Source organism: Lactuca serriola, chromosome 3 (genome assembly GCF_051521515.1).
Source record: "Lactuca serriola cultivar US96UC23 chromosome 3, Lser_US96UC23_V15, whole genome shotgun sequence".
In the NCBI taxonomy this organism is placed as follows: domain Eukaryota; kingdom Viridiplantae; phylum Streptophyta; class Magnoliopsida; order Asterales; family Asteraceae; genus Lactuca; species Lactuca serriola.
The window spans coordinates 6,004,568-6,076,656 of record NC_136410.1 but is presented as its reverse complement, the minus strand read 5'-3'; the positions used below and the strand labels follow the sequence as shown (position 1 = coordinate 6,076,656).

At 38.2% G+C, this 72,089-nt stretch overlaps 1 protein-coding gene across 1 annotated transcript; it reads left to right on the top strand.

Moving 5' to 3' along the window:
- Positions 1-32,759: 32,759 nt before the first annotated feature.
- Positions 32,760-35,854, top strand: LOC145091369 (uncharacterized). The gene has a single exon (XM_079029067.1). The coding sequence runs from the start codon at positions 33,072-33,074 to the stop codon at positions 35,565-35,567; it is 2,496 nt and encodes an 831-aa protein (XP_078885193.1). The 5' UTR covers positions 32,760-33,071; the 3' UTR covers positions 35,568-35,854.
- Positions 35,855-72,089: the final 36,235 nt, after the last annotated feature.

The window sequence follows — 72,089 nt, the reverse complement described above, 5'->3', positions numbered from 1 at the left end:
ACCTAATTACATGTGAATTCTGATTTCCATATGCTAGAATTAGGGTTCATAGTCTTGGATTCAAAGCATGTACAATAGAGAAACCTAGATCCAAGCATTAGGGTTTGTATGAGCACATAGGATGTCTTATGACCAAAACCCATCAGTGGTATCAGAGCCTTGATTGGTTTCTATTGTATTGATGCATATTTGATCGAAATAAGCACTGAAAATCGATTTTTTTTTGAGTTTTGAAGGTTTGACTCGCCGAGTCACTTGGTGAACTCGCCGAGTCAGCTGGACTCGACGAGTCCAAGCCCAGACTCGACGAGTCAAAGTGTCTGACAGCTCGTTTTCGCGATTTTCTTCCTGTTTTGGTTTTGGATAATTACCATAAACTCGTTTTTGTGATAAAATCCGAATTTTTTCATTATTATGTGATTATCCTTACCTAAATAGAAGATAATTGTCAAAATTTAGATAATCACTTGTTTTATTAGATAAAGTTTGATTATTTGTAATTTAGATTTGAATTATCTTGTGAAATAGTTTCAATTTATCCCTTTAAGTTTTATAGTTTAAATTTGAACCCAAAAGTTTTGTTGTTTTGAAATTTAAATAGTTGAAACCCCAATGGTTGAAATGTTTCAAAATTTGCCCTCAAGTTTTGGAATTTAAATTTTGATTAAATAGTTTAATTTTGATGCATATTTAAACTAAACCCTAATAGTTTGAAATGTTTCAAAACTTGCCCTCAAGTTTTGAAATTTAAAAGTTGATTAAAAGTTTAATTAGGAATGTTAAATTCTAAAACCCTAGTATAGTTTTGAAAAAGTTCAAATGACACCCTTATGGTTTTATTAATTAATTAAGGTGTATAATTAAAAGAGATTTAATAAATCCATAAAAGTTTAGGTTAACCATTTAATTAAAAGTATAATTGTTATAGTTAACCACATAGTATTTTAAAAGTTATAAAATACACCCTATACTATATATAACATTAAAAGTCTAACATTATATATATGTATAACTAAAAGTCAGTCTTACCGTTAGTAGGCCTCATTCACGAAGCTGGTCTATAAGGGGTGTTTAAGGAAATTGCCTATAAAATGGCGATTGAATGGGTATCCACTCTTACCCACCGCACTCTTGACTAGTGGAGGGTCGTTAGCCGAACGGGTAGGATAGGACGAAACCTTCCATTATAAGTATAATGAATTATTAAAGTAACTAAATGTTTCATAAAATTCCCAATCTTAGTTACTTAGGCAAAACTGAATTGATGCAATTCCATGAAATTACACTTTGTGCCCTTGCAAAGACGTTAGTGGAGCGTGTGTGGTTTACCGGCACACTAAATGATTCTAAGCAATGGTAGCAAAGGGTGACTCAATGTTTGTCATAGTTCGGTGGAGCGTGTGTCGTTTACCGGCACATCGAATAGGTGACTGTAACATGTGAGGGCACCATGTAAGTTTGCATGGTTATTCACACCCGCTTTATGATCCTCGGCATCCCAGTCACAAACAAGAGGGGCATATCGAGATATAAACATGCCATTGAAAGTTCAATGAATCTCAAAGGATCTAGGAGTTTTCATAGATTTAAAACTTAAAATTCTTTTTCGTTTTTCATGGTGAAAATTAGTGAATCGTCATTCACTTACCTTCAAATATTCTGCAACTAGATTACGGCATCCCTTTTCTAGGTTGTAGCATATTGTGTTGGGTCCTAGCCTTGGAATTTCATTTGGGTGATCTACCAAGGACTCAATCTATCAACTAACTTGAATTCGTTTTTCTCCCGTTTTGTAGATGTCAAAGTTCGACAACTATGGTCTTCCCAAATCCCGTGGAACAAGCATTCCACATGAAGATGATATTCCACGATTCGATCGAGGAACAAGAAATCATGCTTCACTTCCTCCTCCTCCTCCAATTATTCTCCCTAACCCACAAGATTGTAAAATTGAAAGGTTCAATATCACTCAAGCCCTTTTGGCAAGTAAACATAAAGAAGGTAAGTCGGTGTGTGCACACGTCCTCGGGATGAAGTCGCACATTGATAGACTAAGAATGATGGGATCCGTTATTAGTGAAGAGATGGCTGTTGATTGGGTTCTTCAGTCACTTCCTAACTCGTATAGTGAGTTCGTAAGAGAGTACTATATGATGAACCATGACGTGACCCTTATAGATCTCACCTCTATGCTTATTGCTGCCGAATCAGCAATGGTTTGGCGCAATAGAAAAGCAAAGTTAATTGGTGAATCTGCCTTCAAGACCTCTATGGATATAGACAATGGCAATGAAAGACATGCAATGATCGAAAAGTTTGATCATAAGAGAAAGGCGATGTCTGAAGTAGTTCCATGTGTTGTTCCGAAAGAGTCAATTTGCTTTTATTGCCAAGAGAAGGGGCATTGGAGACAAAGTTGCCCTAATTACCTAAGAGATCTAAGAGATGGGAGAGTCAAAAGTATGACTGCGCTTTAGGTAAATATCCACTATCTAACTCAATTAAGTTCCTATTCATTGATTCTTAATACATGATGTAATAAGATTGCATTTGAATGTTTTGTAGGACGGTGAAAAGAAAGGAAGCTTGATAAGAGAAAGCAAGATGAATCTAATCACAAGAGATGGATCTCGATCGCATGGACTTGAAGATTAGATTTTGAGCTTAGAAAGTTATGATAGGGTTGTTAGAAATTTTCTTTTGTACATTTAGAGGAGTGACACTTGTGATTCTCAGCTTTCCAAGGTCAATTCCAGGAGGAATTGGATTGTTATTGCTATATAACAATCAAGGTATGTTCTTAAACCTAATTACATGTGAATTCTGATTTCCATATGCTAGAATTAGGGTTCATAGTCTTGGATTCAAAGCATGTACAATAGAGAAACCTAGATCCAAGCATTAGGGTTTGTATGAGCACATAGGATGTCTTATGACCAAAACCCATCAAATACTTGTATATAAATGATAGTATATGATCTCAGAATAAATTATACATATTGTTAATATACTGTAAAAAGCAATAAAAAGTTCTATTAAAATGAAAATCATTACTAAAATGAATGAAAAAAGTTGTATGATTAACATAAGTTACTATGTTGTAGTCATTGAGTTTTTTTGTTTAAGTTAATGTGGATGGGGTGAATGTATTAAATGATTTATTGTATAACCTGCTATAAGTAATGAAAAGAATCAATGTATAGTTTTGATGGAATTAATATTTGTATTTAGTTATATAATTATTCTTAAAGAAAAAAATCAGAAAAATTGTGAGATTAATTGACAATGGCATCATAAGTAACAAAAATTGTGATTGTTAACGAACAATCAAGGTAAATACTTTATTAAAGGACATAAGAGATAACATTGAATGTGAACAGAACAAATTAAATTGAAATGTAATTTTAGTAAAACCATTAAATTAACATACAAAAAACTAATTATGGGCATTCTTTAAAGGACAATTTCTTTTGTCATGATGAACCATGTGTTCACATGGAGCACACTTTCTCTTAGGTTTCGAGTTTTCTTTCTCAAGCATCTATTTTCTAGATTTTAATCTTTTCCCACGATTGACGGATCCTTTGTTACGGATATCTGAAGGATTCTGAATGTCGCTATCATCAAGTACTACATCAGGAACTACCACGCCTAGAAGCTTGTTGGAATGTTCTACTCTGTTCGGTCTTTCATGATTTGGACAATCGTCTATGGATTTTTTTCAACTTATTATGCTCGTCAAGGTATAACTTTAACTTAGCAGCATCATGACTCAAAAAAGACACACAACGGTCAACAGTTGAAAAAATATCAATGGCAGTCCTGTCAGAATTCGAATCATCAAAAGAATCAGTGAAGCATCTTTTTAGTAATTCGGTTGGAATAACATCCTTACACCAACGTTTTAAAATGTACTTTTCAGGAGTGTTAGAATGCTCAAAATCCAAGGTTTCTACGGTTGCATGTACACCATAGGAGTGTTAGAATGCTCAAAATCCTTCACTAACACCTTAGACAATCTTACAAGCCAACTCATGACAGTCTTTCTTCATACCTACTTCTAAAGTATGATCGACTGTGGATAGTTTGAATAATCTTATTATTCAGGAAGTCAAAACATGCAAAGTGAAACACAAGGATAATACTAATCCTAAATGGCCCCAAAACTTTTGAGTGTAAATAAAACACCTTTTATTTAATCACCATATTGATTACACATTATTCATTGTATATTGTTTCGATTTATCAACTAATACTTGAATTAAAACAATAGTTATCCCATGCTCCAAGCATGCACACTATGTTTACCTACGGTCCTTACTTTTTGAAATAGATCAATTGTAAACATTTCCAACGATACTCATTTCAAAATTCCAAATCCTTATCGTAAGTGTAAGAATACCAAGTTCTTGCCACTTACTGTAATTTGTTAGATTCTAAACTTATATGCAGCGATCCTTTTTGTAATGACTATGTACACGAGTCACAGAGACTTTGTCAATTACAAAACTTTCCATTGAAGATTGTTACAAGACAATTCCATAGATCCGAAGTCTCATATTCAAAGCACAATCCTTTGAACATCCTTCTTGCAAAAAATTTCTAACTTTCTCATAGATTCTTGATATCCAAATCCCATTATGGAAACATTTCCATATTTTCCATATGACAACTCATTGTTAATAGAACCCTATCTATTCATAATAATGTCAATATGGTCCATCCATTATTATACTTCCAACTATCCATAAGCAACCAATCTTTGGCGAACCTTGGATTGTTCTTAGCAGTTGTTTAATAACTTTAGTCATATTCACTTCTAGTCCTTTTTCCCTTTTAAAGCCCTAGGCATTTGGAAAATTAGAACACATGAATATTATATCTGAATATCATATGCAATCGATCCTATACCCGAAGCATATGGGATATGATTCATAATGACTTACATAAAGACATGATACTTGACCAGTCTTTTGTTATAATATTTCCATATATAGAATTTCCAATGTTGAAGCATTTCAACATGGTATTCATATAAATCCTTGACTAGATTTGATTAAAATCTAAATCTAAACTTTTAGAATTGAAATGAAGTATAAGTTCCTCTCCCTTAATTATAGCAAAACAACGTTTCAACCCTACAACTTTGCGAATTAAAAACTTTGTTTTCTATAATTAACATTGCTAACTTGCAACACTTACCATAATAATTATGCTCCCACTATCATAACAATTATTTTTGTTACTTGCATAACATTTATGCTCCCACTAGTTGTGACATAGATCCAGAAATCAGCTGGACTTCTAGAAATCAATACTTTATTGACTTTCTTACCAAAGTTCAGATTTCTGACACGAGATACTTCGATAAGCCTTTATCTAAGCTCACACACTTTTTATTAGAAAGCTCATATGTGTGTTTAAACAATTTTAAAAATTACAACAATAAGTCTCAAATGTTTAGACCTTTTGCCATTTCTCACAATTCGATCTATGAAGTGGGATGCGATAGTCATAATCAAATTTGAGAATGAAAATATCACAATTGCTAACTCTTTAAAATCTACTTATTGAAAGCGTTTCCTCACAGTCATTTTCATGAATTGGAGAGAAACCTTATGAAACTTAGATTTTTATGGTGTATGTGTTCCTATCCATGTGAATTTGTCATAACCATAATCTTAAGACAAGGTTAGTGACAAATCCAAACTCACATGGAACGAACTTATCTAATCTTAATTCCTTGCCACCTGGCAGCACAAGGGCTTACCATTGCTTCCAGGTTGTAATGCAAAAAATTGATAACTCATAGAACTCACATGCATAGTCAACCGAATAGGCACAAAAATAAGAATATGTCAAACACGATAGGTTACAAACCTCAATTCGTGTGCTAGTGATTAACAATAGGTTTGACTCTTGATTAGTTCTTAAAACTTTTCAAGATCTTTAAGACTCCCACTGACCTCTTGACGTATAAGTTTCTCTCTGTCAAGAAACATTGCTTGACAAACAAATATTACAGAGTTAGTGCGATTTCTTATCAACACAAACACTTTTAACAATCGGTCTTAGTTGATCTTTGTTTTATCTAAAACATTACAACTTACCGATTTCAAATGTACAAGAGTAGAAAACATTTTACTTTACATTTGTTGATATGTCACTCAATATACAATCTTGGAGGATGACTCTAAGATTTGATTTTTTGGAACGAAGTATGATTCATCTTAATTGGTTTAACCATTTCAATAATTCTTGATTCCTCTTCTTAGCTAAACAAATGCACTAAGGTGTCCTTAGAAGATCAAATTGTGATATGGTTTTCATAATCATTAAAATGATCATAAAACACGACATTCAAGTACTCTCCCATCTTTTCAGATTGGAGAAACTTTTATCTTTCTTCCGACTTTGATTCTTCTTATTCGTTCTGCTATACATTGAGACTTTTCAATGACTCATAATTATACGTAATCTTGTAAGCATAACCATATTTACTAACTTTAGTAAATCATGACAAATAGTCGCATCGTTCTTTGTGATGGACTTGACCAACGCACAACCAAGTGTACCCGATCCCCTAGCCCTTCACTTGACTCAAATATACATGTGAACAAGGAATTAGTCTTAATTTCCCAAAGACGAAGGTTCTCATTCATCATACAATACAAGTTGAATGATCCAAGTTTCTTTCCAAATGAAACTTGGGTGATGAGAATTTTTCCTTATTTGGTAAATTTGACACTGTCACAGACGAAAGAATCAAGTCCATATTGCAAAAAATACAAACATCATTTTTCACATATGCAATTACAAGGAAATATAAAATAAGATAAAATCAAAATTTTTCTTTATTTATAAAAAATGTGCACAAAAACTTTTCCTTACAATGCAATTACAAATGAAAACTATGTTATTACAAATTTTTAAGCAATCTATCATAACTCTTAAGCAACAGCTCAAAAATCCGATCATCGAACCATGCGATCGAAATCCATCTCTTCGCGATTAGACTCAGCATGCCTTTCCTTTAAGCTTCCTTTGATCCTACAAAACATCAAAATGTAATCTTATCACATCATGCATTAAGAATCTACCAATAGGAACTTAATAGAGTTACATAGAGGACTTACCTGAAGCAGAGTCAAACCTTTTTGATTCCACCTTCTCTTAGATCTTTCAGGTAGTCTTGGCAGCTTCGCTTCTAATGTTCCTTCAAATGGCAGTAGAAACAATTGGCTTCTTTTGCATTGCACATGAGAAAATCCCAGAATCGGCCTTTCTCTTGTGATCAAAGCTTTTGACCATGGCCAATTCCTTTCCTTTAGGAGAAGGAATCATTTCTGGACTATCGATGTCATTGCCTATATTCATGGCAGCTTAGGAAGTAGATCTTCCAATCATGTTTGCTTGATCATTGCGCCAAATCATTGTTGATTCAACAACAATTAGCAAATAGGAAGTAGTCTTTAACGAGCTCACTATATGATTTGGGAAGTGACTGAAGAACCAAGTCAATAGCCAACTTCCTCGGGAGCACGACACCCAACATTCCCAATCTGTCAATATGCAGCTTCATGTCCAAGACATGAGCACATATAGACTTTCCATCTTGATGTTTCATTGCTAGTAGGGCTCGAGTGACCTTGAACTTTTCAAGTCTTTGAGCTTATGGGTTAGGGAGAATAATCGAAGGAAGTGGAGGAAGTGAAGTATGATATTGTGGAATATCATCTTCATGTGGAAATCCTTTTCCAACAGATTCGAGAAGACCATAGCTATCTAACCTATCCATCTATAAAGGGAGGAATTAAAGTTTGTTGATTTAAGTCCATAATATAACACCCAAAATGAAGTATTAAGGCTAGGACCCAACACAATATTTTACAATTGCGAAGAGGGATGTCGTAATCCAATTGTAAAATATTTGAAGGTAGGTAAATGACGATTTACCAATTTCCACCATGAAAAACAAAATAGATTATTAAGTTTTAATTGGATTGAAATTCCTAGATCCTTTGAGATTCATTGAACTTTTTAATGGCATATTTAAATATCAATTGTGCCCTTCAAGTTTGTGACTGGGATGTCGAGGATCACAAACAAAGTGAGAATAACCATGCAAACTAGCTTGGTACACCCAATGTTACAGATCACCTAATCAATGTGTCGGTTAACCACACACGCTCCATTGATCTATGATTACCATCAAGTTACCCTTTGCCACACATTGTCAATCCTAAATTAGTGTGTCGGTTAACCACACACGCTCCACTATCAACTTACAAGGTGCAAAGAGTAATTTCATGGATTAGCACCTTTTTCACATTTTACCTAAAGTAACTAAGATTGTGAATTTAATAAAAGTTAAGTTACTTTATTTTTATCGTTATACTTTTAATGAGGGAGAATTAATTTCCTATCCTACCTGTTTGGATAACGACCCTCCACCAGTCAAGGAAGCAGTGGGTAAGAGTGGACACCCATTAAACCACTATTTTATAGGCAGCAACCTTATACCCCCCTTATAGACCAGCTTCATCAATGAGGCCTACTAACGGTAAGACTGACTTGTCTTATACATATATATATATATATATATATATATATATATATATATATATATATATATATATTAAACTTATAATATTATAAAGTATAAGGGTTGAATTTTAACTTTTAAAACTCTAGGGTTTGGAATTAAAGTTTCAATAATGAGACTTTACAAATTCCAAATTTGATGGCAAGTTTTGAAACTTGTCAAAACTCTTCAATTTCATAACTTATGAGTTAATGTTGGGTTTTATGAAAAGACTCTATATTTTCCATAACTTGAGGACAAGTTATGGAGTTCATAAAAAACATTTATGATAAGACTTTTCATGTTCCATAACTTGAGGACAAGTTATGGAACTCATTAAAACATCTAGATCAATTCTAACAAGGAAAAAATTACCATATAATATTCTATTGATCTAATATAACTCATATAGCAAGGTAATTCATATCAAATAATACAAGTAATTAACCTATTATCTTAATATTTGACAATTGTCCTTTCATTTCCATAACTTATGAGTTTAATTAACACAATAATCAAATAATTCATCCATAATATAGTTAAACTCATAAGAACAAGATAATTCATATCAACAATCTTCAAGAAATAAGCCTAATCATATAAACTAATACAAATCTTGAAATTGTGACAATTATATTTTAATTGGATAAGTATGATCATTACCATATCAAAAAACAGATTTCATGGTTCAAAAACCAATTTTGGGTAATGATCCTAATCCAATTCTAGCCAAAAACTCGAAATTCTGCACACAGGAGCACCAACTCGGCGAGTACATGAACTGGGCTCGTCGAGTTGGTCCCTTACTGGGTGGAATCGTTGAGTCAGGCAGTGGACTCGGCGAGTTCATCAGTAAGAAGGCATAAAATCGACTTTTTCAGCTTTGAAAAATTAGCAAGCATCAAATATAATAGAAAAAAATCCTAGTCTCTATACCACTGTTGGGTTTTGAGCACTATAACACTCCTATGGTGCACATGCAACCTTAAATGCTTTGGATCTATGTTTTTTTTTTCTAATTATACATGCATATTTACAATGTTCCAAAGCATTGTCCTAACTAGCATACATTTGAACAATTAAATGATACAACTAGTTACGTGACATACCTTTATGAAGGACTTGTAGTTCTTGGCCTTTGAAGCTTGAGCACCCCAAGTGTGATGCCTCTTTTGGTTCACAAACATCAATATGCAAGAGAAAGCTTGAGAAAATAGGTTACTAGCACAAAATCAACTTCACCCTATTGGAAAGTAAGCGGAAACCGATTTTGGTTCTAGGAGGGGCTTATTTATAGTGTTGCTCATGCTAGGGTTACACTTTGTAAACCCTAATGGCCCATGACTTTCCACATTCTCATGCTCCATGGATTTAACCTCCATGGACTAGCCATGGATTAGTTTATACCATCTACATAATCATGGAACAATGGCCCACACTACAATAATCATTGATTTACATAATCAATCCCCATATATTTAATTAGTCTCTTTTAACCACAAAATTAATTCCAAATTAATTCTTGATCAATACTAATTAAATAATATGATTTCATATTAATATATTATACTTGTAATATAATAATAAACCATAAATAACCTTATTCTCAAAATCCATCCTATCAAATTGCAATGGTGAAAGCAACCCAAAAAGGACCATTCTACAATCGGGTCAAGTACGTCCTAGTTATAGTTATGGGCTTAGACACTAAATCCAACAGTTTCCACCTAGTTTTACACCACCTGAAGTTAGAACTCATAAAACAGATGTTGTTTTGATGGGACTACTATCCTGGAACATGCTTCCAGTGAAGGTGATGTCGCTGTGACAGGTGAGGCTGTCAGAGCTTCTCTTTTGGTTAAAATTTAAGTTTCTAATGGTAGTGTTGATATGTTGATGATTCAAATTTGGAGGAAGACGAAAATAATTCTGATGACATTGGTAAATATCAATCTAGTTTTTCTATGATCGAGCGGTTAGAAGCTAGTATTGCTGCTGGAAATGCTCTTGGTTGGGACATGTTGGGTTGTGAAAAAAAATATTGAGAACATTATTGTTGTAAATGGCCAGCAATTTTTTTTATCAATGAATGGTTTGTCTACAAATGTTCAATGTTGTGGAGATTTACATAAGAGGAGTTGGATTATGTATTTGTGTAATGTACATTGGGTTAATTTTATTGCTATTCAGGAGACTAAAGCTATGTATATTCACGTATGGTCGATTCATCAATTATGGGGTACTTTTTTTTATTTCGCGTGTAGTTCCACTAGAAGTTTTTCAGAGGCATTCTCTGTATATGAAGCACTATAGTTTTCCAAAAATTCAAATTTCTTTGTGAAGATAATTTTGTTGCTATTGAACGAGTTTGGTTACCTACTAATACTCACGTGCTGTTCATTTCCGTTTATGCTCCTCAATATTTGTTGGATAAAAGCATTTTGTGGTCTAAATTGTTGGTGATAATCACTAGGTGGAAGTCGATGGTGGTGGTTACAGGAGAATTTAATGAGGTTCGCGAGGTCAGTGAAAGTTTTGGTTTGGTTTTTCATCAACGATAGGTAGACGTTTTTAATGGTTTCATTATTGATGCAGATTTGACTGAGATTGATTTAGGTAGTTATTCATTTATGTGGACAAATCGGTGGGCTTTAGAAATTAGTAAGTTAGATAGATTCTTGGTCTTTGAAAGTGTTCTTGATCACTTTATTGGGGTTTCTGTTGTTATTCTTGATAAATAAACCTATCCTGCTTAAAGAAAAAAGTTATAGATTTTGGTCTTACTCCCTTTCGGTTGTTTAATTATTGGTTAGATAGGGAAGATTTTCAACAACTTGTGATTCATACATGGAAAAATAACAGTGTTGATGATGTTAATGGTTTGGTTTCTTTTAAAAAAGAAACTCCAACATTTGAAGTCGGTTACTCGGAATTGGAATTCATCGATGTGAGCAACATGTAATTCGGAAAAAGAGAATCATATTGCTATTATTACTTCTATTGATGTTTTAGTTGATCAAGGTGTTGCTTCTACTGATGACTTGTTGAAAAGGAATGAATCATCATTAATAATTTTGAGGTCAAAGATTTAACTCAACAAGCTAAAGTCAAATGAGCTATAGAAGGGGATGGAAATACCAACTTTTTCCATTGTATTTTAAAGAAGAAAAGAAGGAAAATGGTGATTAAAGGTATCATGAAAGATGGTATCTAGATAGAAGAACATGATTTGATAAAAGCTTAAATTTATGAGCATTTTAGGCAATGTTTTTCTCCTCTGGTGGGTTCTTGGGTTTGGTGTGGGGCTAAGATGCCTAATCCTTTGTCTAATTTGCAACTTGCTAGTATGGAGGTTTAGTTTTCTCGTGATGAAATTGAATGCGCGATTGAGGATTGTTGTAGTGACTGTGCATCGGGTCCTGATGGCTTTTCCTTTTCCTTTTTTAAAGCGGTATGCTCGACTATTGAGGTGGATGTTGTGGTTTTGTTGAAGATTTCTTTGATTATGATCATTTCCCCAAAGGTTGTAACCCTTCTTTCATCATGTTGGTTCAAAAGGTTTCTTCACTGAAGTTGGCCTTAGATTTTAAACTGATTAGTCTTATAGTGTGCCAATATAAAGATTTAGGTAAACTGTTAGCTAATCATCCAAGTTTCGTTATTAAAGGATGTGTTAGTTTTAAGCAATCTACTTTTTTAAAAGGCATGAATATTTTTGGTGGTCCGTTGGTTCTGAATGTAGTGATGGAGTGGTATCGTAAACGGAACCAAAGCTTGTTAGTTTTTAAAGTCGACTTTGAGAAAGCTTTGATTCTTTATGGTGGGAATTTTTAGATCTTGTTATGTATGAAATGGGGTTTGGTTGTAAATGGAAGAAATAGACTCAGGGTTGTCTTTTGATTGCCCACGCTTATGTCTTTGTTAATGTTGCTCCCACCAACGAGTTTGAGATTTGTCATTATCTCTATCAAGGAGATCCTATGTCGTCGTTCCTTTTTATCCTCGCCATGGAAGGTTTGTATATTGTTATTCATAAGGCTTTATTAATTATCTTGTTTAACGGTGCTTTTGTTGGGAATATGTAACATCCAGTCCTGAGGTAATTCATTTTTCAAAACTTTTTAAGCATGTCAAGGTTGCCACGACATGGGATAGGTGCCACGACATGGCGCTTTGAGAAAATGCGGGTTCATTAAAGGCCGCCACAGCGTGGCAGTATATGGCCATGGCATAGTAGCTGGAAGATGGAAAACCCTATTTTTGGGTTTGCTCCTTATTTAAAGGAATGGGGAGGCTAGGGTTTGCTAACCCTCAACCTCCATCAGCCCCTTTGAGATTTTGTCTAACGTCCCAAAATTCAAGACTAAAAATTTCTTTTAATAAAACATTACGTTAAGCAAATTCATCATTTCAAAACATAAACAAAGTATTAGTTTCCAAAATACATATTCGTTATCAGAGTAAACATTCCCAGGCTGTCTAAACTATGGTGTGTGCCATGCGATCACCCCGAGCTCTTCCCTCCGCTACCGGAAGTACCTGAAAACAAAACTGAAAACCGTAAGCATGAAGCTTAGTGAGTTCCCCACCCCACCACATACTGCACATACCGGGCCACGCCCGCTATCCTAGGCCTCGCCCCCTACCTCAGGCCTCGCCCGCTACAACGGCCCCGCCGCCCCAGGCCCCGCCTGGCTTCGAGCCCCGCTCGGATACAGATCTGTTTCACTTAGGCCTCGCCTGTCACAGGGCCCCGCCCACTAACATATAATAGCACATACACATATCACATAACATCACGTGAGTTAAACATATACTAACGGCTCTTGTTCTAAGGCCTCGCCTATCTTTGGGCCCCGCCCTTGTCCTGCTACTGATGAGTCATGGAACCCCGTCCATACTCCTGATGATAGTGAGGTACGGGCCCAACCCACCCTCACTCCTTCCCTAACTTGGGCCTCGCCCCTAGGCTGCTGCTACTGAGATGTGGAACACCATCCACACTCTGCTATTGGTGAGATACGGGACCTCGCCCACACTCACCTCCCTACCAGGCACATACAAGTATCACACAGACAACAAGTATAAACTACCACATAAACCATTCCTTGGGCACCCGCCCTTTATCATTGGACCTCGTCCCGAATATCATACTAGCATATTGTGCCTAGGGCTAACCCCCGGGTCTTCTATTCATAACTACATGGGCCGGTGTTGTGGCCGTAGACCCATTCATACAAAGGGAAACTCACCTGCACTGGCTGAACTGGCTGATGAACCCACTAGCTGCTGCCCGACCACTCACTGAACTCCTGCTCTACTAGCTTCCCGAGCTATCAATATCAATGCAACACTTAGTATAACCGAACCTCGACAGTTAACCAAGAAAATTCTGGTCTAAGACAAAGTCTTGGTCAAAGTCAACCTTTCCAGGTCAACCCTACTCGCCGAGTCCACTTACTGACTCGCCGAGTTCACATACTCAGGGTCCTTCTATTCGCGACATGACTCGCCGAGTCAGTCCATAACTCGCCGAGTCCAATGATCACCGAGTCCTGACCTGACCAAATCGCTGAGTCTCCACCCGACTCACTGATTCGAGTCTCAACTCGAAGGGTTTGGGGCTTCGCGACCTGACTCGCCGAGTCCAAGAACAGACTCGCCGAGTGCTAGGCAATCTTCATCCAACTCGCCGAGTTGTTCCTCCAACTCGCCGAGTTCATGCCCATCATCAACCAACTCGACGAGCCGTTCATCCCACTCGTCGAGTTCCTCCTCATCTTCATGCTACTCGCCGAGTCCACTCGAAGGACTCGCCGAGTTCATTCAGATCTACATACATGCAGAGGACTTTTGAGTCATGCATGGACTCCAAACTATAGATCTACCCTTCCCAAGCATATTCCCCACGTAAAGTTGCAAACTTTACGTGTAGAGATGGAGATCTAGGCAAAAAGCACCATAAACTAGGGTTTAAGGCCAAGGGGCTTCAAAATCGACTCAAGGGCTGATACTTTATGCTTCTCCAGTCCATAACACACTTGGATCTGAAGTAGCAACTCCAGATCCGGCTTCTAACTCAAAATAATATCATTATGGCTAAAGAGCCCCAACAACCACACATAGATCTAGGTGCAAAAAGGGTCCAGGAACTAGTTTATTACCTCCAAGTGCTTAGAATGAACTCACAATCCCAGATCTATAGCCCCTTCTTGCTCCTCCAAGTTCCTTCTTCCTTTTCCAAGCTTTAATGCACCTTCCAAGGCTCAAATAGGGGATATGGCGGCTAGGGTTTGGTGTCCAGGGCTAAAGAGGCAGTAAGGAACCCTAGGAAGGAGATTAAGATGCTTATATAGGCTCCAAGTCCCGAATTCAGGGTTTTCCACGCACAGACCAGACTCGCCGAGTCACCTTGGCCGACTCGCCGAGTCGGTCACTTACTCCTCGACCCGGATCCCGCTCTGACTCGCCGAGTTCCTCCTTGGACTCGCCGAGTCGCCCCTTAACATTAAGGTTTTCTTTCCTTTCTTGCCCTTCAAAACTTTGGGTGTTACATTTTGAAAACCCTAATCTTTTCCTCCTTTGTTTGAACCATGTTTTGGGTGTTCGTTTGAATCCATTGAAGAAGAAGAAGAAGAAGAAGAGGAAGAAGGAGGGAACTAAGTTCCAGCAAGTAGTTCTTCCTAATGACCTTGAGCACGTTCCTAGACTCTTATAACTCCTCAAAATCAAATCATTATGCTTTATATGACTAGATCTTGCTATTTTGTCCCTTAATATTCATGTTCTTGATTATTGGGTCGTGAGATCTCATAAAGTTTGTAACTTTATGAATCTGCATGCCATTTAGGCCATATGGTGCTGTGGATCTGAAGTATTAGTGAGTTTTGATTCCATGCATGGATCTTTGGGTCAAAAATCCTCATTTTGACCTAGTAAGGGCCCAAGACATGCATTGGACATACATGTCCAAAAAGTAAGGATTTTTATGTTGTTATAGGATGCTAGAAATGTTTCTGGAAATGGGGATCTAGTAGTCTTCAAGAGAAAGTGCTTAATGGGTTAAGCTAAGTTATGTTTTCTTGCCCTATTTAGACCTAAAAGTGAGATCTCCATCTCTTGAAGGGGCTAAATGGATAAAGCTGGAAACTTTATCCACTTGGACCTTAGAAAGGACCATATATGAGCTTTGGAGCCTTTAAATCAAACAAAAATGACTTAATCTATTAAGTTGTTGGGAGCCTAGTGCCCACGGTGTAGCCTAGGCTGCCACGACACGGCGACTGGGCTAAGCCTCGTCTACTTTGTCATTTAGTGGCCACAACATGGCGACCAACTAAAGTTGACTTTAACTTTAACCATTAACCGCTGAGTTTGACCAAGTTTGACTTAAGGTCAGGTATTTGGAGTAGTATATTGAATTTTAAGTCCCTGTTATTGTATAGGTGATCAGTACAGGAAGTATCCGGAGCAGTGATTTGTTCAGCTATCAGTTCAGATTGTGAGGTGAGTTTTCCTTATTGTATTTATGGTTTGAACGCACCAAAGCCAACCCACTAGATTATGTATCCTGGTATATAGGATGTTGTTATGATGTAGTGATCTGTTAGATCTGCATGATTATCTATTTGTTGGTGATATGTTTATCTGTGTTCATATGTCGACATAGTGTGGTAGGGCTGAGGCAATACTGCTTTGTGCGGAATCAACAAACCTGAGAGTAAGACGAACATAAGTTATGGGCCAGAAAGGCAAGTCAGACTTATGTTGTAGGATCAGGAGCGATCCAGACATGAGTTGTGGGTCAGAAAGGGCAAGCCAGACTCATGCTGAGGGCTCAGGAGTAATCCAGTCCGATGACCGTGGACCCAGTATGCATGTTGTTATATGTTGTGTGATGGTATTTTGGGGGATCTCACTAAGGTTTAACTTATAGTTTATGTGTCATGTTTCAGGTACTTCTAGTGATTAGGGGAAAGCAAAGTATAACATCCCCCTCTGGAACGTATCACAATATTTTCCGCTTTGGGCCACTCGGCATGAGGACTTCCCAGGGGGTCACCCATCCTGGTACTACTCCCGCCCGAGCACGCTTAACTACAGAGTTCTTATGGAATCTGCTGCCCTCACGGCTTTAAAACGCGTTGTGATAGGGAAGGTATCCACACCCCTTATAAGGAATGCTTAGTTCTCCTTCCCAGCCGATGTGGGATCAGATCTAACCCACTTTCACCCCCCATTATAGGGTTCGACGTCCCCGTCGAACACATCGACCCGTGCCCTAGCTCTGATACCATTTTGTAATGACCCAAAATTCAAGACCAAAAATTTCTTTTAATAAAACATTACTTTAAACAAAGTCATCGTTCCAAAACATAATTTGAGTATAAGTTTTCAAAACACATGTTCATTATTAGAGTAAACATTCCCAGGCTGACTACTCCATGGTGTGTGCCATGCGATCACCCCGAGCTCCTCCCTCCGCTACCGGAAGTACCTGAAAACAAAACTGAAAACCGTAAGCACGAAGCTTAGTGAGTTCCCCACCTTACCACATACCATGCATAACCACATACCGTACATACTGGGCCACACTCGCTATCCGAGGCCTCGCCCCCTACTACGGGCCTCGCCCGCTACAACGGCCCCGCCGCTCCAGGCCCCGCCTGGCTTCGAGCCCCGCTCGGATACATATCTGTTTCACTTAGGCCTCGCCTGTCACAGGGCCCCGCCCACTAACATATAATAGAACATACACATATCACATAACATCACATAAGCTAAACGTATACTAACAACTCTTGCTCTAAGGCCTCGCCTATCTCTGGGCCCCGCCCGTGTCATGCTACTGATGAGTCATGGAACCTCGTCCATACTCCTGCTGATAGTGAGATACGGGCCCAGCTCACTCTCACTTCTTTCCTAACTTGGGCCTCGCCCCTAGGCTGCTGCTACTGAGATGTGGAACACCATCCACACTCTGCTAATGGTGAGATACGGGACCTCGCCCACACTCACCTCCCTACCAGGCACATACAAGTGTCACACAGACAACAAGTATAAACTATCACATAAACCATCTCTTGGGCACCCGCCCTCTATCATTGGACCTCGTACGGATATCATACTAGCATACTGTGCCTAGGGCTAACCCCCAGGTCTTCTACTCATAACTACATGGGCCGGGATTGTGGCCGTAGACCCATTCAAACAAAGGGAAACTCACCTGCACTGGCTGAACTTGCTGATGATCGCACTAGCTGCTGCCTGACCACTCACTAAACTCCGGCTATACTAGCTTCCCGAGCTATCAATATCAATGCAACACTTAGTCTAACTGACCCCCGGCAGTCAACCAAGTCAACTCTAGTCCAAGTCAAAGTCCTGGTCAAAGTCAACCTTCCAGGTCAACCCTACTCGCCGATTCCACCTACTGACTCGCCGAGTTCTTATGCTCAAAGTCCTTCTAATCGCGACTTGACTCGCCGAGTCAGCCCCTGACTCGCCGAGTCTACTGATTCCCGAATCCTGACCTGATCAACTCACTGAGTCCTGGCTCGACTCGCTGACTCGAGTCTTAACTCGAAGGGTTTGGGACCACGCGATCTGACTCGTCGAGTCCAATAACAGACTCGTCGAGCATAAGGCAATCTCCAACCAACTCGCCGAGTTGTTCATCCAACTTGCTGAGTTCATGCCCATCTTCATCCGACTCGATGAGCTGTTCATCCCACTCGTCGAGTTCATCCTCATCTTCAAGCTACTCGCCGAGTCCACTCGAAGGACTCGTCGAGTCCATTCGGTTCCACAACATGCAGAGGACTTTCGAGTCATGCAGGGACTCCAAACCGTAGATCTACACTTCCCAAGCCTACTCCTCACGTAAAGTTGCAAACTTTACGTGTAGAGAAGGAGATCTAGGCAAAATGCACCATAAACTAAGGTTTAAGACCAAGAGGCTCCATAATCCACTCAATGACTGATACTTTACGGGATTCTAAACCAAAACAAGCATGGATCTGAGGTAGCAACCTCAGATCTGGACCTCAAGCTCGAGATTGATCATAAACATGGCTTAAAAGCCCCAAAACTCATAACCAAGGAAAATCTGGAGGAGAGAAACAACTTAATACCTTCAAATGCTCTGAAATGATCCCCAAACTTCGGATCCAAAGCCACTCCTTGATGCTTCAAAGGTTCCCACTTCTTCTTCTTCTTCTAAATCACTCAAAAATGGCCAAAAGCATGAATGATCACAATGGGGGCTTAGGGTGCGGCGTTCTGGGTGTGGGAGATAGTAAAGGAGCACTAGGAAGGAGAATGAGGCGATTAAATTGGCTCTAAGCCCCGGATTTAGGGTTTTCCTCGCACAGACCCTACTCGTCGAGTCGCCTTGGCCGACTCGCCGAGTTGGTCACTTATTCCTCGACTCGGATCCCGCTCGGACTTTTCAAGTTCCTCCTTGGACTCGCCGAGTCCCTTCTAAATTTAGGGGTTCCTTTACTTTCTTGGCTTTCAAAATCTTGGGTGTTACAATTTGTAACATCCCCCTCTGGCACGTATCACAATATTGTCCGCTTTGGGCCACTCGGCGCGAGGACTTCCCAGGGGGTCACCCATCCTGGTACTACTCCCTCCCGAGCACGCTTAACTGAAGAGTTCTTATGGGATCCGCTGCCCTCACGGCTTTAAAACGCGTTGTGATAGGGAAGGTATCCACACCCCTTATAAGGAATGCTTAGTTCTCCTTCCCAGCCGATGTGGGATCAGATCTAACCCACTTTCACCCCCTATTATAGGGTTCGACGTCCCCGTCGAACACATCGACCCGTGCCCTAGCTCTGATACCATTTGTAACATCCCCCTCTGGCACGTATCACAATATTGTCCGCTTTGGGCCACTCGGCGCGAGGACTTCCCAGGGGGTCACCCATCCTGGTACTACTCCCGCCCGAGCACGCTTAACTGCAGAGTTCTTATGGGATCTGCTGCCCTCACGGCTTTAAAACGCGTTGTGATAGGGAAGGTATCCACACCCCTTATAAGGAATGCTTAGTTCTCCTTCCCAGCCGATGTGGGATCAGATCTAACCCAAGTGGGTTAGATCTGATCCCACATCGGCTAGGAAGGAGAACTAAGCATTCCTTATAAGGGGTGTGGATACCTTCCCTATCACAACGCGTTTTAAAGCCGTGAGGGCAGCAGATCCCATAAGAACTCTGCAGTTAAGCGTGCTCGGGCGGGAGTAGTACCAGGATGGGTGACCCCCTGGGAAGTCCTCGCGCTGAGTGGCCCAAAGCGGACAATATTGTGATACGTGCCAGAGGGGGACGTTACAATTTGGTATCAGAGCCTTGGTTCGAGGGATTCGGGCATACTCTCGGGTGTGCCTGAACTCAAACTAAGGGATCAGATAAAAAGTTTTCAAAAGCGAAAAGACAGTTTTGTAAAAAGAATTTTGAGAACGAAAAACAGTTTTAGAAAAACAAAAAGAATCCAGAAAGAGAAGAACTTTGAAAAGAGAAAAGGGGTGTGGTGCATGCAATCAACTGAGCTCAAGTAAGTACCCCAAAATACCCATACAAGTTTATGTTATGATTATTAGTTGGTAGAACAGCATGCTAGAATAGGACTAAGGATCTAGGGATGATGCCTTATGTGCCTGTTATTTGTGCTTTTGAGCTGCATAGTAGTGCTGATGAGACAGTAGTAGGATAGCCTGTTTAGGTTATGCCTGAGTTATGAGTTTGTGTTGCATGCTAGTTCAGATTCTTGCTATGTGGATATGATTGCTTGAGTATGTTATGGTTAGATTTTCCCTTGTTCGAATGCTGCTTGTTTTGTGCATTGTGGGATTCTGAGTGATGGGAGTTAGCCATTAGGTGGATACGACACGTCACATGCGATCAGGTTTGAATAATCTCAGAGTGCTGGATTTGGTTCTATTGCGCAGCTCTTGTTTGAGTCCAACCGTTGTAGGGACGAGCCTTTCACTTGAAGGATTATCTGAGCCTCGTCGCATGTGATGGTATCCAGGTGATGGCTAATTGGCATCACAAGGAGACCTTCAGTAGCTGAGGACTGGTTTGAGTTGAGTCAAAAGGTTTCCCTAGGGTAAGCCTAGGATGAGATAGTGCTGGGAGCAGTAGTAGTGGTTAAGGGATCTGGTGGAGTCAAAGCAATTCCTGAGGAAAGTACGGATAGATGTGGAAGGTAGTATGGGCCCGTACTACTGAAAGCAGAGGATCCGTACTCGATTCGGGAAAGGCCGAGACAAGACCGGGAACCTGGTAGGGTATGTTTGATCTTGCATCAGTGATGAGTATTCTGATAGTGGGTGTGGTATATTTTCAGCATGGTGACATTGCGAGAGAGACCAACGGGCGGGTCAGGCGCCGGAGAGGGATCAGGCTCGGGTTCAGGGGCCGAGCAGCTCGAGGAGCGGATGAGAGAGTTGATATCAGCTGAGGTTACGTGCAGTATTCTAGCTCAGACTCCTGTGATCTTTGGTACGGTCAAGGAGGGTATACTGGAGATCTTGGATGAGAGGCTGGGAGCCTTCCGTACTGAGATGATGGCATTGATGGGAGCGCGTACTCTGACATTTCGAGAGTTCAGAGCCTGCGGGGCACCAGATTATCATGGGGATAGGGACCCCATTGCTAGCAGCAGATGGTTGGCCGATGTTGCCAACGCTTTTCATATAAGCAAGTGTCCCGAGGGGGACAAGGTCAGTCTCGCTTCCTGTCTTCTGAAGGACAGAGCGAGGGATTGGTGGGAGGAGATTGGTCATGCTTTGGGGGATGATGTCGCGTTGGACGCGATGACTTGGAGCGATTTCTCGGCCAGGTTCAGGGCGGAGTTTTCGCCAATGATTGAGGTGCAACAGTTGGCACGAGAGTTTCAGGATTTGACGCAGACTACTGAGACTGTGGCGGAGATCACCGCCAAGTTCAGGGAGAGGGCTCTTCTTGTACCGCAGTATGTCGCGGATGAGGAGATGAAGAAGGCCCGTTATCATGAGATGTTGAGGGATGACATCAGGGAGTTCGTGAGCAGGTCCGGCTGTAAGACGCTGGAAGATATGATTTCTTGGGCTAGAGAGAGGGAAATTGATTTGGAGCAGATCCGAAAGAGGAAGCCGGACGAGGTTCAGGTAGCTACAGGTTCGGGCAAAAGGCCCAAGGGATCGGATTCGAGATCGAGGGACTATCAGGACCGCATTCGATGCGGGAAGTGTGGCAGGACGCATGGGGGCGCGTGCAGGAGTGGTAGCGGTGGTGAATCTGGTTGTTTCAAGTGCGGTCGGACTGGTCATTTCAGTAGGGATTGTACTGCTACCACCGCACAGGGATCCGATTTGATATGTTTTCATTGCCATCAGCGGGGCCACAAGAAGGCCCAGTGTCCCAGTTTGTTTTCGGCAGGACGGGTGATGGCACCCGCCCCTGCAACCTTGAGGATCACGGATGGCCGTCAGGGCCGGGTAGAGGCACCTGCAGCAGGGAGCAGGGCTTTTCAGATGACGACCTTGGAGGCGCGAGCATCGCCGGACGTTGCAGGTATGCAACTTCCATTTGCAGTTCTTTTATTTTGTGCATGATTATATTGTTATGGTTCTGCATCATCATCGGTTTGAGTATTTTATTTATGTGCGGTTGATTATGGTCGAGTTATATGCCATCTGCATACCTTGGATATTTGTGTGGTAGTTAAGGGATGTGCTCTATTGGAGAAGGTTCGTAGGATGCAGTAGCTATAGCATGTTTGGGAAGGATTTGGTATGTCTCGCTAGATCAGGGTCGTGTAGTGTCAGAGATGGATTGGTTAGATCCCTAGCTATGGTAAGCTTGGGTTCCTCAGCAGATTGATTATGGAATGGTAGCAAGGATTGGGTTTTCTCTTTTGAGTGTTGAGCAGCAAGGGGTAAGCAGGATCGAAGTCGGGGAGAATTCTCCGAGTGTGCCCAGGGAGGAGCACGCAGACCCAAATTGAGTACATGACCTCCGAGGAGGAAAAGAAGTAGTTCAGCATTTGATGGATTGAGGATTCAGGATTGGGAGTTTGGGAAACTCCTCGGCAGCTAGCGCGTGCGATGGTGATGGTTAGTTCGTGGATGGGAATTTAGGTCGAGGATCGCCCGAAGGACTCGCGGGAGTCAGAATAAGGATCTTGAGAATCTAGTGGCACATGGGTGCCTTCGTATTAGTAGTCAGTAGTGGAAGTATTGTAAGACTACAGAGCAGCTGTAACATTCGCTAGCGGTCAGCAATGGATGGTGATGTAAGCCTATGGGTAAGCCGTAGCATTCCTTAGTAGTTTCGTTAGTGGAGTTGGGGCGAGGCCCTTATCTCCTAGTGATCGGGTAGGGATCAGGATTGCGTAGTGGATGAGAATGATAGGGGGTTGCCTGTATAGCCCTAGAGGGGTGAGACCTTTGGAGAGGCCGCTCCAGGATATAGTTGGGTGAGGCCCGTGGGCGAGGCCCGTATGAGATTAGCAGTGTAGGTGAGACCTGAGGGCAAAGTTGCTCAGTAGTATGGTTGGGTGAGAACCGAGCGGGAGAGTGGTTAGACCAGCGGGACTGGGAAGTTAGAGGCGGGTGGGACTCATGGGCGAGGCCCGAGGAGTTTTGGCAGCACAGGTGGGACCTGGTAGGACCTTAGTGTCAAGGTAGGGGATCGAGGATCCCGGGATTGTGGCGCGATAGATTGAGCAGTGCTAGGTGGTGGAAGTTCTTTCAGGAGTCGCTGAGAGCGACTAAGAGTTGTGCTGGGTCAGCAATCGGTGGGAGCCGGTAAACCAGATATTGATAGGCTTGGTAGGGACCGGGGTGGTATCAGTTCATCCGGAAGTCGGAAGAAGATCAGCAGAATTGCCAGTCAGTGTCAGTGCGAGTATGCAGCATATGGTGGGATTTCAGCTGGTTGATCGCGAGGTGCTCGGCACCAAGTTTTGGCAGAGAGGAGTGTCAGTGGTTATTGGCAGTGATGACCCGTTTGGGCAGTAGCGGGAGGGATGAAGTTGGCGAAGGTTAGGACCTTCTCAGCGGCAGAGGAAATAGTTAGTTTGGAGCGTTGCCTTGGGAAGGCAAGGAGCCACGCAAGGAAAGAGGGGGGTGAATCTCTATGGGTTCAGTGCAGTATTCATAGTGTGTCAGAATGTTTGTCGTTTGTGTAAGCAGAGCTTCCAGGATGTTCAGGGTCGGGGTTGACCCAAGATTATTATCCGTAGGGGGGGTGGTGTTAGTCGTAATGACCAAGCTGGTGGCCAGCGAAAGTAGACAGCGGGTGTTGGATTAATTGGTGGGATATTGGAGGCAGATCGCAGGCGGTGGGCCATGGTAAACTTCGAGGACGAAGTTTAGTTTAAGTGGGGGAGAGTTGTAACACCAAGATTTTGAAATCCAAGAAAGTAAAGGAAACCCTAAATTTAGGAGGGACTCGGCGAGTCCAAGGAGGAACTCGACGAGTCCGAGCGGGATCCGAGTCGAGGAATAAGTGACCAACTCGGCGAGTCGGCCAAGGCGACTCGGCGAGTAGGGTCTGTGCGAGGAAAACCCTAAATCCAGGGCTTGGAGCCTATTTAATCGCCTCATTCTCCTTCCTAGTGCTCCTTTACTATCTACCACACCCAGAACGCCGCACCCTAAGCCCCCATTGTGATCATTCATGCTTTTGGCCATTTTTGAGTGATTTAGAAGAAGAAGAAGAAGTGGGAACCTTTGAAGCATCAAGGAGTGGCTTTGGATCCGAAGTTTGGGGATCATTTCAGAGCATTTGAAGGTATTAAGTTGTTTCTCTCCTCCAGATTTTCCTTGGTTATGAGTTTTGGGGCTTTTAAGCCATGTTTATGATCAATCTCGAGCTTGAGGTCCAGATCTGAGGTTGCTACCTCAGATCCATGCTTGTTTTGGTTTAGAATCCCATAAAGTATCAGTCATTGAGTGGATTATGGAGCCTCTTGGTCTTAAACCTTAGTTTATGGTGCATTTTGCCTAGATCTCCTTCTCTACACGTAAAGTTTGCAACTTTATGTGAGGAGTAGGCTTGGGAAGTGTAGATCTACGGTTTGGAGTCCCTGCATGACTCGAAAGTCCTCTGCATGTTGTGGAACCGAATGGACTCGACGAGTCCTTCGAGTGGACTCGGCGAGTAGCTTGAAGATGAGGATGAACTCGACGAGTGGGATGAACAGCTCGTCGATTCGGATGAAGATGGGCATGAACTCGGCGAGTTGGATGAACAACTCGGCGAGTTGGTTGGAGATTGCCTTGTGCTCGGCGAGTCTGTTATTGGACTCGATGAGTCAGATTGCATGGTCCCAAACCCTTCGAGTTAAGACTTGAGTCAGCGAGTCGAGCCAGGACTCAGTGAGTTGATCAGGTCAGGATTCGGGAATTAGTAGACTCGGCGAGTCAGGGGCTGACTCGGCGAGTCAAGTCGCGATTAGAAGGACTTTGAGCATAAGAACTCGGCGAGTCAGTAGGTGGACTCGGCGAGTAGGGTTGACCTGGAAGGTTGACTTGGACTAGAGTTGACTTGGTTGACTGCCGGGGGTCAGTTAGACTAAGTGTTGCATTGATATTGATAGCTCGGGAAGCTAGTAGAGCCGGAGTTTAGTGAGTGGTCAGGCAGCAGCTAGTGGGATCATCAGCAAGTTCAGCTAGTGCAGGTGAGTTTCCCTTTGTTTGAATGGGTCTGCGGCCACAATGTCGGCCCATGTAGTTATGAGTAGAAGACCTGGGGGTTAGCCCTAGGCACAGTATCCTAGTATGATATCCGGACGAGGTCCAATGATAGAGGGCGGGTGCCCAAGAGATGGTTTATGTGATAGTTTATACTTGTTGTCTGTGTGACACTTGTATGTGCCTGGTAGGGAGGTGAGTGTGGGCGAGGTCCCGTATCTCACCATTAGCAGAGTGTGGATGGTGTTCCACATCTCAGTAGCAGCAGCCTAGGGGCGAGGCCCAAGTTAGGAAAGAAGTGAGAGTGGGCTGGGCCCGTATCTCACTATCAGCAGGAGTATGGACGAGGTTCCATGACTCATCAGTAGCATGACACAGGCGGGGCCCAGAGATAGGCGAGGCCTTAGAGCAAGAGTTGTTAGTATACGTTTAGCTTATGTGATGTTATGTGATATGTGTATGTTCTATTATATGTTAGTGGGCGGGGCCCCGTGACAGGCGAGGCCTAAGTGAAACAGATCTGTATCCGAGCGGGGCCTGGAGCGGCGGGGCCGTTGTAGCGGGCGAGGCCCGTAGTAGGGGGCGAGGCCTCGGATAGCGGGCGTGTCCCAGTATGTGCAGTATGTGGTTATGCATGGTATATGGTAAGGTGGGGAACTCACTAAGCTTCGTGCTTACGGTTTTCAGTTTTGTTTTCAGGTACTTTCGGTAGCGGAGGGAGGAGCTCGGGGTAATCGCATGGCACACTCCATGGAGTAGTCAGCCTGGGAATGTTTACTCTAATAATGAACATGTGTTTTGAAAACATATACTCAAATTATGTTTTGGAACGATGACTTTGTGTAAAGTAATGTTTTATTAAAAGAAATTTTTGATCTTGAATTTTGGGTCGTTACACAAAGGCATTATCGTACACATCCTTTGGTGATATGTTTTGGAGATTTATTGATACATTGATTTTGGGATATTTGTATTCGATACTTGGTTTCTTATGACTTGGGTTTTAATGGAAACAATGAGCTTATTTTAAATTGAAAATGAAATATTTTATTGTGATTTTTTGGGCGTTACATGTTGGTATCAGAACCATGGTTTGAGAGAATTGGATGAGCATTCCTGTGAACCCATACTTAATAAGGATCTGTAAAAGTTTTCAAAATAATTTATAAAATTGTTTTTTTAATTGTTTTCAAAATTGTTTTCAAGGATGACCAAGAAGGATGAGATGTGTACGATCAACCGAAGCAAGAAAGTATACCCTAAGATACCTACACTATTATTTGCTTATGAGGATTTTGATAGAACTGCATGCTAGTTTATAGGCTAAGGATCTTCAGGAGTTTCATGCTAGGATTGCCTGAGTTATAATGTATGATAACCTAGGAGAATATTTTGTATGCTATATGAAGTTAACATAATTACTGTACTTTCTTAGTGTGTATCATAATTGTACATAACTAAGATTTTATAGCATGAGAATGTTTGATTTAGCCTTATTTCCCTTTCCTTGTTTGGATTTGGGCATAGGGTAGAATCAAGTATTCGACTGTCTATGGAATCTAATGTTATGTCGAATGAGTATACACGAGCCGCTACAAGATTGGTGGAAGTTTCATGAGCAATTGTATGTGTAGCAGGCTAGCTGAAGGATGATTAGCCACTCGAGAGAAAGTGAGTATAGGATGTATGTGTATCCTTATTGTTGAGTTTGTTTCCAGGTAGTTTGAGATGATCCTATGAGGCAAATACAGGTAGGTGTGGAAGGTAGTATAGGCCCATACTACTTAAAGCATAGGACCCGTACGCGTAGCAAGGAAGTCTCAAACCCAGAGGGTTTAGTCTTTATGTGATGGTGGTAATAATATGAATTATGACATTTTGATGTATTTTTATTCATTTTCAGTATGGTGTTCACGAGAGGATCGAGATCTAGAGTTGGTGGCCAAGATAGGACAGGATTTACAGATGATGAAATACATGAGTTGATTGCTACTAAGGTGGTTTCTGATGTCCAGGGTGCCATCTCCAAGGTTATTGGGTGTATCAAGACCGTTATGATTGATCAGTTTGATGAGCGGTAGGCCGATGTGGGCTGTGGTTGAGGCTGTTGCTGTTGCAGCTACCGCGAGTGTTGCTGCTACGAGGATTCAAGGGGGAAGATCATTCCAGTATCAGGACATCAGCAACACGAAGCCCTTGGAGTTTGATGGGATCAAGGACCCGATTATGGAAATGAGGTGGTTGTCTGATGTGGAGGGCTGCTTCTTCACATGTTCGTGTCCGGATGACTAGAAGGTCAAGTGCGCCTTGAACCTTCTTCGGTTAGGGGTGAAGGATTGGTGGCAGATCACGACTGGTACCTATTCCCCTGTGGAGAAAGATGCAATGACTTGGGAGCAGTTCTATGAGATGTTCTGCACTATATATGTTCCCTAGGTGGAGAGAGAGGGAAAGAGAAAAAGAGAGAAATAGAAAGAGAAAGGGAGAGAAAGAGAAAGAGGGAGAGAGAGAGAGAGAGGTTAGCTCAGGAGTATCTTTCTTTGAGACAAACGATACAGACGGTGACGAAGATCACCAAGATGTTTACTAAGAGGGCTCTTTTCTGTCTTAAGTATGCTTCATTGGAGCAGGCTTAGATGTCTCAATACTTGAGCATGCCGAAGACCCAAATTCGGGAGTTTGTGTCTATCCAGAGATACAATACCCTTGTCGAGCTTCATAATGCCATGAGGGGGCGAGTGATTGAGATTGAGACTCAGACGAGGGAGCAGACGCAGGCTCCCATTCAGTCACAGCCTACAGCGAAGCGGTTCAAGCCTGCTGAGTAACAATCTAGGGGACAAAGGGGTCGTACTTATGGCAAGTGCAACAACGCTCATGAGGGTGGCTGTCGATTTTCTTCAGGATGCCACAAATGTGGCAAGGAGGGTCATTATGCGAAGGATTGTCGTCAGCAGGCACTAGTAGCGAGCACTAAGATATGTTACCATTATGAGTAGGTTGGCCATGTGAAGGCCAAGTGTCCCTTGCTAGCCGCCATACCAGTGCAAAAGAGTAGAAACTGAATTGGTGAAAATTCATGGATAAAACCAAAATAATAGAATCTAGACCGAGGAAAAACCCATGGTTGCAAAGATAAAGTTGATGCCTTCTGCTTGCACATGAACATGGTTGACGATGGACTTTCAGGTGGGTGACGGAGGTGTTTTGGTGGTGGAGCTCCAACATTGATAAAAGGAATATGGTGAAGGTATTTTTGAGGTGGAGCCCCAGTAAATCAACTCTCCTCCGTATCATCTTCCCGTTCCTTCACTTGTGCCTTCTACTTCAGCTTCTTCAACTTTCGCTAGAGCTTTTTGCCGAAGAAACTAGATTGTGAACTGCAATATCACCGTCCTGATGGTCCGATGTTGGTCGTCGTCCTGATGCACTGAAGGAAGTTGTTCGGTAATCTCACATGGTGGTGGCCATCGTCCCAGTGGGAGCTAATTTCACATTCAATAGAAGGCAACGGTGGGTTGTGGAGGTTCTCTTAGGGTGGAAATTTGGTTCCATCAGAAGTGGGACTAGGGTTTAAAGAAAACATTCACTTTGAGAGATTTAGGCTTAAAGGGTGGGGGTGGATTTAACCTATGATTTTTTTTTTATTATAATGAAATAACTATTTAACATAACTAAAAATATAAAAAATATATATATGAGGGCAATAACGTCTTTTCAAATCTATCATGGGTGAAAATCGTAACAAAATAATAAGTTTGGGACGATCCGAGTGCAAAAAAAAAAAAGTTAGGGACCAAACATACAATTTTGACCAAATAATGGACGCTTTTAGTAATTTACTCTTCTAAATAATAACACTAATAGATGCATCTTTTCAAAACCTTTCAAGCGATTAAGTTTGATACACATAACATTTAACTTATTAGTGTAATTAATTAATTAATTATTTTCAATAAATAAACAATTTTATAAACAAAATTTTTCTTTATTATTTTTTAGCTTTTTTAATAAATAGTAACTAATCATATAGTTAATTATTTATTATGATTGTTAAATAATAGATTTATTACTTATAAATATATATTAATTATTCAATCTTTTTAAATTATTTTTTATGTGTGGATCAATATTCATATATAATTATATATTTAATTATTTATTATGATTATTAAATAATAGATTTATTACACACACACATATATATATATATATATATATATATATATATATATATATATATATATATGTATATATATATATATATATATATATATATATATATATATATATATATATATATATATATATATATATATATATATATATATGTCAGTTTAAATACAAACGCAAGCTATTATGTTTTGATTAATAATGTTGGCAAAATTTAGGACAGTTATATGATGAAGTTGAAGGAACATATTCCAACTTTTGTAGCCAAACCCTAATTAGTTGCAACAAATCCTTCCTGAAATGACTAATCCTCTCACTCATTTTCATAACAACAATCTATATGAACCTTTTTTGGTTTGAACCTACAAATTAAATAAGATCAAACTTGTACTATTGTTATACCATTTTAACTAGTAATTTTTTGTTTCTTTGGTTTTTTCTTTTATATATATTAATCTAAAATAGGGCACGTTGCTCAATTTTCATTTATTTACCAAACATTTTTTTTATATAAAGAATAAATATGGAATACGAAACATGTTGGTAATGACTCAAAAAGAATAACTCTTTTATGTGTTAAAACATAAAAGGACCGGATTAAGTAAGATTAAACAATATTCTTGTCCTTTGTTTATTTATAAAAATAAATGTTAAATATAGCAAAAAAAACTTTATATAATACTAATAATATAATTTTTTTATTCATCTGTTTATATAGTTTTATCTTAACTATATTATAAAACATATTTTCTTTTTGAAATTTAAAAAGTACAATCCTTGATAACTTAATATACAAATTTATTATGCACAAACAACTCATTTTTTTATGAATAAAAACTAATTACGGTAAAAACCATTCATAGCAATTGAAACATTCAAATAATATTTTTTAACATAGGTCTGCGAGAAAATTTATAGTTACTGAAACAGTTAAATAATATTTTAATAACAACCATTAATCGAAACACTAATAGTCGTCGTTGCCGCTTTGCGTGAATGTAAATATATCATGTTTATTTGTTGTACCATATTGATTGTTAGGTAAAATAGAATTTAAATTAATAAATTTACCTATAAACAAAAGAAAATCAGCATATAATACACGGAATGATTTAGAAGATCAATATAAATTTACCTTTTTCTATAAAATACCGAATGTAAATATCGCTACTTTTAAGTTACTGTACCTCCCTTACAAAAAGTTGTTTTAGCGTACAATGAATTCGTCATACTCATCTTCCACGTTTTTATCGGAGACAAGTGAAAAGTAATTATTAGATAAAAAAATCAATACTACGAGAACTCTTTTTATAGGTTAATATTATACTGAAATTATTTTATTATGAAAAAAACAAAATTACATTCTTTATTTTTTTAAAATATCTAAAGAATAATAATACCCATTAAAGCAAGAATTTAATAGATGGTCCTTAAATTATCTCTCATTATTCATTTTTAATTCTTCTAGATTTTACTTTCTTAGATGAATAATTTCATTACTACTTTTATTGGTGCTTGATTATTAAATTAGTCAAATGCATAATAGTAACTCGTTTGTCATGTTTTGATTTAATTTATAAATTAACAAAATAAAAAAAAAATAACTTTTTATCTTTTTATTTTCCTTCTCTTTTTTCTCATGATCTAATCCATTTTTGTTTAGATTTTTAAGAACATGGATTTGAATAGGTACAATTTGATTCCCATATTTCGTATGTTTACTTTTTTTTTTTTGTATTAATAAACATTCAATACATATCGATTGAAGGCAAATGAGCAACAAGCTGCGCCGCTAGCCCTTTCTGGATGACAAAACCAATTCTTTTGAAAACAACATTTGTGGATCTAGGAGATATGACATTAGAATGCATGACCCGTTGGACTCTATTAAGGAGCTCCACCGCCTCTGGTGCGAGAAAATCAAATATATCGAATGCAAAAGGAACAAACACATGTTGATTTTCTCTACATGCATTCTCGTGTTTTACCACTTAGCATGCAACGGCTTTCAAAGCGGCATGCCCAACTGTGAAACCCCCGCTCCCCAAACCAACGAGAGGAGAGACCCCAGTAAGATCCACGCACGCATGCTTCCTTACTATCCATCCAAAGACCAAAATGTCAGCCGGTCTAAGTGTGGACATGCCATCCTGCGGGTCCGTCAAAAAGTTCACTGACGCTTCTTTCTTCACAGAAATACCAACACACTGACAAGCATCAAAGAGAACATCCTGAACCGCATCATTTCTATACTTGAAACCAGGGAGCTCTCTACAATGAACCGCGTGTTTCCCAAAGGTATCCAAACATGCCTTACGACAAACTGTGCATATATCGTCAATTGAGAATATGGGAATCATGAGGCGGTAACGAAGGATAGTTCGGTACTCCACATGAGACATATGCTGGCCAAGACCATCAATAGAGATAGTTAGCAGAAAATCCTGAGCATGAGGCGCCTGCAGACACTCAAAGACTGCTTTCTGTCTGACAGTCATGTCGAAGTCGACTTCCATATCTTGGACGATTTTGCTAAAAAGGGCCCACGCCAAAGCTTTTTGGGATCTAGGGGGGGTGGGGGGGGTGTCCTTATTAGTGAAACTGCTACAGTCAAATCCCGAAATCGTATCGCGAAGACGAGTCATAGCACATAGGTAATCCGAGTCCATACCACATATGCCACTGTCACGTAAGATATGGTATTGTAATGCCCAAGAATGGGCATTACAAACTAACTTCAGATATATTCACATCAAATTTTGAAATGATTAACGAGCCGATTAAACTAGATTATGGCCGAGTTAGATTTTATTTGTGTTTTTTCCTGACACATTCAATTTTTCCAAGCCAATTGACAAAGGAAATGATATCAGAGATTCATGTCATGTTATTAAAAAAACAATAGTAATCAAAAGAAATTGTAAAACATTATGTACGTACAATTAGAGATATGATACAGAACAATTTCAATAACAACATCAAATCCGATCCATCATCGATTGTCAATAAGAATCCAACGAAAGATATCATCCATAAAATAATTTGACTATGTTTCTAAAAGTGAAGTCTTTCATGAATTTCATCGGTAAAGTATTGAAAAAATGCAAAAAAAATTAAATAATTTTTGTAATTTAGTTGCAACATGGAGGGAAGGTAAGAAAAATAGTGGAAGGAAGCGTTTTGATTTTACAAATGTGTAGAAAGTAGAAATGAGCGCGTGTACACCTGACACAAAAAAGTTATGGTGTGGAGGATTACCCCACAACTAATAGTAACTATTCTTTTCTTTATTTTCTTTCATTATAATTTTATATAATTTATACACACAAAAACACCCCCTGTTGACTACACACGAACTCTCTGTCAGTCTCTACCCAAAATTCCATTTCCAAATAACTTAATTTAACCCAATTTTAGATCGCCGGAAACCACCACTCGCCGCCACCCACCTCCTTCCTTTCCTTCTTCTCAGCGTAACAAAACCATGCTTGGTAAAAATAATAAACGCAAGATTCGATTTTTCAAGCATACCCCTCCGTAGAAGTTATTATTATTATTATTATTTTTACCTTTCCCATTTAAATTTGTGTATTTTTTTTCAAAAAGTTGAGGTTTTTGGCTGCAATAATGGCGGCCGTGACCAATACTGCTGCTGCCACCACCACCACCACCCAACAACCACAGTCACCACCGGCTAACACAGCCATTGCCGCCGCCACCCAACTAGTGCCGGTACCATCAACAGAGCTAACCACTGATGAGATGGCGGTGAAGGCTGTTCATAAACGGTATGAAGGGCTGATGATGGTACGGACGAAGGCGATTAAGGGTAAAGGCGCCTGGTATTGGGCTCATCTGGAGCCTGTTTTAGTTCGTAATCAAGATACTGGTTTGCCGAAAGCCGTCAAGCTCCGGTGTTCTTTATGTGAAGCTCTTTTCTCCGCTTCCAATCCGTCCAGAACGGCGTCGGAGCATCTCAAAAGAGGAACTTGTCCCAATTTCAACTCTGAATCCAGTCCAAATCCGATTTCCTCCATATCGCCGGCTGGAATGGTGAATTTGTCTTCTCCGACTTCATCGTCTTCGCCTCAACCGCTGCAAAACCACCGGAAACGTAACTCATCTGGCAACCGTCGCGCTACCGGGTTTAAAATCAACAACAACTCTGCAAACCCTTCTGAAACTACTTACTCCGTTGCTCCAATTACGATGATTGAACCGGCGAGATTCTCGGTTGATGTTTCGTACCCGACCCGACCCAATTCCATGCCTGCATTTTCTTCTGCTGCGACGGTTGTGACGGTAAGCAGCGGAGGGATGTACTCTTCACACAACCACCACCATAACCACCACCAACAACAGCCGCAACATGTGATGTTATCAGGTGGTAAAGAAGATTTAGGTGCTTTAGCGATGTTCGAAGATAGTGTAAAGAAACTTAAAAGTCCGAAATCGTCGCCGGGCCAAACATTAACAAAAGCTCAAATCGAATCATCACTCGAATTATTAGCAAATTGGGTGTATGAGAGTTGTGGGTCAGTTTCTTTTTCAAGTCTGGAGCATCCAAAATTCAAAAATTTCTTGAACCAAATCGGTTTACCGGCGATAACCCGCCGCGACCTCGCCGGAGAAAGACTCGATTCCAAGTACGAAGAGGCCAAAACGGAATCCGAAGCCCGAATTCGCGACGCAATGTTCTTCCAAATCTCATCGGACGGATGGAAATCAAAGAGTAATCATCATTCAGGTGAATTCGAAAACCTGGTGAATTTATCGGTGAATTTACCTAATGGGACTAGCGTTTTCAGAAGAGGTGTTTTCACAGGTGGGTATGTTTTCTCAAAATACGCCGAGGATATTTTATGGGAAACAATCAGCGACATTTGTGGGAACAATTTCCAACAATGTGTAGGTATCGTTTCCGATAAATTCAGGAGTAAAGCTTTAAGAAATCTCGAAAACCAACATCATTGGATGATCAACCTTAGTTGTCAATTTCAAGGGGTTAATAAGTTGATTAAAGATTTCAGCAAAGAACTACCATTGTTTCATAAAGTGACTGATAACTGTTTAAAAGTCGCAAACTTTGTGAATACCAACTCTCAAATCAGACATTCTTTCCTCAAGTACCAGTTACAAGAATACGGCCGAGCAGCATTGTTGCGGGTACCGTTTTGTGGGAGCGGGCGGGTCGACTTCGAACCCGTGTTCAATATGGTTGAAGACATATTAAGTTCAGCGAGAGCGTTACAACTGGTGGTTCTTGATGAATCTTACAAGATGTTGTCAATGGAGGATCAAACCGGGAAGGAGATTGAAGAAATGATGAGGTCTCATTTCTGGAACGAATTAGAAGCGGTTCTTTCGTTGGTCCGGTTAATCAAAGGCATGGCTCAAGAGATTGAGAAAGAAAAACCAAGAATCGGTCAATGTTTGCCACTCTGGGAGGAGCTCCGACTGAAAATCAAGGACTGGTGTGGTAAGTTTCATGTCAACGAGAATCATGCAGACAAGGTGTTCGATAAAAGGTTTAAGAGAAACTACCACCCTGCTTGGGCGACTGCTTTTATCCTTGACCCATTCTATTTGATCCGTGACACAACCGGGAAATACTTGCCACCTTTCAAATGTTTAACATCTGAACAAGAGAAAGATGTAGACAAACTTATAACAAGGCTCGTTTCACGTGAAGAAGCTCACATTGCATTAATGGAGCTTATGAAATGGAGAACCGAAGGACTTGACCCGGTTTATGCCCAAGCAGTCCAGTTGAAACAAAGAGACCCGGTAACTGGTAAGATGAAGATAGCTAACCCACAAAGTAGCAGGTTAGTTTGGGAAACTTATCTCACAGATTTCAAATCTTTAAGGAAAGTTGCAGTGAGGTTGATCTTTCTTCATGCAACTTCATGTGGATTCAAATGGAATTCATCTTTATGTAAATGGGCTCAATCAAGAACCGGGATCGAAAAAGCACAGAAATTGATCTTCATTGCTGCACATTCAAAGCTCGAGAGACGAGATTTCTCAAATGATGAAGAAAAAGATGCCGAATTTTTCTCGATATCAAGTCGAGAAGATGATGTGTTGAATGAGGTTTTGTTTGATGCGTCTTCTTTGTGAAAACTTTTTCTTTCTTGCTTTTGATTTGATGATTATAATCCATAGTTTATGTAGGATTGATATTCTTTTTTTTTTTTTTTTTTTTTGCTTCTACTTGGGGTACTTGTTTAATTGCTCTTTTAGAAGATTTTGACACCTTTGATCGTTATAGAAAGGGGTCATCTTTTAGTTTAAAATCAGTAATTTTCTTTTTTGTTTGATGGGTACATGGAATCAAATATCAAATGAAGATTGTTGTAACATTTTTAATCATCTTGGTAACGCTAGACCAAACTTATGGGTTTGAATCATTGTTTTGTATTTTTTTTTTTTTCGGAATTCAACTTTTTAACCACAAATTAATCAACAATAAACTTTATTCTGTATTCTGATATTATAAATCAACTAGTGTAACCACAAATTAATCAACAACACTACTATAGATGACACATCGTTTTCGTAAATAAAAACAAGAGAAAAAATCCAATGGTATTAAATTATTTTTTATTCCGTAGCCTTTGTGGCTATGATGTGAAATAAAATAAAAGTAAAATGGTTCAAGAGACATATTTTGGATGGTCCTGTATAGTAAGTTAAGAATTTTCAACATGTGCACTATTTTGTGTAATAATGATTTATGTTTTTTACGAGGACTAAAAGTGAAAGGATGCTAATAGTTGAGGGGGGTTTAAAGGAGAGTATGGTTGGTGGTAGGACATGATTGCGAGGAAAAAAAGGTTTTAGGACTAAAAGCAGAGGACTGTCGGCATGAAGCAGCACACAAAGATGCTCTGATTGCCATTTTACGTTACAACACGAATTCCGACTTTTGTTTTTAATATATTTTATTTACGTTTTGGTTATTTAAAGCTACAAAAAGTATAAAATTTGAATCAAACCATATCAAACGATCTAATTTAAATTTTATTATAATATATTACCGTTTGATTTCATGAGTTTTTTGGAATAAAAAAGTATCCTTTATCATTAAAATAAAAATAGAAAAGCATTAGGAACATAAATTTTATATGAGAGTTTTGCAAAAACGAGAGACAAAGAAAATGGATGTGATTAATTTTGAGTGCTAGTTGATTTTAATTTCGAACTTTGATAATTAGAAATCAATTTGAAGCTTGGTCGTTTGGAATGGTGAGACTTAGAACATCATTCAAAGCTCTATCTAGGATTTAAAAGAAATAAAAAAAATTCAAAAAAACAATTGTTTGGAATTTGAATTTAAATCTTTCAACATAAGTTGATAGCTACATGGAAATAGTCGTATATAGAAAGATCTTATGAAATATAAAGTATTTTGGCATTTAGCTATAGACTATAGAGCACTTAGCTTACCATTACATCAAAAACGTCTAAGCATATTTGGGTCCAAGGTAAAATCAAAAAGAGGACTCGCAAATAAAACAAAATTCATATGGTGATTAAATTTAGTTATTTTTCTTTGGAAGGAATTGTTTTTAAGAGGCAAGCAACAAAACTTAAATAAAGTTAAGTATTCAATTATAAAAGCTTAACCATACAAATTATTACCCATTTGACATCTTATATCTTGTATAATGATAAATAAAATGCAATTGTGTTTTTATCCGTTATGACTTTAAACGATTAAAATTATTGTTTTTCAATCAATTATGTTCAACAGAAAAAACATATTTTTATATTTGTATACAACATTTTATGCTTAATAGAGTTGTACAATATAATATTTTAAAGTACAAATTGTTGTGTATGTATAAATTTTGTTGTATACAAATTAGCTTTCATTTTTATATTTATAAATGGTTTGAAATGAATTTAAACAAAAAAAATATATTTAAAAAGTGTAACCGATACTTCTAACTTAATTGTGATTTATAATATAATGTGTTATTATTTCTTTTAAAATGTACTTGAAATAATAACAACAAAGAAAAATATTGGAAAATGACTCTTGAGGGTAACTAACTGTTATATTTGTTTTAATTTGGTCCCCTTTTTTTTGTACTCAACATATCATCGAACTTGTTGTTGGTATTCACCATAACCCTTTTAACCAGTTTTTGACCTGTGATAGCCGGTCAAAGGGTTATGGAGAACATAAATAACAAGTTCGATGGTTTACTTTATCACACATCGTCTTATTACATCTACCCATGTTTTACCCCAACATCATTGTAGATATAAAATACATATACAGTTTAAATCATTTAAAACTTGTATAAAAACATTCATCCAACATAGATAGCAAGTATACAGATAATATGCACACATAGCACGTAATTTATATAAAATACTTCATATCTATGTGTAAGATGAAACTAACTATGCACTCACCTGAAAGGTGGTGACTCAGCACTCGGACAGCGCTTCGATACTCTCAAAACAATTTTCCTTCGATAAAACCTAGTATCAATACCACTAGGGTTTAGTCTAACGATAACTGCGACAAATTAATAGTCTGACAATTATTACTATTATATAAGCGTTAAATAACACTCAATATAACTCATAATAATAGCCCAAATAATTGTTTTAAGGACCTAATAACATTACTATAATTATTTGAAAGCTATATTAAAAGTTGCGTAAGCGTAGCTCACTTACAGCAGATTTTAAAGAAAATCGGGCTTTGCTCGGAGCAGCGTTTCCAAAACCGAAAGACCCTTTTTCTCGGGACTCCGGGAGCCTCGGGGCTTCCTTAGGGTGCTAGGGGTTTTATCTAGGGTTTAGGAGTGGTTTGGAGCCTTAGAGAGAGAAAGATTTTAGAGAGAGAATGAGAAAATGTGTGAAAAATCCGGAGACCCTCGCATCTATTTATAGGGGCCTGCTGCCTCGGTTACGATGGGCATCCAACAGTCTACGCGGGGCGTACGCTTCGAATAAGAGTTCCAGATGGCGAGCTTCGGATGGGGCGACGTGGCTACTCCTCGGACCAAGCAGAACGACTACGCGCGACGTTCCTTCTTTGCACGCCGGGCGTACCTCGTACGCGAGGCACTCCTCGGCTACACCGGGCGTCCGAAGTACAGGTGTCAGTATCCGAAGGTGAAGCGTGATCAACAAGCGACGGCTAGGATCCGGCCACGTCATTGATTCCGCTCCAGACTTCGCAATTTCGAATGCAATCTTTAAAAATTCGTAACTTTCGCATACGAGCTCCGTTATTGACGTTCTTTATATCCACGCGAAGGCAGGAACGTACTCTACAACTTTCGTTTAGACTTCGTCGGCTAATTTTGAATTTATTTTAAATTTTATATTTTTAACAGGCCGGGACAGGATTGGTCCGTTAAATTCTCATAATTTCTTCATCCGACGTCCATTTTCGCCCATCTTTTTCTCGTTACGCTACTCTTAACGGGATCTTCGATTCTCAATTAGGTCGTGTCGGTTAAAAACCACTCGATCTATTATTCGAATTTCGGGCTATACACTGTTAAGCCGAAATTTCGAAAAATCATAACTTCTTCATACGAAGTCAGATTTGGGCGTTCTTTTTATGGACGCTCTCGGTTTAATGTATTCTATGACTTTCGTTTAGGTCGCTAAGGCTAAATATCACTCTATCGTAAATTCACTATTTATGCTTCCCGGTATCGTGCCGGTTCCATCGCGAAACTTCGACGAGTCATAACTTCTTCGTTATAACTCGGATTTCGGCGTTCTTTATATCCCCGGAATCCTTGTTTCGACCACTACAACTTTATGTAAAGATATACTTTATTAATTATATCTTTATAATTAAGTAATAAGCACACAAATACACATAATTCACATACAATTCAAATATTTCATCTTTATTACTTCAAAAAGATTTACAATAATTGACCTAGACTATTACATTGTCTAAAAATGCTTAGCCCTGAAACCCGGGCTTTACAATTCTCTCCCCCTTTGGATGACTCCGTCCTGGAATTACGCATCAGCAAACATATGTGGATAACGAGTCATCATGTCATCCTTTGTTTCCCAAGTGAGATTCGGCCCATTCGAATGTTTCCATCAGACTAGCACTAAGTCGACCATCTTGCGTCGTAACTTCTTTGTCTTACGGTCAACAATTGCCTCTGGCTCTTCAATCATCCTCTTGTTCTCATCCATTCTTAATTTTGAGATTGGAATTATGTCGGGAACTTCTCCCATGAATTTCCTCAGATAACACACATGGAAGGTGTTATGAATACCATCGAGTTCTTTAGGCAATTCCAGCTTGTAAACTTGGTTCCCAATCTTCTGAAGAACTTTAAACGGTCTAATAAACCTTGGACTTAGCTTTCCTCGTTTCCCGAATCTTATAAGTCCCTTCCACGGTGAGACTTTAAGCAAAACGGAATCCCCAACTTCAAAAGTCATTGGTCGTCTTTTCTTGTAAGCGTAGCTCTTTTGACGATCTTGAGCTGCTAACATCCTTTCCCTAATCACTTTCAACTTCTCAGCAGTCTCATGGACTATCTCAGGGCCCATAAACTGCTTCTCTCCGGCTTCAAGCCAACAAGACGACGTACAACACTTCTGTCTATACAAGGCTTGATAAGGTGCCATCTTGATGCTCGAGTGGAAATTGTTGTTGTAGGAGAATTCTACCAGAGGTAAGTGCTCGTCCCAGTTACCTTGGAACACGAGGGTACATGTTCTCAGCATATCTTCCATTGTCTGTATCGTTCTTTCGCTCCGACAATTAGTCTGCAGATGGTAAGCAGTACTCAAACATAACTTTGTACCCAACTCCTCTTGTAGACTCCTCCAAAACCTTGACGTGAAACGACTATCATGATCTGATACAATTGTTAGAGGAACTCCGTGAAGTCTTACTATCTCTTTCACGTAAGCATTTGCGAGCTTATCCATAAACCACTTCTCGTTGGCCGCTATGAAGTGTGCACTCTTAGTGAAACGATCCACGACCACCCAAATCATGTCGTGTCCGTTCTTCGTCCTGGGCAGTTTAGTCACAAAATCTATGGTGATGTCTTCTTATTTACCCATGGGTACAGGTAAGGGTTCTAAACTCCCATACGGTGTCTGATGTTGTGCCTTAACTCTCGCACATGTCACACACTCGGCCACATACTTCGCAACATCGAGCTTCATCGTCGGCCACCAGTAGTAGGGTTTTAGGTCCCTATACATTTTGGTGCTACCGGGATGAATTGAGTACATGGTCTTGTGTGCTTCTTCCATCAGAAGGTCTCTTATTCCTCCCGTCTTAGGTACCCAAATCCGATCTCGGAATACCTTTATTCCTCGACTGATTGTACCGAACACTAACGTTTTGCCCAAACGTTCTTCCTTTCGGTCATTCTTCTCTAAAGCTTCTTCTTGAGCTTTCCTGATACTTTCCACAATCGTCGAGACGACTTCAATTCTCAATGCTCTTGGCCTTTTCCTTTCAAGATTGACTTTCCGACTGAGAGCATCAGCAACAACATTTGCGTTACTGGGGTGGTACAGTATTTCACATTCATAGTCCTTGAGTAGTTCTAGCCAGCGTCGTTACCTCATGCTCAATTCTTTCTGATTAAAGAGATACTGACACTCTTATGATCAGTGAAAAGCTTGCACTTTGTGCCATAGAGGTAATGCACTTCGTGCTATTTCAATTGTCGAGATGCGTATGCTATCACCTTTTCTCTTTGGGTCAGAACACAACCCAACCCGACTCTAGATGCGTCACTGTATACCACGAAGTCTTCAACTCCATCGGGTAGAGAAAGTATCGGTGCTTCACATAACTTCTTCTTTAGCTTCTTGAATGCCTCATCGTGTTTCTCATTCCATGTATATGTAGCTCCTTTGTGGGTCAAAGCTGTTAATGGAGAGGCTATCGAAGAAAAGCCTTGGATAAATCGTCGGTAATATCCAACTAATCCTAGAAAGCTCTGAATCTCCGTGGGACTTTTCGGACGTTCCCACTTCATCACAACCTCGATCTTTGCGGGGTCAACCATTATCCCTTCTTGGTTAACCACGTGACCCAAGAACTGGACTTCTCGTATCCAAAAGTCGCATTTGGAGAACTTAGCGTAAAGCTTCTCCTTCTTTAACACTTCCAACACTTCCTGTATATGCTTTCCATGCTCCTCTTGGCTTTTTGAGTAGATCAGAATGTCGTCGATGAACACTATCACAAATTTATCGAGGAATGGTTTACAAACCCTGTTCATCAAATCCATGAATACTGCTGGAGCATTGGTTAGTCCAAATGACATAACCAATAACTCGTAGTGTCCATATATCGTTCTGAATGCAGTCTTCTCAATATGCTGCTCTCTTACCTTCACCTGATGATATCATGACCTAAGATCGATCTTTGAGAAATAGCTCGAACCTTGCAGTTGATCGAATAGGTCATCAATCCTCGGCAATGGGTACTTGTTCTTCACCGTTGCCGTGTTCAGCTCTCAGTAGTCTATACACATTCTCATGCTTCCGTCTTTCTTCTTCACAAATAGCACCGGAGCTCCCCAGGGTGATGAACTAGATCGAATGAAACCGTTGTCCAATAACTCCTGAAGTTGCATCATAAGCTCCTTCATCTCCGTCGGTGCTAATCGGTAAGATGCCTTTGCTATCGGTGTTGTACCTGGTAACAAGTCTATTCGAAATTCCACTTGTCTATCAGGTGGTAATCCGGGAAGATCTTCGGGAAAGACTTCCGGATAATCAAACACAACCGGTATATTCTGCACCTCTTTCTTTTCCTTCTTATCATCGATTACGAATGCCAAGTATTATGCACATCCCTTGGACAAACATTTTCTAGCTTTCATCAGGGAGATGATTCTAGAATTCACTCTGCGTTTGTCCCCGTACACCATAAATGATTCCTTTCCGGGTGGGTTTACCCTTACTATCTTCTTTTAGCATTGAATCTCAGCATCGTTGGCGTTAGGCCAATCCATACCCAAAACGATGTCGAAACCGTTTAACTCTATGGGTAATATCTCCTCGTGGAATTCGTTTTCGTTTAGGTCGATGACTAAGTTCTTAATACGATTACTAACAGGTACGAATTTGCCACTGGCAACTTCTAGAATCAGGGCGTTATAAAGTTTTTCTATAGGTAATGCTAATTTCCCACCAAATTTATGCGACACAAAGGAGTAGTTGGCTCCGGAATCAAATAGTATATTTGCAGGCAAACCATTTACAAGAAAGGTACCTGAAGCGACGTCTGCTACCTCCTTCGCAGCCTCGAGTGTCATCTAGAAGGCTCTTGCCTTCGGCTTCGATGGTATGTTGGGTCTTCCTGCCTCCTTCTTCTTCGGGCAGTCCCTCGAAATGTGGCCCTCCTCGTTGCACTCATAACAGACCTTCTCAGTGAACGTGCATTCGTTGGCATAGTGCCCATGCTTTCCACATTTGAAACAAGTGACTCCTCCGTCACATTTCCCTAGGTGCTTCTTCTTGCATTTATTGCACCATTTTTCTTCGGCTCCTCCTCCTCTCGAACCAGACTTCGAGAATTTACTCTTCTTACCGGACCTTGAGGATTCGTCAAATTTCCTTTTCTCTCCCACCTCCGCTCTTTCCAGACCCTTCTCTCGTATCTGGGTCTCCACATTCTTAGCAGCCTAGATGTCGGCTTTCAGAGTGGTAGTTTGCTTGACCATTGGACCAAAGTCTGCTAGTAATCCAAGGGCAAATTTGTTAACCTTGGAGAGTTCAGTTGGGACGAGGTGAGGAACAAGCTTCATTTTCTCAGTAAAGCTTGCAGCGTATTCAGTAACGCTCATTCTTCCCTTCTTCAGATTCTGGAACTCGTTGTTGATGTCCAGAAGATCCTGCTCAGAGCAGTATTGCATCTTCAACTGCACCAGAAAATCCTCCCACGACATCTTGCTTGCTTCACCTTTGGGCATTGAATCAGCTAGTAGCTTCCACCAACTTAGTACTCCAGATTTCAATAGAGGAACAACGAGAGCGGTCTTCTGACTGTTGCTACACTCGCAACTCTTAAACATCGTCTCCATCTCAGAGATCTAGTTCATGACTTCCACCGGCGTCGGGCTCCCGGATACACTCGGTGGTTTGGATGCCATGAAATCCTTGTATTTGCATCCACGTCCGTCATTTCCTCTATCCTGGTCGTTTTGCCTAACTATCGGTAGGTTGGCTTGACCAACAGTCCCACTGTAGTTTCCTCCTTCTGACTGCCCATCATTTAGCTCGAGCTGTTCAATTGGCACCGTAAGTTCTTCTCGGTTCTATTGAAGTAAACGCCTTGTTTCCTCCATTTGGAAATCCAACATCATCTGGATCATCGCTTGCACTCCGTCCATCTTCATTGGCTCAGGTGCCACTTCTTCGACAACAGGTATTTGTTGTATCACTGGAGGTTGAGGGGGTTGGTTCCTATTTCCATTTGCGTTTACGTTTCCGCTACGGGTCCTTGCCATTTTGATCTATACACCAAATAAGGTGAATTTAGATCTTTATTTAGGATAGACGTTTAAATCATCCTTATCACTCCAAAACGTTTACATGCTAGTTCTAATATCGTAGTCGTACATTTAGAATCCTAAACACATAAGGTTTCCAGATCCGGTCGGCAATAGACCATAGATCCGAACAAATAATAGCATGTCAGGCATAAAGCATTTAGCACATAAAAGAATTTTAAGCACAGTTCCTAAAATAAGCTAGTGCTCACACCTCGCAATCATCGCTTAGTATTCTAAGTTTAAGTCTAGAAATCCTACAAATTCCTAGTTCTCTTAAACTAATGCTCTGATATTAACTGTGACATCCCCATTTTCACGGCCAGAAAAGACCGATTTTGTTTACGCTTTGTTTAAAAATCAGAACAACATTTTAAATAAAAGTGTTGCGGAACTTGTCCCAAAACAAAATAAAATAAAAATTTATCAAAAGCATTTCCATAGAAATGTATTTCATTAAAAGACTTGGGATGTCATGTTCGATACAGATCAAAAGCATAAACAATACAATATAAGCCTTACTACATTATTTCATATCTACAGGCCTATATCCGTAATCCCTCATCCAAAACATCACATCTATGCTCGAGCGCCACTACCTGTAATACATAAAACTGAGCGGGTCAGGCTTGGGAGCTTGGTGAGCACATAGGGTTTTCAACCCACAATAAATAAGTTTATTAATTTCATCAACCAACAATAACCCGATTACCCATTCCCGTTATCCTCACATTACGTCCCTAAACACCTATCATAAGGGTCATCATCGGGATGAACACTACTGCTAAGGGGGTTCCTTAGCAATAAATGTCCTAAAGGCAACCATGTGGGGGATGGAGTACACCGGTGAACACATCGTTCACAAACACCTACAGGTTGCGAGCCTGCTAGCGTTCCACAGGACTGTCTAGAAGAGTCCGTGGTCGTCATCTATACTCTGCTAGATGACTGGATCAACAACATCAATATCGAGGCCTCTCATCATTTTATCACACATCGTCTTATTACATATACCCATGTTTTACCCCAACATCATTGTAGATATAAAATACATATACAGTTTAAATCATTTAAAACTTGTATAAAAACATTCATCCAACATAAATAACAAGTATACAGATAATATGCACACATAGCACGTAATTTATATAAAATACTTCATATCTATGTGTAAGATGAAACTAACTATGCACTCACCTGAAAGGTGGTGACTCAGCACTCGGACAGCGCTTCGATACTCTCAAAACAATTTTCCTTCAATAAAACCTAGTATCAATACCACTAGGGTTTAGTCTAACGATAACTGCGACAAATTAATAGTCTGACAATTATTACTATTATATAAGCGTTAAATAACACTCAATATAACTCATAATAATAGCCCAAATAATTGTTTTAAGGACCTAGTAACATTACTATAATTATTTGAAAGCTATATTAAAAGTTGCGTAAGCGTAGCTCACTTACAGCAGATTTTAAAGAAAATCGGGCTTTGCTCGGAGCAGCGTTTCCAAAACCGAAAGACCCTTTTTCTCGGGACTCCGGGAGCCTCGGGGCTTCCTTAGGGTGCTAGGGGTTTTATCTAGGGTTTAGGAGTGGTTTGGAGCCTTAGAGAGAGAAAGATTTTAGAGAGAGAATGAGAAAATGTGTGAAAAATCCGGAGACCCTCGCATCTATTTATAGAGGCCAGCAGCCTCGGGTACGATGGGCATCCAACAGTCTATGCGGGGTGTACGCTTCGAATAAGAGTTCCAGATGGCGAGCTTCGGATGGGGCGACGTGGCTACTCCTCGGACCAAGCAGAACGACTACGCGCGGCGTTCCTTCTTTGCACGCCGGGCGTACCTCGTACGTGAGGCGCTCCTCGGCTACACCGGGCGTCCGAAGTACAGGTGTCAGTATCCGAAGGTGAAGCGTGATCAGCAAGAGACGGCTAGGATCCGGCCACGTCATCGATTCCGCTCCAGACTTCGCAATTTCGAATGCAATCTTTAAAAATTCGTAACTTTTGCATACGAGCTCTGTTATTGACGTTCTTTATATCCACGCGAAGGCGGGAACATACTCTACAACTTTCGTTTAGACTCCGTCGGCTAATTTTGAATTTATTTTAAATTTTATATTTTTAACAGGCCGGGACAGGATTGGTCCGTTAAATTCTCATAACTTCTTCATCCGACGTCCGTTTTCGCCCATCTTTTTCTCGTTACGTTGCTCTTAACGGGATCTTCGATTCTCATTTAGTTCGTGTCGGTTAAAAACCGCTCGATCTATTATTCGAATTTCGGGCTGTACACTGTTAAGCCGAAATTTCGAAAAATCATAACTTCTTCATACGAAGTCAGATTTGGGCGTTCTTTTTATGGACGCTCTCGGTTTAATGTATTCTACGACTTTCGTTTAGGTCACTAAGGCTAAATATTGCTCTATCGTAAATTCACTATTTACGCTTCCCGGTATCGTGCCGGTTCCGTCGCGAAACTTCGAAGGGTCATAACTTCTTCGTTATAACTCGGATTTCGGCGTTCTTTATATCCCCAGAATCCTTGTTTCGACCACTACAACTTTATGTAAAGATATCGGGCTTATCTCACAATTTAATTTTGATGCTTATTTTTATCCTTTATTAATTATATCCTTATAATTAAGTAATAAGCACACAAATACACATAATTCACATAGAATTCAAATATTTCATATTTATTACTTCAAAAAGATTTACAATAGTTGACTTAGACTATTACATTGTCTAAAAATGGTTAGCCTTGAACCCGGGCGTTACACAACAATTTGTTACCTTCCTGATTCATTTTACCTTTACTCATTTACAACAAATCACATGTCATCTCCTGTTGATATTAATGACTTGATGAGATTCATTCTTGCTTCTCTTCAAAATATAAGCCACGAAGAACATTATTTATACATATACAACTTTGTAATGCACTTGAATATTTATTAGGGGAATCTTGCCTAAGCAGGTGCATTTCATGACTACATTTACATTTCCAATCAATTGATTTATCGTATCATGGATTCTAGACATGTTTATAAACGAGTGGAATCACAGGTGCTGTGATTTTTTAGTTTACTTAGCTTTAAGATCGAATTTATGGGATAAGATACAACATCAATATGTACAATATCATGCAACTTTTGCAGACACATCACCATAATATACCTTGAGGTGAACATTTATACTGATAAATATACCTCTCATACACAGTCATATCCTTTTGCAGAGCGGTGTTGACAGCTAACTACAGTAAGCATAGTATAGACCATGTTTTAACGAAGTTACCCCTCCGAAACGCTCTTCGTATACGTTATGGCCAAAGAAGGTTGCAGTTTTTGATAATTTTGCAACTTTAATTTTATCTAACTTTTCGGGAAAAATGACTCAGGAGGGTAACCAACTATTGAGTTTGTTCTCATTTGGTCATTTTCCTTTTTTTGTACTCAATATACCATTGAACTTGTTGTTTGTGTTCACCATAACTAACCATTTAACAGACTATCATAGGTCAAAAACTGGCCAAAAGGGTTATGGTGAACACAAACAACAAGTTTGATGGTATATTGAGTACAAAAAAGGAAAGGGACCAAATGAAAACAAACGCAACAGTTAGTTACCCTCAAAAGTCATTTTCCCGAAAAATATTAACCAAGTAAATATATAGAAGAAAATGTTATTGGATGGAATTATACATGGTAACAAAACTAACTGTACGAAACTATTTTCAAACTAAGCAAGTAAATGCACTTGAGGAAATAAAATTAAAAATAAAAAGAAATCTCCAAAGGACCGAAGCTGGGTAAATAAGTGAGAATGAGGACATCTAAATAAACAAGTTGAGAAACTTTTGCTTAACAACATAAAACGACATAATCTATCCTATGACGATGGGGAGTAACCATGCTAAGGCTCTTGCTGGCTTCGCTAAACACCACCTTTAGCATCTCGCTAGGGTTTATGTCAAGGAAGACATGTTGCCGGCACAACAAGAAGAAAGAGAAGAGATAGTAAAAGGAATGAGAGTTTGATTAATTGTGATCGGTTGTTTCTTAATTTTTTTACAAAATCAAATAACATACCATCACTCCATAGTAATGTTTATGTGTCATTCAAAAGTATTAGGCCATCCGTAATACCCAAGACGAGCGCCTTCGTGGTCTAGCCGACCACGAACCACGATCGTGCACACCATTTAGGTGTGTCGTCGTGGCTCGTGGTCGTGGTGGTTCATGGTGAGGAGAACGATGGACCATGATCAGTGCCTCTCTCAGGCCAACCTTCTTTTCCTCCCTCTTTCTCCATTTGCGGTCGTCACTGGTACACCGCCACTGGTTCGTAGTTCGTGATGGTACTCATGGTTCCGTTGTTCGTCGTTTGTATTGTGGATGGTCTAATGTGGCATGCTAAGGCATACACCGCTACTCGCTATAGTCTAATAAATCAAGATCATTTTTACAAATGTCAACTTCTCATTGAATTTGACACATATCATTTTTTAGGAATTTAGATTTTTTTTCCACTGTCATTTCCTTGTTGTTTTGATTTTTATTTAAATGTCATCTACTAAATACCACCTCATATTATTTAATTAATTAATATATTAAGTAATGTATACTAATGTAGACAGTAACATTTCATTTGTGCATTCTCATATTTTAGGTTTGGAGCAAAAAATTAAAAATGTTCTTTAAATACATATATGAAGTATGAAACAAAAAAATATATATTGAAGAATTTTGAAATCAAAACTCATAAATAAACTAATTAAATTCCTAAAGTTTAAAAAGAATTATTTTATTATCAAGGTTTGAATCAAAACTTACGAATCACAATCATGAAGTTAAATTTTTTTTAATGATACTTTGTAAATAAAAACTTTTTAATTATTTTCTGTTTTTTTAAACAATGATTATATATATATATATATATATATATATATATATATATATATATATATATATATATATATATATATATATATATATATATATATATATATAACGTTAAATATTTTGACATTAACTCGTTTTTGTATGGGTCATATTGACAAGCGTCGACATGTGTTGTGATTTATTAAAATTTAGTTTACATGTATAAATACAAATTTGAATTATGACTATTTTTTTAATATCTAAATTATTAATTACAATTATTTTTTTATTATCTAATTAATTTAATATCAACAAAACATAATACGTTATTTTTATATTTATACATTTTGATTATATATAATGACATTTTGTTTGAGTCAATATAAATTAAGTATTGTGGATGGTCATCGTGGTTCCGTTGTTCGTCGTTTGTATTGTGGATGATCTAATGTGTCATGATAAGGATACACCACCACTAACTATGGTCTAATAAATAAAGATCATTTTTGTTAAATGTCAACTTTTCATTCAATTTGACACATTTATTTTTTAGAAATTTAGATTTTTTTCCTTTGTCAAATTCGTGTCGTTTTGATTTTTTATTCAAATGTCATCTACTAAATACCACCTCATATTAATTAGTTTATTAATATATTATTTAGTGTATATTAGTGGAGACAGTAACATTTCATTTGTGAATTCTCATATTTTAGCTTTGGAGCAGAAAATTAAAAATGTTCTTTACAATACATATGTGAAGTATAAAACAAAAAAAAAGATATTGGCGATTTTGAAATCAAAACACATATATAAACGAGTTAAAAACCTTTTAATTATTTTCTGTTTTTTAAACGAAGATTATATATATATATATATATATATATATATATATATATATATATATATATATATATATATATATATATATATATATATATATATATATATATATATATATACTAGCAATTGGCCCGCGCAAAGCGGCGGCAAAAGATTAGTTTGTTATTAGAGAACATATTCCAAAAAACAGTTACCACATTGGTCAATCGATCATTGTACCAAATAAGAAACTAAATAAAAATAATTTTTATACAAGTCGATCAGTGTACCAAATAATAAAAATAATTGTTATTATCACTTATATTATTTTTTGGTTAATATAATTTTTATACAAGACGTTTTTAAATAAGAAACTAAATAAAAATAAAGTATAAAACAACCAATATATTCTTGCTTTTAATCTTAAAATAATAATAATAATAATAATAATAATAATAATAATAATAATAATAATAATAATAATAATAATAAATTGTTAAAAGAAAATGAAAAAAAAGAAAGATTAAGTTAGTCTTTTTATCCTAAAGGACCAAAACTGCTATATATATAAACCACAAGGACACAAGCTATTAATTTTTTAACTTAGGGACCAAAACTTATTAACTTTTTAACTTTGGGACCAAAACTTTAATCAGACCAAAGCTTAAGAGTCATTTTTGTATAATTTACTCTAAAATAAACGGGAAAATAGTTTTGAAAAGTGTATTTGAACGAGTGGTTTTTGACTTTTTATTGGTGCCTTTAAAATCTTCCTAGATAAGATTTCAAAATATAGTTAGTTTAACTTTTAATTATTATTTTAATAAGAAATAATTATACTTTAAGCTTATATATTTGTACAACTTAAAAATATTATTATTTTATTAATGGTTACTTGTACTATTAGCTTAATGACTTGAACGTCTTAAAAAAATATTATTATTATATTGAATCTATTTTTAGAAATAGTAAGATTTACTTTATAATGTAGTATATATATATATATATATATATATATATATATATATATATATATATATATATATATATATATATATATATATAGACTTTAACTCATTTTTTATGGGTCATATTGACAAACGTCGACTTGTGTTGTGATCTATTAAAATTTAGTTTACATATATAAATGCAAATTTGAATTATGGCTCTATTTTTTTAATATATATATTATTAATCACTATTATTTTTTATTTTTTAATTATCCGATTAATTTAATATCAACAAACATAATATGTTATTTTTATATTTCTACATTTTGATTATACATAATGACATTTTGTTCGAATAATACAAATTAAGGATTTATATAATATTAGTTCTTTACTTTAAAAAACTACAGAATATATACTGAATCAAGAAACATGGAAATGTGGTTTTACTTTAAAAACTACGGATCTAAACGGGGTAACTATTGTTGAGGTCGAATGTAGTTGTGAGGTGTCTCAGTCTGTCTAGGTCATTCTTAGTATCGAAAGATTGTTTGTTTGTTTATTATAAGGGCAATATTAGTGTCGAAACTATAATGTTTAGTCCCTTAGATTTTTTGTACACTTTTGTTATCCCTATAAATATGGGATGGGTACTAGAGTTAGAGTAGTTATTGGAGTCTTCGACTTGTACTCTCTATTTTTCTTTGTATCTTGTCAAAGCGTAATCGAGCCATACAGATCATATTTACATCTAGTGTTCATAATTCATCATATACTCTGATCGAGTTTCATATACTCGATTAATTACAAGTACATTGGGTATCAGAGCAGGATTCATTCCGTTTTGATATGATTTTCTTAAGTTTTCAATAGGTTTTGAGTTTCGTTCTAGATTCAAAATATTCCGCTCTTTTGATTATGAAAATCATCACATATCATCTGTTTTGATTCGATTCTGCTTACGGTTTGTTAGATCGAGTATTTTGTGTGAATTTTCTAGAAATTTTGTCAATCAAATCTCAATTTCTGAAGCTTTTCACAAATTCCATCCGTACAACAATGGTGAACTTTAACACGAACACCATGACTTCATACTCTCATCTTTTTGGTTCATCCACAAAAATTCTTATTATGTAGATTCCAAAATTTTATGATCAATGGGTTGATCGAATGGAGGACTATCTAAATGGAATAAATGAGGATTTGTGGAAATGTATCACTGAAGATGTTCGTGCTCCTACTGCGATGTAAAATGTTGGAATTGTTGCTAACAATCCAGATGTTGCTCAACAAGCTGAGAAACTGCTAAAAAATGAGAAACGATGCTTGCGTGAATTATGTGGTGCACTTCCACATGTTGTGTACAACTGTATGCGTAGTTGCAAGACATCAAAGGAAATTTGGGATACTTTGAAGGATAAGTACTAAGGCAGTGAGAAGACAAAGATAAGTTTTGTTAAGCAGTGTTTCTTGGAGTTAAGAGAATTTAAGCAAAAGGAAGGAGAATCCGTTGAGCTCTGTTACGATCGTCTGAATGAACTAATTTACAAGTGTAACATATATGGAGTTATAAGGTCAACAATGGAGTTCAACTTGACTTTCATAATGGGGCTTCGCAAAGAATGGTGTAATCTCAGTTTAATGATAAAAACTCAATAACTCTTCGACTACTTTTCTCTCAATGATCTCTATAACATGTTGAAGGCACATGCAAGTGAAGTGAATGAGATAGCTGAAGAAACAAGAAGTGGAGTGGGAGGTCCTTTGGCACTGATTTTAAAAGTTGTTGGTAAAGATGTTGAGAAAGAAGCTGCTGAGAAAGAGAGTTCGGAAGATGAAGTTTTAATCGTCAATTCTGAAGACGAAGTTGTGGCCTTTTATTCAAGCAATCGTGTGAAGAAATTCTTCAAAAAGCCATTTAATCCGAAGTCAAAAACAAGTGAAATGAAGGGATGTTTTTATAGTATGAATGTAAATGATGAGAAGAGAGTAGAGTAGAAGGAGGTGAAGTATGAGGAAGCAAAGATAGAGAAGAAGATCAAGGGAGCTTCTGGATTCGACTTCCATTGTTGCAATGGAGCGAATCATATGGCGAGTGATTGTATGCTCAAGAAGTGAGATAAGAAGAAGAGTAGAGTAAAGGAAAAAGCCTATTATGTGGAGAGGCTTGAGGAAGTGAGATCGAAGACTAAGGGAATGACTTTGGTTGCAAAAGGAATGAATGAGGAAGAAGGGACATATCAAATTTGGTCATCAGGATCCGATGACGAGGAGATGCGAAACCCTACTTGTGGGGAGATGTTCGCAAAGCATGAGGATGAGGATGAGGAAGTGATCACTAGGAGGTGCTTCGTTTCAACAACCGCTTATAAGTCACCTACGACTTCGCAGGTATGTTCTCTTTTACAATCCTTTAATATTCCTTCAAGTGCATATAGTTCAATGTTATATGAGTTTGATAAAGCAACTTCTTATGTTAATGATCTGCTTATTTTTGCTAGTAGTGATGCTGAAAAGTCTAGGAATTTACTGCTAGAAACTTAAAGATGTTTGGAATCCAAGAAGGCTAGGATAGAACATTTAGATTTAGAAACAACCAATATCATGTATGATAGAGACAAGTTGAGTTCTGATGTTAAGATTTTGCTTAAACCACAAAATATATATAGTAATTTAGCTAAACGTTTGTATGGAAAATTAACTGCATTGCATCATTCATCAGACATTAGCAAAGAACAACATAGGAAGCTTTTTCCCTTTTTAGCTTTCGAAAGGGAGAAAATTGATTCGACTTCCTATGAATGTGAAAAGACAATTTCTGAGTTTGATAAGGTTCTAGATAATAGATATGCATATGGTGTCGTAAAAATTGATGAATGTTATGATGCAAATGATCTTGTTGACATTGTAAATGAGACCCTGACCAAAAACGAACAAATCAAAATTTTAAAAAGAATTGAGAAATCGACATCTAACTCTCAAAACAATTTTGCTGATATTGAAGATGATTCTAATGATATGAGTGAAATTAAGGCGGAGGAAATTGTTGGCTGTTCTTAGTTATCTGTCAGTAATGTCACTTCTCTAGCGAAGGGTAAAGAAATCTGTTATGATTCTTCGATTAAAGTTGACACTGACCAACCCTCGACTTCGAAAGTTCATGACCCTGACCATGTGACTGTCAAAGATAGTCAAACATACAGTGACGATGATAATGATGATGCTTCGAAAGAAACAACCATACCCCGAGTTGTTGTTTATCAGGTCTACGTGGAAACTGAGAAGTTTAACAAAATCCTAAAAGAAAAGGGTCCTCATTATCTTGAATCAGATACGGTTTTGTATCATAACTTCAAATGCTCATATGAAGTTATCTTTCCAAATCAGGTGTTTGTTACCTCAGAGAATGGTGATAAAGTTAAACCGGAAATCAACAAAATTGTTGAAGAAGATAACAAGAAAGCTTCAAAAGAATGATTTTTCTCCAGCCAAAGTACCGTCGAAAATAATCTCAACAAGAAATCTTCCACTTTTCAAAGACAAAAATCACAAAGAAATTGGGTTGTTAAAACTCCCAAACCAAAAGAAGAAAAACAATCAAAAGAAACAGTTTTTTAAAAGTCAAAACAAAAAGTTCAAAATTTCAAAGAACAAATAGAAAAGATTTCAAAAGAACATGGAATTTCGATGACTAAAGCGAGAAAGAAGGTTTATTGGCAAAATATTGAGTCTCAAAAGAAACAAAATGTCAAACACATGTTTCGACGTCCAATTCAAAACCAAATCTTCAAAACTCAAACAAAGAGAATTTTGTGAAACATCAACAATCAAAGAATTTTGTTCATCATTCTCAGAACAAAAGGTTTTCACAAAATAATTTTCAAAGAAATGTTTTTCAACCAAATGAGCAACGAAATTCTTCTCAATTTTCTAATCAAAAGCTTAAAACGAGTTGAGCCTTAACGAGTCCTAGCCTAAGCTCGAGCCTACAATAAAGCTCATTTAACAAACGATCATGATCTGGATCCTACACTTACAGGCATGTTTAAGCTCACGAGCTTAAACGAGCTTTTGTATAATATACTTTTATTTTATTTATTATTGTTTACTTATATTAATAAAATACGAAAAATAATGAGTCAATCCTGATCTTTAACGAGCTTTACGGACAAACAAAGCCTTAACAAGCCGATCCCAAGCTTCATATATGTTTCACGAGCTCGAGCCTCCAGACTCTTAACTAGCTCGAGCTCGAGCTTCAGTAACTTAAAATGCGACTGGATCGATTAGTGTGAACCTTGGCTTGGCTTGACTCGACTCGTATACATCCTTATTAAAAACTAAAGAATAGCTACTATAAATATGTGAAAATGAAATATGTTAAAGTGCAATGTATTTATGGATATTTACCTTAATCTAAGTTGTTGTTGAAACTTTTGAAAAATATTGGTATATATGTTGATATTTTATGGCTTTTAGATATGTTTATGGCTTCTGGATGAGTGTTGGTGAATTCTGAAAAGTTCATGGGTCTTGGTGGTTGCTTTGCATTAAAATTTATTAATGTTTAAGTATTTTCTTGGGGATACATTGTTGTACATTATCATGTAGGATTGAATTCCTAGGAAGTTGTTTCAATAGCTGGTGTGAGTTTCTTGAGTTTTAGCTGCATAAATTTTGTCCCTTTTTTGCTGCATTGTATTGAAGGGTATAAATGTCATTATGATCAAATAATGACTTTTGAATATGAATTACTTTGTTAACCGTATAGATTATATTACTATTCATCATTTCGTTTGTAGTTATTCAAAATTTCACTTTAACGAATGTTTAATATTTACACCTTGATATTTGACTTTCTTTTTTCAATTAATCCATGTAGTACACGAATCTCAGACCTAATATATATTCTTAAGGAAAATAATAGTGAGTAAAAAAATGTTGATGCCCCATCCAGCCCGACTATTTAAGGAAAATCGATTTATTGGTTCTAAGATGAAATAGACTTATGTGTTTTACATTTTTATCAAAACCTATATTTTAATTCAAATATTGTATTTAGATGTATTTGAAATAAATATTCGTAAAAAAGAAAGTTGTTTTTACATAAATGACCATTTTTGTTTGAAATTTGAAAAATAAACACACTGTTTTTTTGAATTACAGTTTTCAGAATTTTTTTTTGACAAATATTAAGTTTAAAAAGTGTTTTTTTAGCAAAAGTGGTTTGAATTTTTCAAACTAGTTTTTAGTAGTTTCGTAAATTTGTATATGTTTCGAAAAGATCCATTTCAAGAATTTCAAAATTTTTCATGATTTTCAAATTAGTTGTTCCTGTTTTTGGATTGAGTTTTGGGGCGGGAATAAGATGAGTAGCTTGATTTTTTGCTTGGCTGGGAAGACCATGAGGCAAATGCAATAGGTACACGGGATTTTTCATCATATTCGAGTGATACACCAAGGGAGGAGAAGAAGAAGATGACTACCGAGGATAAAAGATTAGTGTTGGGGGCTATGTGTTTACTTAGTTTGTTTGGTGGTCATAAGATTTTGGTGTGATTGTTTCGATTGTCTTTGAAGGATGTTTTTAGTTGAGATGATGTTTGAAGGACATTCTTGAGACCTTGAGACAAGGATTAGGTGAGACTCAAGTTTAGACGCTGCAAGGAGAATCGGGGGTATGATTGGATGGGGTAAATGTAACGGCCGTAGATCCGGGCTAGTCAATTTAGAGACAAAGAGCTTCAAAAATGAATTTTTGATGGAAGATTATTTGGGAGGATTAAAATTAACCAAGTTGTAGCATATGTCACAAGGATTCCGTACATATAAAGAACGCTGAAATCCAAGTTATAACGAAGAAGTTATGACCCGTCGAAGTTTCACGACGGAATCGACACAACACCGGGAAGCGTAAATAGTGAATTTACGATAGAACGATTTTTAGCTTTAACAATCTAAACGAAAGTTGTAAAATACATTAAACCGAGAACGTGCATAAAAAGAACGCCCAAATCTGACTTCGTATGAGCGGTTTTTAGCCAACGCAACTTAAACGAGAATCGAAGATCTCGTTAATAGTAGCGTAACGATAAAAAGACATACATACACAAACATCAGATGAAAAAGTTATGAGATTTTAACGGACCAATCCTGTCCCGGCCTGTTAATAATATAACTTTTAAAATAAAGTCAAAATTAGCCAACAGAATCTAAATGAAAGTTGTAGAGTATGTTCCCACCTATGCGTGGATATAAAGAACGTCGATAACGGAGCTCGTATGCGAAAGTTATGAATTTTAGAAGTTGGGAAGGCAAAATGCGAAGTCTGATGCGAATTTGGTGACGTGGCACCACCACAATCGTCTGATGATGATCAGCCTCGCATCCGATGAATGACGCGTCACCCTTCGCTACGCCCCGCGTTCGAGGCCAGGTACGCCCAACGTTCCTCGGTTCTTATCTGTTCCGAGTGCGAGATGGCTGGAGGCTCGTTTGCACTCTTATCCGAGGCTACGCCCTACGTAGATCTGCTGAATGCCATGCGTCCGAACTACGCCCAGCGTAGTGCTGCTGAACGCGTAGCGGAGTCCGAGGAGCTCCACCCTATAAATAGGTGCGAATTCTTTCGAGTTTTCCACACCAAATCTCTTTCTCTCTCTCTAATTTCTTTCTCTCTCTAGGGTTTCTAACCCCCCCCCCCCTAAATTCTAGGTTAACACCTAGCACCCGAAGGAAGCTCCGAGGCTCCCGGAGTCCCGAGAAAAAGGGTCTTTCGGTTCAGAAACGCTGCTCCAAACGGAGCCCGGTTTTCGAGATAACCCGCTCTAAGTGGGCTACGCCTATTCTATTTTTAATATAACTTTTAAATAATTATAGTAATGTTATTAGGTCCTTAGAATAATTATTTGAGCTATTATTATGGGTTATATAATGTCATTATAATATCTTTTTAACCACTCGCGGTACGGGGGTTCCGGTTTGGAGGGTCGCTTGGGTTGTTGGATTCAGAAATGCTTTTATGCCAAAATGATCCTGCCCACCAGTGTTTCATGTCTAGCCTCGTCTGTATATAGTGGGTGAAAAATATTGTGTCACGCTTATATAATAGTAATAATAATTAGACTATTAATTAGTCGTGGTTAACGTCATACTAAACCCTAGTGATATTGATACTAGGTTTTTGTCGAGGGAAAATTGTTTTGAGATAACGAAGTGTTGTTCGAGTGTCGAGTCTCCACCTTTCAAGTGAGTGCATAGTTACTTTTATCTTACACATAGATATGAAGTATTTTATATAAATTACGTGCTATGTGTGCATATTATCTGAATACTTGTTGTCTATGCTGGATGAATGATTTTATACACGTTTTAAATGATTTAAGTTGTATATTTATTTTATATCTACAGATATTTTGGGATAAAACATGGGTAGATGAAATAGTTGGTGTGTGATGAAATAAAATTATGAGATATAGGTGATGATGAATCGGTGATGTAGGATGAAGGATATTATAACCTTGTCCGACAATTTGGAGATGTAGTCATCTACCAGAGTATAGATGGCGACCACGGACTATTATAGACAACCCCGTGGAAACACCAGTAGGCTCATAACATGTAGGTGATGAATTACGAGTTCAGGCGATGTTGTAACTACGTATTCATGTGATGATACTATAACCCTTGCTATGAATTACGAGTTCAGGCAATGTTGTAGCTACGTATTCATGTGATGATACTCCAATCCTTACTAGGTGCGTATTGAGGGAGTAATCCCCGAACCATTATTGTTTGTGTGATATATGCGATGATCCTTAGGAAAAGTCCTTAGGAACGAACATATAAGGAAATGTGATGTAAAGAGATGAGAGGTAAATACGATATAGGAGATGAACCTTAAGGTAATACTTTAGGGAATATCAAATGAAGACAATGGGGATGGGTAATCGGGTTAATTGTTTGACATGTATTATGTGAAGAAACAAGTTAACTATATTATTGTGGGTTGAAAACCCTACGTACTGACCAGGTTTCCCAACCTGACCCACTCAGTTTATTTATATCACAAATGTTGATATGAAGTCACATTGCACTGAGAGATTAAGGAGATCTAAATCCCTAGTGATAATAAATGTAAGTTCTATTTATGCTTATGTTTCTGTATTGACGATGACATCCCAAATGTTTTAAAATGAATAAAAATACCTTTCTTCGAAAATGATTTGATAACATATTTATCATGTTTTCCTGGGAACAAATTCCGCAACATTTTTATTAAAGGAGGTACTCTGATTTTTATAAAGTATAAACAAAATCGGTCTTTTCTGGACGTGAAAATGGGGATGTCACAGAAAAGGACTAGGATTATGTAATACTGTACCATCCAGGTAGAGTTCGGGAGTGATTTATTCATTGGGTCAAAGGGCGACTAATGTATATCTTTGTAGATAATCATTGAGGATGTCAACGGTTGGGCATGTGTTAGAGTGGTTGGAAGGAAACTAATGTCAATGATTGTGATGTGAATCTCTTTGCATGTTCTTATTTGATTAGGGATAGGGATTCTCGGTATGATCTGAATGCTTGATAAAGTCTATGTAAGTTTTTAAAGGGTCTGATTCATGTTCTTGTTAGAATAGTCTTTTGTTGTATAGGTGGGATAATAATGGAATGGATTTGGTCATGAGCCTATAGGCCCAAAGTGGGATGATAAAGGTACAATGCTAGGCCATGAGTCTATACGCCCAAAGTGGGATGATGAAGGAACGATGTTACGTCATGAGTTTATAGGCCTGGAGTGTTATGATGATGGAACGACGCTAGGTTATGAGTCTACAAGACCAAAGTGGGATGATGATAGAACAACGCTTGGTCACAAGTCTACATGCCCGAGGTGGGATGATAACGGAACAGAAATAGGCCATGAGTCTACATACCAAATAGGAGGATGACATCTCGACGTATAGTGAGCCTTGAGTTTGATACATCGTTTAGGAAGGACCCGACAGATAGTGATGGACGAGGTGTATAGGTCCAAGTTTCTTCATCCGGGTGCATCTTAGATGTATAGAGACTTATATGAGGATTTTTGGTGGCCATGTATGTGGTAAGTTGTAACTGAGTTTATGGTATCAAGTTGATCTAACATTTCTAATAATAATAGGATCCTTTTGAGCTACCCTTAAGACCCAATTGAGCAATTAAATGAGAAAAGGAATTTGGGAGCAATCAGTTTATTAATTTTTCATGTTATGATAAATTAATGAGAAACTATTTTGGAATTAATTCGTAACAGGGATTGATTGCTAATTAATTAAAAGGGTTTAATTAACTGGAACAGTCAAGGGGAGATTTTAGCAAAAAGGCATTCGCTTTGGCATTAAGCAATTGGATGCCTATAAATAGGGAGTTAGGGATCAAACCCTAATTGTTAGATCCCTAGCTCAACAATTTGGCCCATTGCCTCTCTCCAAAATCAACGCAACTAAACCCTTTTAGAGTTTGTAGTTGGCAATTTTCCTCCCCTCTCCAAAGGCTTGTCGTATTCCTTAGTTGGCGTTTTTAGATGCGATTCCATTTAAGGGTTTCTCCTTTGCATCCTTAGCATCCAATTGATATGACCAAAAAACAATCATAAGCAAGAAGATATTGGGCCTACTTATTTCGAGCCACGTGTGGAACTTAGGGACTTTGGGCCCTTTTTGGGCCGTAAGCTTTTTGTGAAGGGCCTTTGGGGCTTGGTCCCATTTTGGACATAGATTATCTTTTGGGCTTCATGGCTAGTGGCATTTGGGCCTTGATGGGCTAGGCCCAATAAGGATAGGAATAAGTAACTTTTTCCCTTAAGGCCAGGAATTAGGGTTTGGACTTACGGGTTGGATTATTGACCTAATTTCTAATTAGGCTTTCATTACTTGTGATTCAGTGGGGATTTCCAGTTCAACAGCCTGATCATTTGTTTGATTGTAAACAGAATGAGATGAGTTTGCTCACTATACTGTTGGACACTAGGATATGTTATGTGTTTGTATTCTTTGTAACTCCTGTTGTATATGTTATATGCATGTATGCCTGCTTGCTATATGTATGCAGGGTGAAATAGACATGGTACAACCTTGCACTGACATATGAGTTGAAATAGACTCGGATGAAATAGACCTGTTGGTGAAATAGACCCGGTATGGTTTGGGCCGACGCATGAGTTGAAATAGACTCAGGGGCGAAATAGACTCGACACAACCTTGAGCTAGCAGATATGTATGATATGTGGTATTTTGGGGAACTCACTAAGCTTCGTGCTTACAGTTTTCAGTTTATGTTTCAGGTACTTCCGGATCAAAGGGGAAGAACTCGGGATGATTGCATCACACATACACTATATTGTTTCGCATTTTATTTGAATCTAGTGTATTTAGATGATTTTGACATACTCTGATTTCAATATGGTTTTTTGAAAACGTTTTGGATGATGGTTTTATTATTATAAAAATTGAAAATTTTCGTCTTCAATTTTGGGACGTTACATTTTTTTTCAAAATAATCAAATTCTTCGGAATGGGCTATTCCATAATGTATTTCAAACTCGTTTTCTGGTGAGCCAGCCCATTTCGTTGCTTCTAGAATATCTATTCTAGAGTTTTCATAGGTGTTCCAGATCAGAAATTTGAATTTCAAAATCCGGAATATATTTTAAAACATCCATACCTTCGACTTCATTCTAGATCTTGCCCTGACATTCCGACACGATTCCGGAACGCAATTCTGATTCTGATTTCAATTCTGACATGCAACTCCGACATGGAAGACGACCACTATGATCCAATTATTTTATGCGTACATTATTTAGTCCAAAAACCCAATTTTCTTGTTTGTATAACGTGATTATTCACTGAGAACTACTGTTCCAGAATTCGTAGAACACCTCTAGAATGAATTGAATACGCTCCAAAATATTTTAATTAAAGATGTCAGTGTACTAGGACCAACCCAAATTTAACTTGATATTTAGGTATTGTTAGTTTACATCGAAATTTAGTGTTCCATACATATACTTTCATTCTGGAACCCTCTGGAACGCTCCAAAATGCGAAGAACTACTTCTATACATGAAGCCCAAAAGACTCATTGCAACCAGTTTATAACAATCGACGACGTATGGTTACTTATATATTTTAATATTATATATATATATATATATATATATATAATTTATGTTTATTTATAATTTTTTTAGCAGGATAATATACTTGTACAAAAGTTGGAGCCAACAGAAGCTAAGAGTCCGGCTGAATTGTGGATAGTTAGCTCAGCATGGATTGATCGCCATTATTTTCCCGACACAGAAGTTCACATGGAACCTTCCCTAACACCATCACCCAGAGGCTCCCTTACTCTTGAGCCACGACAAAAGAAGACACGAATTATTAATGACTTTCAAAATGAGGTCCGTGAATTACAAAACGAGCTCGGTGAATGTTGTGAGCATATGAAGGCCTAGGAAAAGCGCTTAGCAGAGCATAAGGCTACATTAGTCATGCTTTTAAAACTTATCTATATGACTCCCAAAGATGATGTTGGTACTGTTGGATTAGGTGTCTAAGCCCATAACTATAGTTGGTATGTACTTGACCCGATAATAGCATGGTCCTTTTGGGTCACCTTCACCGGAGCAATTTGATAGGATGGATATTTGAGAAAGAGGTTATTTGTGATTTATTAATATATTATATGAATAATATATTAATTAAGAAATTATATTATTATTTAATTGGTATTGATCAATAATTAATTTGGAATTAATTTAGTGATCAAAAGAGACTAATTAAATTTACAGGGACTGATTAGGTAAATCAGTAATACTTATAGTTTGGGCTAATGATCCAAGTTGATTAGGGATGGGCTAAATCTATGTGAGATTCCATGAAGAGTTAGTCCAAAGGGCCGATCATATGGATTATTGGAATACTTAAAGGTTTAAGTAAATTAGGGTTTTATGTAAGAAACCCCAATGATTCCACACTATAAATTGAACCCCTAGCTTTCCCAAAATTGCCCAAGACTTCCAAGGTGAAACCCTATTCAATTTTCGTGCTTCCTAACCTCTCTCTCATAAGCCTCCTTTTGCTTTTGGTGTTTGTGACTTATTTGAGGTACTAAGCTCTTGGAAGGCCAAGTTCTACAAGCTACAACAAAGAGGTATTCATCTAACTTGTTTTATGTTGTAAATCTCTAAATTGTATGCTAGTTAGGGTTCATGCTTTGGATAAATGAAAATTACATGTATAACTTGAGAAAACTTAGATCCAAAGCATTAGGGTTGTATGTGCACCATAGGATTGTTATACTTCTCAAAACCCATCAGTGGTATCAGAGCCTAGGGTGTTTTCTGTTATATTGATGCAATTGTATTGTTTTCAATGTTGAAATTTTTTTCATTTTTGGCCTCTGACTGCTGGACTCGATGAGTCCTATGAAGGAACTTGACGAGTCCATTGCCTGACTCGATGAGTTGACTCATCTTTTGGTAGATTTTTCGAGTTTTTGGGCAGATTTAGATTAGGATCATTACCACAAACTGTTTTGACTAATAAAATCCGATTTTTCTGATAAAGTAATGATTATCCTCATCCAATTGAATGATGATTGTCAAACTTTAAGATAATTACTTGTTTTGTAAAAAAAATTAACTATCTGTAGAATTTGATTTGAATCATCTTGCTATATAAAATTAGATTAGGTCAATTTTGTGATGTAGTTAATTATATGATTAATTTAATTGTTTTCAAATTGATCCAAAAGAGCTTTGAAAAGTTTCAAAATTTTCCCTCAGGTTTTGGAATTTAAAAAATTGATTAAAAAGTTTTAATTTTGAAATATTTAAATTCTATACCCTAGAGTTTTAAAAGTGTAAAATTTAACCCTTATACTATTATAATATTAGTAACTTAATACTTATATATATATATATATGTGTGTGTGTGTGTGTATGTGTGTGTGTGCATAAGACAGTCAGTCTTACTGTTATTACGCCTCATTCACGAAGCTGGTCTATAAGGGGTATAAGGAAATTGCCTATAAAATGGCGATTGAATGGGTGTCCACTCTCACCCACCGTTCCCTTGACTAGTCGAGGGTCATTAGCCAAACGGGTAGGATAGGACATTAATTCTCTCTAAAAAGTATAATGATAATTATATAAGTAACTATGTTTTCATAAATTCCAAATCTTAGTTACTTTAGGAAAAATGTGAAAATTATGCTATTCCATGAAATTACACTTTGCACCTTGCCAAGTCGTTAGTGGAGCGTATGTGGTTTATCGGCACACTAATTTGGACTAACAAGGGTGGCAAAGGGTAGCTCGATGTTTGTCATATATCAATGGAGCATGTGTGGTTCACCGACACATTGATTAGGTGATAAATGACATCAAGAGTACCACACATATTTGCATGGTTATTGACACCTTGTTTTTGATCATCGGTATCCCAGTCACAAACTTGAAGGGCAAAATCGAGATATAAACACGTCATTGAAAATTTCAATAAATCTCAAAGAACTAGGAATTTCATAAAACTTAATTCTTTAAAATTTTAGTTTTGGGTGGTGAAATTGGTAAATCGTCATTTACCTACCTTCAAATATTTTGTAATTGGATTACGACATCCCTCTTCCAAATTGTGAAATATTGTGTTTGTGTCCTAGCCTTAATATTTCATTTAGGTGTTATATTAAGGAATTTCTATCTAATGAAACTTGTCTTTCTTTTTCAGATGTCTACTTCAAACAACGCTTCAAACTCAAATGCTTCTGGCTCTTTCTTCCTCATGAACTTATGTGGGAGGGTCATTTACGATGGGTCAAATTTCAATGACTAGATTCGAAACATTCGCATGGCCATTCGATACGAGGAAAATGAATATGTCCTCGACAAAGAGCTAATGGATACTGATGAAGAAACTGCTACTCCTGAGAAACTGGTTGAGTATAGGGCTCATGAGAAGGACACGACAAAGGTGTCGTGCATCATGCTAGCTACTATAACTTCTGAGCTTCAAAAGTCCTACGAGGACTTCTGGGCTTTCGAGATGCACCAAGACTTGATGGAAAGGTACCATCAGAGTGCTCGACAAGAAAGTTATGAAATCATTGCCTCCATGATAACAACACAAATGGAAGGATGGAGAGTCCATCACGACCCACTTGCAAAAGATGCAAAGATATGTGGACTTCTTGGTAAAGTTGAATGTCAATTTCGATGAAGAGTTAGATATTGAAATTATCCTACACTCCTTGCCTCCGTGTTATGATCAGTTTAGAATGAATTATCATACGAACAAGGAGGAAGTCACTTTAAGCAAGCTTGAAGGCCTACTGAGAACTGCTGAAAGTAGTTTAAAAGGAAAGTCGGTTGTATCCACTCCTACTGCTACTGCCCCAATCTTGGCAATTGGACATGGGAAGGAAAAGAAGAGGAAAGCTTCCTCAAAGAATCACAAAGGAAAGTATCATTATGGATCCTCTTCTATTGGGTTCAAAGGTGGTTATGTTGCTCCCTCATCCAATCCAAAGGAAGCAGAGTGCTTCCATTGTCATGAAAAAGGGCACTGGAAACAAAGCTGCCCTAAATACTTGCAGGACATTAAGGATGGGAAGATAAAGCCCTCCTTTGCAGTTATTTACACTATGCAATCTAATAAATCATCACATGATAGTTCTTGGATCCTTGATACAGGATGTGGTTTTCACATTTGTTTTGAATTGCAGGGTCTAAGAAGAAGTAGGGATGTGGAGCACGGGAAGATGAACTTGATCATAGGGAATAGGAAAGCGTCGACTATCACCAAGATTGGAGTTTATTCTTTATTGCTTAGTAATAGGTTAGGGTTAAATTTGAACGATTGTTGCTACTCGCCAGATATGGCGAGAAAAATTATTTCTTTTCATGGTTTGTATAAATAAGGTTTTAAATTTTCATTTAACAATGAAATTGGTTCTATTAATTCTTTTTGAAATGGTAAATTTTATTTTGAAGCATTGCCTTGTAATGGTATATATGAAACTGTGATGGTTGTAGAGAACTTAGGAAATAATGTATTGTATATTGATTCGTCCAATGGTTTGGACAAGGCGTGCTTGTGGCATTGTCATCTTGGACATGGCAACAAGAAGCGCATAGACCAACTCCAAAAGGATGGAGTGTTGGAGTCATTTGACTTAAAATCAGATGATACGTGCGAATCTTGTTTGCTTGGAAAGATGACCAAGTCACCTTTCACCGGTACTTGTGAAATAGGTGAGGGTCTGTTGGATCTCGTACACACCGATGTATGTGGATCCTTTAGATCCACCATAAGGGATGTTAACCGCTTCTATATAACCTTTATCGACGATTATAGCAGATATGGATATATCTACTTAATCTAGCACAAGTCGAAAACCTTTGAAAAGTTCAAAGAGTTTAAGAAAGAAGTGGTGAATTAATTGGGCAGGAAGATAAAGATGCTCTGATCCGATCGAGGTGGTGAGTATCTTAGTATCGAGTTTCACGACTATCTTAAAGAATTTGGAATTGTTTCACAATTGATGCCACCTAGGAACCGCAACTTAATGGTGTGGCTGAGAGGCGCAATCGAACCTTCTTGGACATGGTTCGTTTCATGATGAGTCGGGCTTCGTTACCTATCTCATTTTGGGGGTATGCCGTAGGGACTGCCACCCATATGCTTAATCTAGTCCCAACTAAGAAGGTTGCCAAAACACCTCACGAAATGTGGACAGGGAAGGTTCCCTCGTTATCACATATCAAGGTTTAGGGTTGTAAGGCTTTCTTAAGATGAGAGACTCACGACAAGATCGAACATCTTAGCGAGCGTTGTATTTTCATCACCTACCCACATAAATCCTTTTGATATTTGTTCTATAGATCTAGTGAGAAAGTGGTTTTCTTAGCGTGGATGGGTCTATTCCGTGAAAGAGAACTCATATGCCAAGAGGATAGTGGGAGGGAAATTGAACTTGAAGAGCTTCAAGAGTTAAGCGATGAAGGAACCTCAAACACTAGCAATCAACCTGAGGATGAGACTCTTGTTGAACCAGTTGACGAGTCCATACCTCTGAGACGTTCTAGTAGAGTTAGTGTTCCACCTGTGTTGTATGGTTTTCATATATCAAGTGAAAGTTACACATTTATCAGTGATAGCACAATGATAAATTTGGATGAACCTAACAACTACAAGGAAGCCATGGCAGGCCAAGAGTCTACAAAGTGGAAAGAGGTAATGGACAGCGACATTCAGTCCATGTACGACAATCAAGTTTGGAACTTGGTTGAAAATGTACCAGTTCGTAAGACGGTCGGGTGCAAGTGGATCTTCAAGAAGAAGACCGACATGAATATCCTGATGTTTACCCTGATGATTTGCCTGGACTACCTCCAAATAGGCAAGTAGAATTCTGAATTGATCTTGTACCTGGTGTTTCTCCAATTGCAAAGACTCCTTATCGTCTTGCGCCAATTGAGATGAAGGAAATGATGATTCAACTACAGGAATTACTTGAAAATGCTTTATTCGACCAAGTACCTCTCCTTGGGGTGCTCCGGTATTGTTTGTCAAGAAGAAGGATGGGTCGGTGCGAATGTGTATTGATTATCACGAGCTAAATAAGGTTACTATCAAGAACAAGTATCCACTACCTCGTATAGACGACCTGTTTGATCAGCTTCAGGGTGTTAGGTATTTCTCGAAGATTAATTTGAGGTCTAGCTATCATCAGTTGAAAGTACACAAGCAGGATGTACCGAAGACTGCTTTCCATACTCATTATGGGCATTATGAATTCTTTGTCATGCCATTCAGTTTGACAAATGCTCCTGTTGTATTCATGGATATGATGTATCGGGTGTGTCGTCCAATACACGATAAATCTGTCATCGTATTCATTGATGATATTCTAATATATTCCAAGTCTGAAGCTGATCATGCCATTCATATTTGTGAAATATTAGGACTTATTCGAAAGGAGAAACTATATGCTACCAAAATTGAAGCCATTCAGAATTAGCAAGCGCCCCGTAATGCTTCTGAAATTCGCAGTTTCTTGGGTCTCACGGGGTATTATCGGATAATCATTAAAGATTTTTCACATATAGTTGTAACTCTCACAAGTCTTACACGAAAGGAAGAAAAGTTCGAATGGGGTGAAGCACAAGAAAAAGCTTTCTCAACTCTAAAAGATCTTTTGCCTCGTGTTCCGATCTTATCACTCCCAGAAGGTGATAATGATTTTTCCGTATGTAGCGATGCTTCAAGGTTGGGACTCGGTTGTTTGTTGATGCAGCATGGTAGAGTAATAGCCTATGCCTCAAGACAACTGAAAGAGTATGAAAAGAATTATCCCACCCATGACCTCAAACTCGTTGCAGTAGTATTTGCCCTAAAACTCTGGAGGCATTATCTTCTTGGTACAATATGCCAATTTTTTACCGACCACAGAAGTCTCAAGTATATATTCAGTCAGCAAACTCTGAATATGAGACAATAACGAACCATGGAGGTGGTCAAAGACTGTGACAGTGAAATCTCGTATCATCCTGGAACGACCAATGTAGTTGCCGATGCACTTAGTAAGAAGGTTTGTCATAATAGTGTGTGTTATGTTATTACTAAAACTACTGTAAAGTTCACTATTCTTGATGAACTAGAAAATGGCAAGTAAAGGCCTTAAAGCCAGAAAATGTGAAGAAGGAAGGGATGGTACATTATGCTGATATTTTACTTGATGATCCACGTGGACTGAAAGTATTTAAAAATCGGCTATGGATTCCAGAGATCGGTGGATTAAGACAGAAGATTTTGGATGAAGCCCATAAGTCTAAATTGTCAATACATCCTAGTATAAGTAAAATGTATCCTAGTATAAGTAAAATGTACTATGATGTATGGGCTGATTATTGATATCCTAGATTAAAGAGAGATATTGGAAGATATGTACAAGAATGTTTAGTACGCTTACAAGTCAAAGCAGAACACCAAAAGCCATACGGTAGCCCAGAAGGTATTAATGTCCCCATGTGGAAATGGGAGGAGTTGTCCATGGATTTTATTACTAAATAGCCAAAGACTGCGAGACGGAATGATAACATTTGGGTAATTGTCGATCGAATGACTAAGAGTGCATATTTTCTTACCATGCGTGAAACAACTCCATTGGAGAAATACGCACAAGTATACTTGGATGAAATTGTTGTAATACATGGTGTGCCACTAAAGATTATTTCGGATCGTGATACTCGCTTGACTTCTCATTTTTGGACAAGTATCCAACGTGAATTGGGATCTCAGATTGCTCTCAGCACAACTTATCATCCCCAGACAAATGGTCAGACAGAGAGAAAATCCAAACAATGGAAGATATGCTTCGTGCATGTGTCTTGAAATTTGGTGGTGTGACATCCCCATTTTCACGGCCAGAAAAGACCGATTTTGTTTATGCTTTATAAAAATCAGAGTACTTCTTTTCACAAAAATGTTGCGAAATTTGTTCCCAGAAAAACATGATAAATACGTTATTAAAACATTTTCGAAGGAACGTATTTTATTCATTTCAAAATGTTTGGGATGTCATCGTCAATACAGAAACATAAGCATAAACATAACTTACTTTTATTTACATAGTGATCTACATCTCTTTAATCTCTCAGTGTAATGTGACTTCATATCAACACCTGAGATATAAATAAACTGGAGTAGGTCAGGTTGGGAAACCTGGTGAGTACATAGGGTTTTCAACCCACAATAATATAATTATTATGTTTAATCATCAAACGGTTAACCCAATTACCCATCCCCATTATCTTCTTTATTCTTAAGGATCTACCCTAAGAATAAGATATTTCTTGTTCATTCATTCCTAAGAAGTATCCTAAGGAATAGGTATGAATTCCATCGTTGTAAATGACACATCTGTCAAGCACAACTGCTAGTTATGTCACTTAGGCGCAGCTGCCAAAATTTTGACATTCTCTATGGGGCGCATCTGCCGGAATAGTCCTTTTAGGCGCATCTGCTGGGGTTATGAGGTTCTCTATTAGGCGCTTCTGCCGATAGTGTCCTTTAAGCGCATCTGCCAGGGTTTTATTGACAGTATCGTTTTCGAGAGTCCACTCGCAATACATATCAATGGGTTTTTTTTAGAGTACACCGACGAACACATCGTTCACAAAACCTATAGGTTGTGAGCCTGCTAGTGTTCCACTGGACTGTCTAGAATAGTCTGTGGTTGTCATCCATACTCTGCTGAATGACGGGGCCATCATTTGGGAAAAAGGCTTCTCACATCGTCCACCTCTCACCCTCACCTCATGGTCTATAACACCTCTCAACTCATCGTCCAACTCATACTCCATCTATTACATCTACCCATGTTTTACCCAAACATTTTCGAAGATATATATAGTTTAAATCATTTAAAACATGTATAAAATCTTTCACCGAGCATAAACAGCAAGTACACAGACAATATGCACACATAGCACGTAGTAAATACTTCAAATCTATGTGTAAGTTGAAGGGGACCATGCACTCACTTGATTAGGTGGTGATTTCGAACTCAGACAGTGCTTCGTTATCTCAAAACAATTTTCCTCGACAAAACCTAGTATCAATACCACTAGGGTTTAGTTTTTATCGTTAACCGCGACTAATTAATAGTCTAGCTATTATTACTATTATATAAGCGTTAAATAACACTCAATATAACTCATAATAATAGCACGAATAATTATTCTAAGGTCCTAATAATGTTACTATAATTAAATAAAAGCTATATTAAATATAGTATAGGCGTAGCTCACTTACAACGGATTTTTTTTATAAAAAACCGAGCTTCGCTGGAGCAGCGTTTCCGAGCCGAAAGCTTTTCTTCTCGGAGCCGTCGGGCGCTCCGGGGCTTTCTTCTCGTGCTAGGGAGGTTCCCTAGACTTGGGAGGGGTTTAGGGAGGTTAGAGAGAAGTTAGAGAGAGAAAGAAAGGTTTGAAGGTGTGAGGAAATAACGAAGAGTTCATCTCTTATTTATAGGAAGTGTATAGTAAATTAGTCTCCAAGCTTCGTCCGTAACTTTTGCATACGAGCTCCATTTTTGTCTGTCTTTTTACCGTTGAGTTCCTATTAATGAGATCTTCAACTTTCATTTAGACCTCGTTAGCTAATTCTCATTCTATCTCGGATTTACAAAACTGTATCGAATTCCCCGCGCTCGAAAAGTAGGGACTAAGCTTCGTCCATATCTTTCGCATACGAGCTCTATTATCGACGTTCTTTATATCCACGCGTTGGTATTTACGAGTACTACAACTTTCATTTAGATCCCGTCGGCTAAAAATCAACCGATCTAAAATTCAGATTTCGGGCTGTGCACTGCTATGCTAAATCTTAGAAAAATCATAACTTCCTCATACGAAGTCAGATTTGGACGTTCTTTTTATCGATGTTCTTAGTTTAACATATTCTATGACTTTCGTTTAGAGCGCTAAGGCTAAATCTCGCTCTATCGTAAATTCACTATTTACGCTTCCCGATATCGTCCCAGTTCTATCGCGAAACTTCGACGGGTCATAACTTCTTCGTTATAACTCGGATTTCGGCGTTCTTTATATGTACGGAAACCTTGTGACATATACTATAACTTGGTTAAGATTATTTATTCTAAATAATCTTTTGCCGAAAAGTCTTTTTCGACCCCTATTAACCCTAAATTGACTAGCCCGGATCTACGGGCGTTACAATTATCTCCCCCTTAGGATGATTACATCCCAGAATCATCAACGAAACAGGGAAGTATAATGAATCGATACGTTATCTCTTCATCCTAGGTAATAACTGTAATTTCTATGTTTCTTCAAATGAATATCTAACTCTAAGACTTCCTGATTGCAGGCGGTGCTCGATCTTGTACTTGCTCCCTATCTCACGTTAGATTCCAAATTATGACCTTCAAGTCACAATCTCGATCCTTACTGGAGACTGCTTCTTCTTCTTAACAAACATAAGATAAGTTATTTTATTACTAAAATGGACCGATGTGTCATCTTCTAATGACTTATCATCGTATGTTTCCACGCTTAGCCTCAGGTCTCTTAGAGTCTTCCAGAACAGACTATACATTTCTTCATGTTCTAATCACATCTTAAAAGGTATCATTTCTAGCTACATGCAACTATCGTGATACCTCTACCGATCGTTTTTATTATCTTTTATTTCGATCTTCCGGCTTAAGTCAGATGCTACATCAAACTTGGTTCTCTGAACCACGTAACATACTCATCGTAGTCGGACTCAATTCGATATGACCACTAGGGTCGGAATAACAATCATCCTCTTAGTCATTACCAAAATGATGGTAACAACACATTTGAATAAAACGATATCAATTACTAGTTTCTTGGTAAC

What these genes read in the sequence shown, in the direction of transcription:
- LOC145091369 (XM_079029067.1), top strand. Translation starts at nt 33,072, where the DNA reads ATGGCGGCCGTGACCAATACTGCTGCTGCCACCACCACCACCACCCAA.